Source organism: Bidens hawaiensis, unplaced genomic scaffold (genome assembly GCF_021521415.1).
Source record: "Bidens hawaiensis isolate Kalapana, Puna unplaced genomic scaffold, B.hawaiensis_p1.1 tig00003510_1, whole genome shotgun sequence".
NCBI lineage: Eukaryota > Viridiplantae > Streptophyta > Magnoliopsida > Asterales > Asteraceae > Bidens > Bidens hawaiensis.
The window spans coordinates 1,030,357-1,102,445 of record NW_027491198.1 but is presented as its reverse complement, the minus strand read 5'-3'; the positions used below and the strand labels follow the sequence as shown (position 1 = coordinate 1,102,445).

At 35.6% G+C, this 72,089-nt stretch overlaps 3 protein-coding genes, 1 long non-coding RNA gene and 1 other non-coding gene across 6 annotated transcripts; 3 read left to right on the top strand and 2 right to left on the bottom strand.

Annotated features, from left to right (window-relative positions):
- The first annotated feature begins 26,827 nt into the window (after positions 1 to 26,827).
- LOC143623656 (uncharacterized) lies at positions 26,828 to 28,363 on the top strand. Its single transcript, XR_013151937.1, has 4 exons — positions 26,828 to 26,855; positions 27,265 to 27,329; positions 27,821 to 27,874; positions 28,190 to 28,363. It is a non-coding gene; the product is annotated as an uncharacterized LOC143623656 (long non-coding RNA).
- Positions 28,364 to 43,615: 15,252 nt separating this feature from the next.
- On the bottom strand, positions 43,616 to 50,210 carry LOC143623687 (calcium-dependent protein kinase 1-like). 2 transcript variants are annotated; one of them, XM_077094531.1, is made up of 8 exons: positions 49,347 to 50,205; positions 49,019 to 49,162; positions 48,773 to 48,925; positions 48,558 to 48,673; positions 48,290 to 48,457; positions 48,078 to 48,205; positions 47,901 to 48,000; positions 43,621 to 43,923 (listed from the first exon to the last, which is right to left on the bottom strand). In XM_077094531.1, the coding sequence occupies exons 1-8, from the start codon at positions 50,029 to 50,031 to the stop codon at positions 43,840 to 43,842; spliced, it is 1,578 nt and encodes a 525-aa protein (XP_076950646.1). In that variant the 5' UTR covers positions 50,032 to 50,205; the 3' UTR covers positions 43,621 to 43,839. The 2 variants fall into 2 exon arrangements, with proteins under 2 accessions (XP_076950645.1, XP_076950646.1); XM_077094530.1 differs by having other exon boundaries at positions 43,616 to 43,923; positions 48,078 to 48,457; positions 49,347 to 50,210.
- A 2,478-nt stretch (positions 50,211 to 52,688) lies between these two features.
- On the bottom strand, positions 52,689 to 58,354 carry LOC143623674 (aluminum-activated malate transporter 9-like). The gene is made up of 6 exons (XM_077094522.1): positions 57,837 to 58,354; positions 57,592 to 57,732; positions 56,536 to 56,805; positions 56,309 to 56,448; positions 53,160 to 53,306; positions 52,689 to 53,087 (listed from the first exon to the last, which is right to left on the bottom strand). The coding sequence occupies exons 1-6, from the start codon at positions 58,099 to 58,101 to the stop codon at positions 52,689 to 52,691; spliced, it is 1,362 nt and encodes a 453-aa protein (XP_076950637.1). The 5' UTR covers positions 58,102 to 58,354.
- A 2,456-nt stretch (positions 58,355 to 60,810) lies between these two features.
- On the top strand, positions 60,811 to 60,882 carry TRNAG-UCC (transfer RNA glycine (anticodon UCC)). The gene has a single exon. It is a non-coding gene; the product is annotated as a tRNA-Gly (tRNA).
- Positions 60,883 to 63,555: 2,673 nt separating this feature from the next.
- On the top strand, positions 63,556 to 67,765 carry LOC143623655 (hyperosmolality-gated Ca2+ permeable channel 2.1-like). Its single transcript, XM_077094507.1, has 8 exons — positions 63,556 to 63,833; positions 64,421 to 64,564; positions 64,661 to 64,724; positions 64,809 to 65,018; positions 65,103 to 65,291; positions 65,966 to 66,820; positions 67,050 to 67,283; positions 67,357 to 67,765. The coding sequence occupies exons 1-8, from the start codon at positions 63,556 to 63,558 to the stop codon at positions 67,603 to 67,605; spliced, it is 2,223 nt and encodes a 740-aa protein (XP_076950622.1). The 3' UTR covers positions 67,606 to 67,765.
- Positions 67,766 to 72,089: the final 4,324 nt, after the last annotated feature.

The following is a 72,089-nucleotide window of genomic DNA, read 5'->3' as shown; positions in this document are numbered from 1 at the left end:
AATTAATATATAAACATGTAATAGACTTGCCGTAATAATATATGATAGAATAGCCCCTCATTTCTAAGTGAGCATATCCTATGACATAAAAGAAAGTGGCATGCGCATTTTAAAGTTGACCCTTTCCTAATGTCATGCTACCACGAGAATGTCAATTTAAGTTCGCAAGTAGTTTAGAAAAGTAGAAATATTAGGATTGACTTCGATTTCTCAAATACCAATTCTAACAACTCCGAGTGGTTGTAGTTTAGTCACACAACCTCCCTTTGGTTGATTTAAGTAGGTTATAATTACACATTCCGTTAACATATGATTTCTTTAACTAGCATGATATCCTAAGAAATTGTGTTAGCGATGCCATTTTCGGATTACCAAAACTTAGAGAAATAGATCATAACTTATATCTCATCATTTCTAAGTACGATATAAGGGTCCATGTTTCGATAAGTTATCAAAGTATTTCTATCATTCAAGAACATGAATCGATCATGAATGATTGCCAATATAATTGACAATCACCAACTTTGAATTGTTGAATTAAGATGGTGAAACATTTCTCATCAAAAGATAATTGCAAGATAACCATGTACTTTACTAAACTAAACCACATGTTTTATATAATCATCAAGTAAAACAAAGTTTCTTCATATATTTTAGATGGTAAATGGAGTTTAGCTCATAATGAGCATGGTTATGAACATTAGAGTGGATGATGATCAAACACATGATTAAACTAGAACAATCTAACCAAATATGGATGAATCTTCCTTCTTAATGATGATGGTGGATGGATGATGATGATGGTTGATGATGATGACCTCCAAGCCTTCAAACTCTTCACTAGATCTTCAATATGAGTGTTTAGTGGGAGTTTTTATAAGTGAAAACCGTATAGAATTCTCTTCAAGGCACACCAAATGAGTGCAACATGAGCCACTATTTATAGGCAGTCTGAAGTGAGAAGCACGGCCCCGTGCTTAGGTAGGCACGCCCCGTGCTTTTTATGACATGCGCTTAAATTCGTTTTGTCTCTTTGTTGAAGGTGACCACGGCCCCGTGGTCAAGGGGCACGACCCTATGCTTTTGTTCCAAGTATTTGTCTTTTCTTGTAGATTTTTGTCTTTTCTGGTGTTCAAAAGCATGGGGGCGTGTTTCTTAAGGCATGGGGGCGTGTTTCTTGCCTTTCTTGCATTTTCTTCCGTTTTTCTTTGTCTTTTAGCTTGTTTCTTTGTTTGGGGCTTGGGTTTACCTGAAATTGTATTTTATTATGATAAGTCGCCTTCTGTGCTATGTTATTTGATATATTTGTAGTTTTTAGAGATTATTTGATGCTGAAAAGATGTATAATTTTATATACATCAGAACTTTCTAGCCTTAACACCAAAACGGCATTTTGACGGGTACAGTGTCATGTTATATTGGTCAAGGATATTGAACGCTTCTTCCAAGTCTTAAGGTGGTCTTCAGCCTTCTTGGACTTGACAACCATGTCGTCTATATAGACTTCCACGGATTTCCCTAGATGATCTTTAAACATCATGTTGACTAAGTGTTGATACGTTGCATCTGCATTTCTTAGTCCAAATGACATGGCAATATAACAGTATATGCCGATAGGAGTCATGAATGCTATATCCTCATGATCAGATGGTTCCATCTGAATTTGTTGAAATCCAGAGGAACCATCCATAAAGGTAAGCATCTCATGTCCTGCCGTTTCATCCACCATGGAGTCTATATGTGGTAACGGGAAAGGATCCTTAGGGCATGCCTTGTTTAAATCAGTAAAATCGACACACACCCTCCACTTTCCATTCTTTTTAGAAACAACAACCACATTAGCCAACCATCGAGGATACTTAACCTCTCTGATCATACCGGCCTTAAGAAGATTTTCAACTTCTTCTTGTATGATCGTGTTCCTCTCAGGAGCGAACTTCCTTCGCTTCTGATGGACGGGTTTAACAGATAAATCAAGGCCCAACTTGTGAGTAATTACCTCCTTAGAAATGCATGTCATGTCTGAATGTCTGAAGGAAAACGTGGACTTTCTTCGCTTTAGGAAGGATATTATATCCTCCTCGATCCCATCAGGGATACTGGATCCTAGGAACACCTTCACGTCCGGATCTTCGGGATCTATAGATACTTCTTTTACGTCTCGCTCCTGAGCTTCCAGCACGTCCCTAGGATGATGCTGTGGTTGCTATGCTATTGTTTGTTTAGCTGTTGGCTTTAAGGATGAAGAATAATAATTCTTGGCTTCCACCTGGTCACCATCTATCCTTACTACTCCCCAAGGAGTCGGTAGTTTGATACATTGATGGTACGTAGAAGAAACCGCCTTCATCCGATATATCCAAGGCCTGCCAAGAATAACGTTGCAACAAGAAAGATTGTCAATAACACAAAAAATTTTGTAAGAGTTTAACCCTTCGATGTATACCCTTCGATGTATATTGGGAGTTTTATGTCCCCCAATTTTTTCTTGGTTTCACCACTGAAACCCACTAGCACCGACATTTTCGAGATGATTTCTGAGTCTAGGATGTTCATTTTGGTAGTACGTCATGTTGGATGATGTTGACAGAGCTTCCACCGTCGACTAGGATCCTGCGTACATAGTGGTTAGCAATAAACAAAGTTACAATCAAACCGTCATGATGAGGATCCTGGATGCTTGTGTTATTTTCTTCATCAAATAAGATCCTTTTGTCAGTCGTCAACGTAGTGGATATGACTGGTCGTTCCCAGTTCTCCAATTTGGTTTCTTTGGCGAGTCTTTTTTCTGCAGATTATGAAGTAACGCATATATCTGAGCCACCGGAGATGAAGTTGATTACTTGTGCGTCTGGTGGGGGGGAGTTGCTTTTTGTGGGAGCTCTTCAGGATCCTGGATCCTGGACTTCTTTCTTCCCAAGAGCTCTTTGAAATGGCCCTTGCTTAGGAGGTACCCAATTTCTCTCCTTAAATCAATACAATCGTCAGTCAGATGGCCGAAGTCCTCATGGAACGCACACCATTTGGACTTGTCTTTGAATGATGTTTTTTCGTTTCTCCAATGCCACCTTGCTTTCTCACTTAGATCCTTTATGGAACAAATCAAACCATGAGTATTCACTGAGAATCAATATTCTGAGATGCTCGGGTAATCTTCATTGTCATCATCTCCTTCTTCTATAGCTCAGACATTCCGATTGTTGAATTTGGAGTAGGGCTTCGAGTTGTGGTTCTTGAACGAGGATCCTTGTTGCTTGTCGGGAGATTCTTGCTTCGGTTGAACCCCCTAACCGTTCATGGATCCTCTTGTCATCCTCTAGCCGTATGAATCTGAGTGCCATGTTTATGACTTCATCTAGAGTCCTGCATGGAGTTATCACAAGATCATCATAAAAGGGGGAGCGCCTTTGAAATTCCATCTTGAATGCTTCAACAGCAGTAGCCATATCAAGATTAGGGATTTCTAGGGCTTCCCTGCCAAACCTTGTAACGAAATCCCTAAGGGAATCATCATAAGGCTAGACAACTCCGTATAAATCACTAGTTAACTTTTCAAATTTCCTACTACAAGAAAACTGACTGTTTAATAAGTTAACTAAATGCGAAAAGGAAGTAACAGAATAAGGAGGAAGACTTAGCCCTTGCATAGACAAGCCTCCTTGAGTTTTTCAGGGATTGGATTAATCTCCATCCTCTCCCTGTATTGAGCCACATGCTCTTTGGGATCAGTTGTTCCATCATACACCTTCATGTTGAGGGTCTGAAATCGTTTTAGGATTTCAGCATCACAAATAGTGGAGTAAAACTGGACAACTTGTGGCTCCCTTCTGTTATTTCAGGGATTGGTCGGACCACCCCTGGCACGCTTGATATCATATCCTTAAGCTTTTGCAATTCCTTAGTCATAGCTTGGTTGATACATGCATCCTGCATAGGACCAAGATTAGAATCTAATGATATAGAGTTATAGGTGTTACCTCTTTGTTGCGTGAATGTTGGCATCCCAGAAGAATAGCTAAGGTAGGAAGCGTCTGCTACGGGAGTTGGTCCAACAGAAGCAATGGTCTGCATGGGGATGATATCTCCTTCATGGACCTCGGAGGACCGTTGATGCTGAACTTCTAAGGATCCTTGATTCTGGAATAAGGATCCTTGAGGCTAGGAGTTGTAGGATCCTTGGTGATACAACTCAGACGATCCTGGTTGAAGGATTGATGATTCTCGCTGGAAGAGCGAGGATCCTTGAGCCTGCTGACCCATGGATCATGGATTAAGGATGGATGATCCTTGAGTAAGTTGAGCCAAAGATCCCGGAGTGGTAAAATACAACATCCTAGGAATTAGTGGAGTTTGATCCTCCAGTGGCCTCTTGTTCTTCTTGAGATCTTCTATCTCACGAAGGATCTTCTTATTAGTCTTGTTCTGCTGCTCCATGTATGCTTTAACATGTGAAAACATAGCAGAAACATCATTGTTAGAGTAGTTAACTACCGAAGTGGCGGCAGTGGTTTTCGAACTCTGGAAGACAGGTAGTTGCGTCATGTTTCTAGCGGTAGTAGCCCTTGGTGCTGCTGCTAGTCGAGGAGGCATCGGTGGTAAGGTTCTTGATGAGAGAGAAATCGAAGATGGCATGGAGGTTGAAGCAGAAGATTGTTGAGAGGCCATTGATGGTTATATGGGTATGAAAGGTTGAATATTGATAGGAATAATATGGATTATAGCACCAATTGCCCCATGGTGGGCGCCTAATTGTTTTGGTCAAAAATCGTTAAAGGATCAAGTAACCAAATTTGTAAGGTGAGGTTTAGTGCTATGATGATAATATCGATTATGTAATGAATACAAACACAAACACAGGGATTTGTTACGAGGAAAAGCCCTTGATCTTGGTCGAATCGTCGGCACAAAAACCCCGGGTGGTGACAAATCGTCTATCACCACTTTATTAATGAAAAAATCGGGTTACAAATGGTGGAGTTTGTGATCAAAAATTACAAAGAAGCTAAGTGTATGTGATCTGCTTTGAGTGTTCTTGACAGAGTGTTTGTGAATGTAAGCAGTAAGTGAATGAATGTGTACGTGACCTTACTTTGATTATAACCTCGGTATTTAACAAAGAAAATAACAACTAACTACTATGCCCTATAAATCTGCCATCTTCCCACTATCTTCAACAATGACTTTTGACCACGTGCTTGAAAATTCCAGTAGATTTCAAATGGAGCAAGTCATGTAGCCGTTATACTTATTAAACAACAACCTACACACAAGAAACAATTGTTAATAATACCAATTACTGACGATCATTGATCCTAACACAGCTCCGGAGCCCTTCAGAAGGATAACAGATCCAGATTCGTCATCAAGAATAACATATCCTCAGTACTTAATTATTTGTGGCTCAACACAAACTTTGTAATTAATAATAACTAGTAGAACGCCCCGCCGCGTTGCGGCGGGGCGTCGTAAGTGTTACATACCAACCTCATAACCACTGGTTACATCATTTTCAAGGGACCGTTAACAAAATATATGCAGTATGTGATCACAAAACAGATGGTTATTATTAATTACAAAAGATTGTCAAGTGTATTTAACACATGCTAATACTGCCAAAAGGTGGCATTTGTTGTCAAAGAGCGGGCGGTTGTACATGAGGTTCTACAGCCTCTGTTTCTTTGATCCTGGATCTACAAAAAATTTATAAAATCAGATTTACAACTGTCGGAACCTAAGAAAGTATAAGCACAACATGATGTTTTAACCAATTATTAGGACCTCCAGCTCGAGCCTAGTCCAACTCAATCTCGGCTAGGCTACTTTACACCTTAGTCAAGCCAGCCCAAGGCACCTAATTTTGACCCATACTAAAGCATTATCCATTTCAATACGAACATATTTTGACCCAACCCATTACCAGACCCGTCCATCTATCCTCCTATGGAAATTATACAAAAAAATAAAAAAATCAGAACTCTAGAAACTAATGCACGAAAAGAAAACCTTCTCATTAAAGCCAAATGGTTCTGTTTGGAGGATTACAGTTATTTTAAAAGTCAACACTAAGAAATATAAACAGATGAAGATGCATTTAATTAACCTAGTGAACCATGACTCACTCACTAAAGATGAAAGAACTCACCTTCACATACAACCACACCTCCAACAGATCTTCACCTCCAATTACCTTTTTTGTTCCATTTCAACCACAGATCTTCACCTCCAATTACCTGCACAAAAACTCTTAATATTAGATTGTAATTAAAGAAGCCCCCTAATGAAAGCAGATTCAAACTTTCAAATATATTGCCACCAACATAAATGAAGTAATTAACTCTTGTGGTTTCACATTAAAAGATTACAAAATCAAAGTATTGAATGAAATTTCAACATTTACTGGAAACTTGAAAATAATGGATATCATGAAAAAAAAGTAAAAATAGCAAAATAATCTGCATCTCATAATACATAAATAATATTACTTTGTTAATTACATGCTATCATTTTATAGTGTGTTATAAACTTGTACTTGACTTTTGTTTCTAAGTTAAACATTCTGTTAGTTAAAAGTCACATGTAATTATGCCAAAATCCAAAAGTAGAAAGAAACCCATTCGAGAAATTTTATGGTGGTTTTCATTATACCTTTTCATAAGAAAGGGTTCAATTCATCATTGTTTCTTCAACGAAAGGGAAAGTTAATACATTTCCAAGTGACGGATTCACAGTTTCATGCATTGTCATCAATCTGTATAATAGTATGAACCAATCCATCTATACACATCGTATGATTTAATAAAAAGCAGAACATTTGACTTCAAAGTGTGATAATGAAAAGCTTAATTAAAGGTATAAAGTTGATTTCAACTTACAATCTGACACACTAAATCCTTGAATTTTGCTTGCACCTTGCTTGCAGAAGATGAACAAACTTATCACTGAGCAAAAAAAATATGAAAAAGACAATTTAAGTAAACCACCGCTTGTAAGTTTTACATAATAAACAGAAGCGAGCATGGCTCTAACTCAAATAAAAATTCACAAAGTTTAATAAATAAGATGTTCACAAACATCTACAACCACTGTAAAAACAACCAAGTGATTCACAAAGTTTAATCAGTAAAATAAAATGGTCATATTCCATAGCAGTCATCAAAGTAAGCTTTGTATCGCAGGTGATTGCAATCACCTGCGATACAAATATTTATTCAAAGATCAAATATTCTCTTTACAAAACTATAAATGTAACTCAGTTATCAAATTATCACAGATTGTTACTACGCAAAATAAGTGAGTTCATCAAATAAGCATGAGAAACATACTTCAATCTATTGTTCTTGTCGTATTGGTCCATAAAAACATTAAACTCTTGCACTTAAAACATGTCTCCTGACCTGCACTTATTCTAAAATGAAAATCGAAATAAGCAGAGTTAATTGCAACACATGATTAATACTATTATAGCATGACCAAATTTAAAATTCATTGATAGAACAACATTTTTGAATATACTAACCGCTAAAGGTTCTTGTGGATCAATTAATTCCAGTTAAATAACCCCGAGTGATAACTGAATTTCCCCTGAAATTGCAGCAAAAAGTGGACCATGAATAAAAGTAAAACTTCTAATCGGTGTATCAACACAAATGACGGATAGTTTTTCAAAAAAATCGAAAAGCATGGGCATCCAATTACCTTATGCATCCACTGTCAAGTGAAGCAATGTGTTGTCCAAAGCTTTGATCTGTATGTCATAACATACATCAGTGAACAAATGTAATTGCAGTAAATCGAATCATATGAATCAATCTCTTAAAGAGTATCAAATACAAAAACACTGATCTTTTTTACCTTTATAAAAGTAGAGACGAAGAACCTGAAACTTCGTCTTCATCATCGTATTCACTCACTCCATTCAAGCCTCCGGTTAAATTGAATGCAACATCCGTTACGGATTAATTCATCTCTTATAATGCTAATTGAATGCTTTAATGGACACTTCAATTGAATGCTAAACCCTAAATCCTCAAATTCAGACGGTGAGGCGGCCCTTGTAGCATCTCTGGTTGAATTTAGAGTTTTAAACTGACTTCTGGTCTTTTTATATAAATTCTGGGCTATGGCTTCTTCTTCGATTACAGGTATTAGACTTCAACGATTTGTTACTTTGAAGATTCTTATAGAATTATGGTTTGTTATGATGTTGTGGCTTTGTAATTTTTTGGTTCGATTGGATAGTGATATATGACTGGGTCTCAATTTGAGTTTTCTTTTTACGTATATGTAATTTGGGCTTGAATTATATGTATACTTTGTTGACATCTATCTTACCTTTTCATGCTTTCGATGTTTATCTATTATATGTCAAATATATATGTTTATTGTTGTTTTATTAACCTCTTCAATTATTCATAGGCAGGCTCTTTTGTTCATACTATGCTCAAATCTTAAGTTCGATTCAAACACTGATGAGAGAATTTATGTTGGTAAAAGTGTACAAAAAATGTTGCAGTTACGTTTTCCTTTGCGGACTTGCCAACGAAAGCATAAATCAATAGTTCATAAACTTTTCTGCATAACCCGAAAGATGCGATTATATGATTTGTTAATTGGTGAAACGATAATTTGTTTATGCTTTACTATATGGTGTAAATATGATGTAATGTTAGGAAATTCATGTTTGGATTGAATGTGAATGTGTAATGTTGGATATAAATATGCTATTATGATATACAGTGGCTACTTTGGCCACTAGATTAAGCTACAATTATGCAAATGATAATGATTTGGTGATGTAAGTGGTATGATAATTATAAAGGATAAATCTCTGAAACCGATGCTTATCCGAGCGGTTGAAATGCCCCGGCGACTGAATTCCCCATTCCCCATCAGTATTAATTGTCCACTTCACTTGGCCATTGAATGTCTTGTCTGCTCGGTAATGGTAATTGCATTATGCAGCAGGGGATGGTGATAAATAGGAGAGGCAAGATGTGGTTACAATTACAGGTCATTCACGAATTACAAAATAGATTCAAAGTATGCACATACACGTTTATATTTTGAATCTATTATCATTTAGGGGTGTACTTTGGGTAAGTTTCTCATGTTTTGGGTTATTTGGGCCGGGTTAATCACGTTGGGGGTATCTGAAAATTGACCCAAAGACCGACCAGATTAAACACGGGCTGTTTGGGTTTCAGGTTTATTCAGGTCTGTTAGCATGGTTTCATGGTTTTTTTTATTACTGTTTTAAGTCAACTTGGAGGTCTTCAAGGAATATCTTGAGCAAACTTCCATTATCTCCATATTGCATATGCAATAACTAAATTTTATCCAACATATATAACTATTTTTATTTTCTATTTTAATATATAATTAAAGTTTTTATATACAACGTAATATATATCATTAGTTAGTTTTATCATAATTTTCTGTAGAATAATACTAATTATATAAACATATATTTAGTGGATTAAATAAAAAATGTATAAATCTAGTCAATTCAGGCTTGATAAGTAAAGCTCGTTCTTTTATTTTAAGGCTCGAGCTCGTTTAAATCGGGTTAACTCAAGCTTTTAGCAAGCCAATCTCTAGCAGCTAACGTGCGCGCGGCTCGCTATCACTTAAAAAGAATGTTGTCATTTCACGGGACAGTATAGTTTATATTGTCTACATCATTATATAGATATAGAGGTCTAAATTTTGACCAATTTATTATGAACGGGTCAATGTGGCATACGTTTTTACTCAAATGAGTCAAATTTACAAGTGTAGCTATGAAGGGAATGGCCGGAACGTTTTCCAAAGCTCCTTTTAGACAAATTAATATCTTAAATAGATTTATTACAGTTATAGATTATTGGTATTAGTAATTTAGCTTTTGCAATAACCAAATACATTACTTATAAAATAATTTGAAGGTAATTTGTGTGTGTTTTGTGCCAGGTTCTTTTGTATGACGAACCAATGGCAGGGCTTTGATCTGATAGCATCTACAGTTGTTGAAGATCTGATCCAGTCCATTCATTGCAAAGTTGAAGATGCAGTGGGGAAGCTTATAAAGACTGCATCTTATGTTGTTGTAACTCACAAGCATAGTACCAATAGAAGAGCGGTTGACAGGTGTTACAGTTATGTCTGATAATTTCATGACGTTAAATGAAGAGTTGTAACGTGATTTAAGGTTGGTGTTTCTTCAAGAGGGAAAGGTTGTATGGGAAGGAATAACTGGTTATTTTTTTTATGTAATATTGGTTAACGAGCAACTTAGGGCTGTAAGCTATTAGCCAGCTGAGCTGTACGAACTTCAGTCCAAGCTCCACTTTCTCGGCTCGAACTTGTGTTACTGGGGTCAATGTTGAACTTGAACTCGACTCGGCTCAATTTTTAGAAAATAATTAAAATTAGGTGTCTGGGACTTTAGAAAGGTTTATCGGGCTCATTTGTCGAGCCGAAATTAAAAATTACAAATCAAAACAATCCAGCTCGGGCCGGCTCAAGTGTGACAAAATGGGCGGGTGAGTAATCTGGGTGAACAACTTGCTTTAGTGCGGGTCAGGCACGGTTTGGTTGATCTGCATATTTTTTGGTCATTTTTCGATAATAGTTAGTAACTTAAATTAATTACAGTAGTAAATTCACATTTCAAGATAAAATAATACAAGATGTGCATTTAAAATGCACCAACATGTTTCCCTTTCAACTCTTTTTAAAATTTTCTTTGACCTGTTAGGCAATAAATTGTGACTGACCTCGAGTTGATACGGTACCATTAACATTAAAATTGGGAAAGTGTAGATTTATGTGAACTTTAAAATGATTTACCGATGCTGATCATTTGTTGTTTTGTTATCAGTTTGCCTGGCCATTAGGTACTGAGTCAGGAATGCAAAGATTATATTAGTTATAGACTTTTTCTTGATCTCAACGCGTCCCTACATGGGTCAAAAACGGAACGGGTCAGCGGAGGTACCTTTAACATGTTTTATATGTTAAATTGGCAAAGTTAACAAGTGATATATTAGGTACTTCACAATGGAAAATGGAATGTGGAGGTAACAACCTTTCTTGTTAAAGGTATAATCAGTGCCAATATCTGGTGGTGTTCGTGGGCCGGCATGTCCAACCTGACACGAACCTGAAAAATGTGACAGAAATATGTCCTCGAACATGACACGAACTCGTGGGCTGACATGAACAAGATGTGTTTAACCTCAATAAGTTTTTTTTTCACATATTGATACTTTAACCTGAACAAATGTATATAAAAAATTACATTATTGTAATAAAGTCGTATGTCATTTTTTTGGAACCGTTTGGTTTTATGTTATTTGAAATGAGTGGTTATAGATAGATACATAGTTTAATTTTTATCACTAATGATGCACGTTGCATTTTTATATCCAACGATTGAAAGTTTCCAAATAAATTTCCGACCTAAGGGCGCAGGTTGCTTTTTTATCCAAGTTATTTTAATCAATTTTACATATTGATGTTGGTAACTAAAAAGAACATAATTGTGATTAGCTTTTTTTTATGATAGTCTTGCACAAATTTCTTTTTTATTTTTGTGTGATAAATAATTTTAACTATAAATTTGCACGTCACAAATGTTGGTACCATAACGAACCGAACTTCTACCGATTGAATTTGCATTGTGTCCCCGCCACAACGCGCGGGCTCTTTGCTAGTATATAGAAAAATGTATATCAAATTTGACAATACAAACTATACAATTCGACTTTAGAAGTCAAAGTACATAATATGAATATATAATTTTCAGGATAACTTTGGCAACAAGAGTGAGCTTGTTTCGTCCGTAGATTCGCATTCGTGCTAAAAATTCATCATTGTTGGCAGGCCCGGCTCCGAGTACGGTTAAAAATTTTGGGGCCAAAGGCGAAATTTTTTTTTGGGCCTTAATAAAAAAGGGTATCATGTTGGGTTTAAACAGTTTAATTTTTAAATGACCCTTAATTTTTTGAGCCTTATGACTTGGTTGTGTAAAGAACATTTTTTTATAAAAATATGGTTAAAATGACTCAAGTGAGTTAGAACCCATAACCTCTTGGTTGAAAGTCATACCCTTTACCACTAAACCAAGCTAATAGTTGTGTAATTAAATTTAAACATTATATATACATACTGTTTTTCATAAAAATATATATATAATTTTTTTTTAAAAAAATCCGGGCCTATCGGGATGTCGGGTCGGGGTCCGTCGACCACCCGGCCCTCCCTTATAGCCGGCCCTGATTGTTTGGGACAAGATCTTCAAAATTTAGCTGGAGAAGATACCACATAATTTTCCAGACTCCGCAGCTGATGCATGATATGCAAAGTAGGTAACATTTTAATCTTTTTACTTTTTATATTTCATTTCCATTAAAAAACGCTTTTGAAAAGATTAAGCTAAGAAAAATGAGCAAAAAAAACAAACGAACCGAATACTTACAAACCAAACCAGGAGGAGCCGTCGCCTTTGTTTTCACTCAGCTATTTGTAATATTTTCTCTTTCACTCTTCATTGACATCAAGGTTTATGCATTATTGTTTTTCCAATTCATACCACATAAACCATAATAGAGTACGGTTTTTTCATAACCTGATATGACTTGTTACCCAACCCGTCCAACCATGTAATATTCACTATACTAATTATATTTCCATTATTTTGGCCTTCTTGAAAGAAAGGTAAATTAGTGAAATAAAAGATTAACTGACTTGAAGTCATATCCATGCACCTGTTCAATAACCGCAGAGACCATCCTCTGAAAAATGTAATCCCACAATATGCTTAAACTAAGATAGATATCCTATAAACAATAGCATATACACTACAGACCATTATTAATTTGAAACACTATCAATTAAATTCGTTCGTTTTAATAAGAGTTATACAAGTATTCCCGTCATTTTTGCTCTAGTTGTTTAGTATAAGTTTAACAGCACCACCATTAGGAAATTGCAGTATTATCTGTAAATTGTAAGGCTCTTGTCACACCCCGACCAAAGGCGGCGGAACATGTCGGGGTGCAACGATTACTCATAAACGCATGACACTATTTATAGCGACAATATTTAACAAACTCATTTCATTTCACAACATCGAAAATGTCATAACAATATTCATAAGTCAAATACAACAACAAATAACAAAATCTAGCAAATCAAATATTGTTCATTTTTGCTAATATCCTATAGGTATTTGTGACATTTTCTTCTCCAAACTCCATAATCAACCTAGATGCAAACCTGTAACATTTCATAAAATAAAGTTTATCAACACAAATGTTGGTGAGCAATTCATAAGTTTGAGCTAGCGTAATAGTATATAGTACGAAAAAACCACAATCTTGTATATGAAACGATAAATAAAAGCAATAACTTGGATAAATAGATATCGCTAATAGAATTACGTTAACGACACCTAGCTATAAGGGGATGCCAAATAGTCTAAGATTTTATAGTTATCGTTAATTGCATTACGTTAAAGACACCTTGCTATAAGGGGATGCCAAATAGTCTATGATTTATAGATCAACCAACCAAAAGCGGTAAACATGTAAACACATGAACATGTATAATAGAACACCAAATCGAGCATTTATTTAAGTAAGGTATACAATAACATTTGTGGTTTAAGACCCAAGTATTAAACATTTAGTTTAGATAAGTATGAAATGTCACCCCCAAAACAAAAGATGGAAAACGGGGTATGAAAGTACTCACGTACAAGTAATAAACTTGAAAGATGATAATTTGGAGATTTGCCGAAACGAGAGTTTAACGTCTGAAGCCTAAATAAAAGAAAGTCTTAGATTTAGAAAGGTTGTCTTGAAAGTCTTTGAATAAAATAATTGTTGAGAAATGTAAATAATTAAAGTTCAAGGTTTAAAATGTAACTATTTAAGAATTTATAAATAATAACCCTTTAAAATGTAAGTTTGCTCGAAACCGGGTTAAAGTATCTAACATTAATATTTACTTAACCTATGTTAAGTAATAAGGTGGGAAAAATGTAAAAGTGCAAGTTCCTTTGGGTTAAAGATACTAAAACGGGTCTTTAACGAGTCTTCAGGTTGTTGGTTCGGGTCTTGGTAATTGGTCAAACCCAAAGTCAACTTTCCAAAATAATGAATGTTATGAGATAACTCAATAAAACTTATTAAGAGTTAACCAAGAATGTAGCTCTATTATCTTAGAACTAACAACGCATGTTAAGCGAGTGTTCGGTTTTATCGGTTCAAACTTTGTTATGAGATCAAGTTGGATCCCACATCTCCAATTACTTAAGAAAATAATTAAAATCAGTTTGTAAACTATTTTTACAGAAATATACAAGTTTTGATAGCTAAAAACACACTTGTGTGCCTTAAGCGAGTAAAAATCGGATTGATCGGTTTCCATCTCACAACAAGTCCATAGATTGTTTCCACATGCCCAAATAACCAAGAACTTGTATAATAATGTACAAATGAAAATACTTAAGTTTTACAGCTAAAAAGTTAACAACAAAGTCTTTAAACAAAAGTTCGGTTTACGGTCTAGAGCTATTTACGGTTAAACCGAAGCATAGACTCTTAGATCCCATAACCATGGATCTTATAAATATGACAAACAAACTAAAATAAGCAGAAGTTAAGCAAGATTAATATGTATAAACAAGTTTATATATATATATATATATATATATATATATATATAGCAAGGTTAAAATAAAAAACCATTATTTCATAAGAAGTGTAAAAAGTAATTACCACCATTGGATTAAATAAAACATATATGGGTAGGATGGTAAAGAATCACATATTATAATTATGGTATTAAAATTCCAATTAATTAAGGTTCCTATTTTTATGCTTAATTTATTCACAATTTCTGAAATCTAAACTAATCGGATTTTTTTAAAACTACTTCTCTGACAATTTCTAAATATTAGTTTGACTCTATTAGTTTCTTCACACCGAAAATCAATCCATTCTTCAACAATACATACATAAACTACTTTTTATTAGTGCTATTATTTAATTACTATTATACTGTGTTTTTTATAACTTGTTTTTTATAACTTGTTTTTTATCTAAACCAATTATTCAGTTTTACTCATTCATACATTATACTAAGCCTTTTATTATAGGTTTAAAAATACTAAATTTAATATTATTTTACAATCCTAAGACAAGTTGTTTTAAAACAATTGACAAGGTTCATAAACATTGTTGTTTTTTATTCTTTTTTCATTGCTTTATAATGTGTTTTTTAGATTAGTCGTATTGCATTTGACGACCAAATATATCAATTATAACCATCATTCAACACATACATAGATCATACTGTTGTGAACATAATTATCTTTTACTTGATATCGTGTTATAAATAGCAAAACTGGTCGCATAGCTGTTTGTAACAAATATGACCATCAATCTTTGTTTGTAACAAACAAAACTCCAAAATAAAATCCCAAACATAAATTAACTGCACCATAAGTATTGAACTTGCTACCATAATCCATGTTTTGTTCATCAACCAAAAAAATATTATTATTAATCTTTCAAACCAACAAACATAGATAAAAACAAGTTTGTCACAAAATTCATGTGACTGCCCATAAACCACACCGTTACTTTTAATCAATTTAGCTTCAAACGTCTTACGATCCTCGCTAACATGTATTTTGCATCTTTTCTTTTTCATGTAAAGACAATGCTTCATAGTCTATCCAGCATTGTAAAACCACATATTTTGACAAGTTGGCATCGCTAGTTATAATCTTTGTAACGCATTTTTGTCTATGATCGTTGAGCTTCGCTTTTTTGTTTCTCTAGTTTCCACCCATGTTTATCACTCTTGAGAAATCCCACACTCATTGATTCATTTCTTTGAATTTGCCCCTTTAAACGTCTCATGATTTGCTTGTATTTGTTGAGTTTTTTCGCAATCACGCATGAAGAAACAATATAATATTAGTAACAAACAATCCGAACATGTAGGCTTGACCAAATTCTTTAAAAACATTTTACATTTAAAAAGAAAAACACTCCACTTCAGTGGCTGTGGCATTTTCTGAACTTGTTGCAACCACAATGTTTTTATTCATAGCCTAATCAATACATTTGAAATTAATTGCTTATTGGCTATGTTTCCCGCATCCAACATTTTCTCAAACTTATACTATAAGCTATTTTGGGCTTCTCCGAATTACACAAATAAACACAAATGGTCTAAAATAAAAACTGGCGTATAAAATATTGTTACTAACACCAAACACACTAGCTTAAAACACAACATTCGTAACCAATAACAAAACAACCGACAAACACAAAACAAATACACATGAAATTGGGGTAAAATTATGAACTAAACTTGTTGATCCAACAAAATTGTATTACTATGAAGAAACAAACTAACTGCAATAACTTGGTGTATCAACTGCAAAACAATATATTATTGTGTTTAGGTTAAAATAGACATATTCAATACCTTTTACTAATTGTTAAACAAACTTAAAAACTCAAAACTAAAACCCTCGAACTTATGTCACTATCATCAAACATGATTTTCTAATTTCTAAAACAAATAAAAACTACACTCATTCATCTAGAACACATGTGTTTCTATTACTATTCAACATATTTGTTATATTACCACCAAACATACTAAGTTGAGTATCTTTATCTTCTCCAATCAACCAGCAAAGGCATAACCACTAATTTAGAACACACAACAAAAACATCATAAAAAGGATTCATGTGTTTCCTGGTACTACTCACCAATCCAGTAACTATTACCCACCAATCGACTCATATATACAAAACAAATAGTCAAACAACACACCCCACTAATCAACAACCAAAAAAACACATCGTTGAATCAAAACGAGCACCGCAACAAACTGCCATTATACCAACAACAACATAAAAACAGACCCGTATACCGGAGTACAAACAACACACCACACTAAACAACAACCCAAAAAACACACTGTTTAATCAAACAAAAAACATAGAGACCTTCTAACATGAGTATGTTTTCCGGTGAAAGTCGGCAGTGTGTTTATAAAGAGAAAGACACGACACACACACCAACATTCAAAATTGAAGTAGGAAAAAATTAAAACCTACGATTTAGGGGTTTCACAATACAACAATTAATCAAAGGACACACCTTCTTTCTTAATCAAAACGGAACGCGCCTTCAAAGGGGACTTCTTCTTCTCCGTTATCGTTGAACTGTAATTCAGATTAAAAAAACAACAGACAGTCAGCCAGAAATTGATGGGACTTTAATTAGTTAGAAAAGATACTAGCCGCCGGTCAAAATAACGAACGGTCATCACACCCCATCCAATATAAAACCACACAAATCAATTTCATAGGAGCTCACATGCGCCGACGTCAGTTGTTTTTAGGTTGCCAATAATTGAGAGAAAGTGTTATTTGTTAGTGAATAAGTAATAGTGGAAAGATAAAAATAAAACACAATAAAAAGATATCAGAATCTTAACCGGAATTGAGAGAATGATTGCATAAATTTAGGAGCTTCTAAATATAATCAGTTATCTACTATGACAATACTATCCTTTAACACACTATTCTAAGCCTTAAAAATAAAACACTCCTCCAATTTTCCCATCTTTTCGTCTTAACCATTAATTATCAAGATCTAACCATCCAGATTTTTTCCTGCACTTTTTAGACACACTCATCTTTTTAGGATAACCCCTCCCTATATATATATATATATATATATATCAAGGACTTGAAAGTCCTCCAAGAAGCATTGCCTTACAAGGTCTGAAACCTCACCGACCAGAATCGAAGAAGTAACTACCAAAGGTAACAAGGGGTGTTATATTATATATATGTTGTTCCACCATATTCAAGTATTAATAAGACTACATAAGCTAATTAGAAAGAAAGATTTAACTCAGTTTGACATTTGGAAGTCAAACCTTTCAAGAACATTAAGAAAATAACCTTGAATCTTTGATGTTTGAGAGAGTTTTTGGAGTTGTAGCAGGGAAAAATGAAGGGAAATGGTGGTGTATTAATAGGGTAATGTTGGTGGTCAAATATGGGGTGTGAGACAAGAGGTTTCATGCAAAAGGATCAAAACAAACACAAAACAACAAAATTTACAAGCTGCAAACCTGATGTAGGTCGCGCCACGTGACGCTCATGGTGTCCCCCATCGCGTAGCACGATGGGGTTGGCCATCAGCTTTTCCGAAACTTTCAAAAATGGCAGCTTTAGTCTCCGAAGTTCGTTTTAAGTGATTTTTACACGTTTTAAGGACAGAAAATGATGTTTTCAAGATCCAACAAGTGTAAAACAATATTGTAACATAAAATCCATCATTTTGATTATAACATAAGCTTCGGTTTACAAAATGGGTTGGTTTACATAGTAAAACAAATACAAAAATGACCCGAAATTGACGAATGTCACAGTATTCCCTACTTTAGGAAATTTCGTCCCGAAATTAAGATGAAGACGACGATGCAGACAAATGTGCATACTTCTCTTTCATTGTGTCTTCTTGCTCCCAAGTAAATTCTGCGTCGCCCCATTTTTTCTATCGAACTTTGACTAACCGAATACGACTACGCTGGTTTTCTTCTCGTTGCGATCCATGATCTCAATGGGTCGTTCAACCATGATCATCGACTCATCGACATGTACTTCGTCGAGAGGTATACGGAGATTACCCTCAGCTAGGCACTTTTTGAGATTCGAAACATGAAATGTCGGATGAACACCGGCAAGTTCTTGCAGTAGTTCGAGTCGATAAGCTACCTTCCCAACGCGTTCAAGAATTTTGAAAGGACCCACGAAACGAGGAGCTAGCTTACCCTTCTTTCCGAAACGGACTACCCCTTTCCAAGGAGATACTTTTAGAAGGACAAGATCGTCAACATTATATTCGATCGGTTTCGCCGTTTGTCGGCGTAACTCTTTTGACGATTTCTAGCGGCTAGGAGGTTCTTACGGATTTGATCAATGACGTTGGTGGCGTCTTGGACCATTTCGGGTGCAGTGATTTGAGCTTCACCGATTTCATTCCAACTACTCGGAGAACGAAATTTACGACCGTAAAGAGCTTGAAATGGAGCCATATCAATGCTAGAATGATAGCTATTGTTATAAGAAAACTCGATGAATGGAATATGAGAATCCCAATTTCCACCGAAATCAAGAACACACGCTCGTAGAATATCCTCGGGTGTTTGGATTGTACGTTCGGATTGACCGTCCGTTTGAGTATGATAAGCGTTGCTAAGGTCGAGACGTGTTCCCAAAGTTTCTTGAAGTGAACGCAAGAATTGAGAGGTAAAACGAGCATCGCGATCGGAGATGATAGATAATGGTAAACCGTGTCGACACACAATTTCCCGAACATAGACTTGAGCAAGCTGCTCGACAGAATGCTTTTCGCGGATTTGAATGAAATGAGCAGATTTGGTCAAACGCTCGATGATCACCCAAATGCTATCGTTGCCTTTTTGGGTGTTGGGTAATTTAGTGATAAAGTCCGTAGCAATGTCTTCCCATTTTCAAATGGGAATCGGTGGTTGCTCAAGTAAACCAAAAAGTCTTTGATGTTTGGCTTTGACTTTTGAGCAAGTAAGACATTTAGATGCATACAACGCTACGTCCTTTTTCATACCCGGCCACCAAAAGGTAGCACGAAGATCTAAATACATCTTATCCGCACCGGGATGAACGGTATACCGTGAATTGTGAGCTTCGTCTAGTATACAAGTACGAAGGTCATCGCGATCGGGAACCCACAAACGATTTAGAAAATACCAAAGACCATCGGGTTTGGTTTCGAGTTGAAGTTCGGCCCACGTGACTTTCATCGTACATGTTACCTTCTTCAACGGAGGTAGGTTGAGCTTGGAAGATATGAATTTGAAGATCGGTTTGAACAACAACGCTTAGAAGCATAATGGATTTAACCTTAACCTTTCGACTTAGGGCGTCGGCGACAACATTCGCTTTACCGGGATGGTAGAGAATTCCGCAATCGTAAAAGTAATTCAGTCCATCGTCGTTGTCTCATGTTGAGATCTTCTTGGTTAAAAATATGTTGAAGTCTTTTATGATCGGTAAAAACCACACATTTCGTACCATAAAGGTAATGTCTCTAGATTTTGAGAGCGAAAACGACGGCACCAAGTTCGAGATCATGAGTCGTATACTTCTTCTCGTTGACCTTTAGTTGTCTTGATGCGTATGCGATGACTTGACCTCGTTGCATGAGAACACAACCAAGACCTTGATGAGATGCACCGCAAAATACAACAAAATCGTCATTTCCATCAGGAAAGGTTAGAACGGTAGCATTGCAAAGCATGTCCTTAAGAGTACAAAAGGCTTCTTCTTGCTTCGAACCCCAATCAAATGGTTTCCCTTTATGAGTGAGGAAGGTAAGAGGCAAAGAGATCTTAGAAAAGTTTCGAACGAAACACCGATAATACCCGGCCAAACCGAGGAAGGATCGAATTTCCATGGGAGTCTTTGGAGTTTTCCAATCCTCAACGGCCTCAATTTTAGCGAGATCAACATGAATACCTTTGTCGTTTACAATATGTCCCAAAAATTGAACTTCCTCGAGTCAAAATTCACATGTGGAGAATTTGGCATAGAGTTGTTCATTTCTAAGGAGCTCGAGTATGGAACACAAATGATACTCATGTTCGGCTTTAGATTTAGAAAAGATGAGAATGTCATCAATAAAGATAATAACGAATTTATCAAGGGATGGTTTGCAAACGCGGTTCATGAGGTCCATAAACACCGCGGGTGCGTTTGTTAACCCGGAGGGCATAACCAAAAATTTGAAATGTACATATCGAGTACGGAAAGCGGTCTTTGGAATGTCTTCTTTGCGAACACGCAATTGATGGTAACCCGACCGAAGATCGATTTTGGAGAAACAAGTTGCGCCTTGAAGTTGGTCGAATAAGTCGTCGATTCGTGGCAAGGGATAACGATTTTTGATGGTGAGTTTGTTAAGCTCTCGATAATCGATGCCCATAGGAAATGAACCATCCTTCTTTTTCACGAAGACAACGGGAGCGCCCCAAGGAGAAGAACTTGGACGAATGAAACCTTTATTGGAAAGTTCTTCGAGTTAGTTCGATAATTCTTGCATTTCCGACGGGGCTAAACGATAAGGAGCCTTGGCCACGGGCATCGCGCCGGGCACAAGATCGATTCGGAATTCAATCGGACGAATGGGCGGAAGACCGGAGACATCATCGGGAAAGACGTCAAGGAAATCACGAACAATGGAAATATCTTGGATTTTCCTTTCCTCTTTGTCTTTTGTCACCGCAAGAGCTAGAAACGGAACATACTTTTGGCGTAAGTACCTTTGCGATTGGGCGCACGACATGAGATTTAGTCTTTTAGAAGTTGTGTTGCCGAAAACTTTAAGAATTATACCCTTGGCGAGCGGAATGTGAATGAATTTATCAAAACAAAAGACTTCGGCACGGTGCAAAGATAACCAATCCATGTCTACTATGACATCCAAACTTCCCATTTGCATCGGGATGAGATCGATGGAGAATTTATACTTGTAGAGAATGAGGGAACAATCGCGGATGACGGAATTTATGGTAATAGAATTGCCATTGGCGACTTCAACAGAAAACGGTCGGGAAAGCTTAGTCCGAGGCATAGCAAGTTTCGACTCAAATTTCAAAGAAATAAAACTTCTATCGGCCCAGTATCAAATAAAGTAGAAGCCAAATGATGGTTCACCAAAAACATACTGTTCACGACATCGTTTGCCACTTGAGCTTGATTAGCGTTCATCATGAAAACTCGCCCTTGATTGCCATGGTTGACTCGAGATGATTGTTGTGGAGGTGGAGGTGGTGCTTGTATGGCTTGGATGGGTTGGATGAGTGGTGCATTGAGTTGGGGAAGTTGAGGTTGGTAAGTTTGGACTTGGTAAGCTTGGGTTTGGTAGTAGGGTACGGTCATGGTTTGGGCTTGGTTTGCAAAATTTAAACGTGGTCAATTGTTGTGGAAATGGTTAGGATCTCCACAATTGAAGCAAGCTCGGGGTTGTTGGGGTTGGTTTTGTGGGTAATGTACATAACGGTTATGGGAATTTTGGGGAAAGTTTCTTGGTTGGTTAGGTTGGTTAGGTTGGGTTCGTTGGGCGGATCGGCATGTGGTGTGGAGGTGACCAAGTTGGTTACAGATGGTACAATGGCGACAAGGCATGTTTGGTGGGTGGTGAAGTTGACAAGTGTTGCATAGCAGGGCGGTACCGGTATAGGGTCTTCGGTTTGGTGGTGGAGCTTGAGTTTGTTGTAGAGGTTGGGTAACGGCAAAGTTTCGGTAGTTGGATTTAGGTTTCTTCTTGTTGTTGTTTTTGTTGTTGTTATGACGGGATGGGTTGAAGTAGTTCATGTCTTGTGGTGCGGGTTCAACCTTGGCTTGCGGTGCGGGCTTGGCTTTCTCACTCGGTTTCTTGAGGGTTAGGGTACCCGTCTTCACATGATTTTCCGATAGCGCACCGGCTAAAGTGATGGCGTCCTCAAGGTTCACGGGTTGCTACTCATAACGGAGTCCCGGATTTTCATAGGTAAACCCCAATGTATTTGTTAAGCTCGCGCTCAGTCGGGGTAACCAAGTGAGGGACAAGAATGCTCAACTCGTGAAAACGGAGTGAATAAGCGGCATTATCGCCACTTTCTTGCTTTAGGTTCCAAAATTCTTCCTCAAGCTTTTGGAGCTCGTGTTTGGGACATAATTTCTTCATCATAAGTGCCTTGAGATCGGACCATGGAAGAGCCATAGCCGTATCCGAACCTTGGAGGTGCATAACACTACCCCACCATGTTAGAGCGGTCTTTCTAAACATGCTTGAAACGAAATTTGTCTTTTTCGCTTCGGGGCATTCGCTATGTCGAAACACACTCTCGATCGATTTGAACCATTGCAACAAGGTAGTCGCGCAATTGGTTCAAGGAACTCAGACGGGTTGGCACTAGTAAATTGTTTATACAAGTAGGATACGGGTTTGGGTTAAACGGGTGCAACAACGGGTGTAGGTTGGGTAGCTTGGATTTGGCTTATAAGTTCGGGAATCACAGCGGCCATTTTCTTGACGACGAAAGCAGCCATATGTCGGTTGGAGTTCTTGCGTGGATGACGGTTAACCGGAGGTATGCTAAAAGATTATAAAGAAAATGGGATAAGTTTTGGGTAAAAAGAAATGAATATGAGGGTGTAAAATAAAATGAGATTTTCAATTTTTGATTGTGAATCCTAGAGTTAGTATGGAGAAGACGTTAGTGTTAGATAAAATATAGAACTTTGTTTATAAATAACAAAACCGAAAACAAACGCAAAATATTTTGAGATGGTTAAAGCTTGAAAAATTTTGAGATTTATAGAGTCGGAAAATTGTGCATGAACCACCATGACTTGATATTCCAACGCTAAAAAGTTTATAAAACACCACATTGGAGTCTAAACATGTGCACAAACCACCACGACTTTTTCATGTTTTCGACTCAAATAACGATAATAACACAATAAATCGAGATACAACGTCTTGTCAAAACACTAGCCTACGAATAGTCGTAGTTCTATTGTTTTAACACCGAAAATTAGGATGGAGACCGGAATGCTCGCATTCGACTACTTAAAGTATTGACATATATAACACGATTTGTGGCCTAGAAAACAAGCACTATAACTCAACCATCCCAGGTAAGTAAATCACTTTCGATTCTTGGAATCTTTTTGTCAAATGGTCGTTTTATAATGTCTCGTTTTCTATTATGGCTACAAATCTGATATAAACGCAATCTTTAATGAATTTGAAACAACGGGATCCAAGTTAATCTTGTAATCCATAAAACACAATAAAAATCTACTTTTTTCGTTTTAAGGTAAGGATACCTTGGAAATACTATGAAAGTGTGTGTATGAAGATTTAGGATATTGATGAATTTTAAACAAGTTTATAAATAACATGCGATATGAACAATCAACTATAGAGTAAACACGTATAAGCACACGTATATGATCCTAAGCATAAAAATACTAGGTCGTTGCGTCTAACCACCTATCCTATTGTCAAGGCTCTGATACCAATCTGTCACACCCGACCAAAGGCGGCGGAACATGCCGGGGTGCAACGATTGCTCATAAGCGCATGAAACTATTTAAAGCGACAATATTTAACAAACTCATTTCATTTCACAACATCGAAAATGTCACATAACAATTTTCATAAGTCAAATACAACATCATAGTACAAAATATAGCAAATCAAATATTATTCATTTTTGCTAATATCCTAGAGGTATTTGTGATGTTTTCTTCTCCAAACTCCATAATCAACCTAGATGCAAACCTGTGACATTTTATAAAATAAAGTTTATCAACACAAATGTTGGTAAGCAATTCATAAGTTTGAGCTAGCATAATAGTATATAGTACGAAAAGGCCACAATCTTGTATACGAAACGATAAATAAAAGCAATAACTTGGATAAATAGATATCATTAATAGAATTACGTTAGCGACACCTCGCTATAAGAGGATGCCAAATAGTCTAGGATTTTATAGTTATCGTTAACTGCATTACGTTATGACACCTTACTATAAGGGGATGTCAAATAGTCTAGGATTTATAGATCAACCAACTAAAAGCGGTAAACACATAAACATGTAGCATAGAACACCAAATCGAGCATTTATTTAAGTAAGGTATACAATAACATTTGTGGTTTAAAACCCAAGTATAAAACATTTAGTTTAGATAGTAAGAAATGTCACCCCCAAAACAAAAGATGGAAAACGGGGTATGAAAGTAATCACGTTTAAGTAATAAACTTGAAAGATGATAATTTGGAGATTTGCCAGAACGACGAGTTTAACGTATGAAGCCTAAATAAAAAATTGTCTTGGATTTAGAAAGGTTCTCTTGAAAGTCTTTAAATAAAATAATTGTTGAGAAATGTAAATAATTAAAGTTTAAGGCTTAAAATGTAACTATTTAAGAATTTATAAATAATAACCCTTTAAAATGTAAGTTTGCTTGAAACCGGGTAAAAGTATCTAACCTTAATATTTACTTAACCTATGTTAAGTAATAAGGTGGGAAAAATGCAAAAGTGCAACTTCCTTTGGGATAAAGATACTAAAACGGGTCTTTAACGAGTGTTCGGTTTGTTGGTTCGGGTCTTGGTAATTGGTCAAACCCAAAGTCAACTTTCCAAAATAGTGAATGTTATGTGATAACTCAATAAAACTTATTAAGACTTAACCAAGTATATAGCTCTATTGTTTTAGAACTAACAACGCATGTTAAGCGAGTGTTCGGTTTTGTCGGTCCAAACTTTGTTATGAGATCAAGTTGGATACCACATCTCCAAGTACTTAAGAAAATAATTAAAATCAGTTTGTAAACTATTTTTAAAAAGAAATATAAAAGTCTTGATAGCTAAAAACACACTTGTGTGCCTTAAGCGAGTAAAAATCGGATTGGTTCGGTTTCCATCTCACAACAAGTCCATATATGGTTTCCACGTGCCCAAATAACCAAGAACTTGTATAATAATGTATAAATGAAAATATGTAAGTTTTACAACAAAAAAGTTAACAACAAAGTCTTTAAACAAAAGTTCAGTTTAGGTCTAAAGCTATTACGGTTAAACCAAAGCATAGACTCTTAGATCCCATAACCATGGAACTTATAAATATGACAAACAAACTAAAATGAGCAGAAGTTAAGCAGGATTAATATGTATAAACAAGTTATGTATATATATATATATATATCAAGGACTCGAAAGTCAAGAAGCCTTGCCTTACAAGGTCTGAAACCTCACCGACTGGAATCGGATAAGTAACTACCAAAGGTAATAAGAGGTATTATATTATATATATATATATGTTGTTCCACAATATTTAAGTATTAATAAGACTACATAAACTAATTAGAAAGAAAGATTTAACTCAGTTTGACACTTGGAAGTCAAACCTTTCAAGAACATTAAGAAAATAACCTTGAATCTTTGATGTTTGAGAGAGTTTTTGGAGTTGTAGCAGGGAAAAATGAAAGGAAATGGTGATGTATATATAGGGTAATGTTGGTGGTCAAATATGGGTGTGAGACACAAGAGGTTTCATGCAAAAAGGATCAAAACAAACACAAAACAACAAAATTTACGAGCTTCAGACCTGATGCAGGTCGCGCCACGCGACGCCCATGGTGTCCCCATCGCGTAGCGCGATGGGGTTGGCCATCAGCTTTTCCCAAACTTTTAAAAATGGTAGATTTAGTCCCCGAAGTTCGTTTTAAGTGATTTTTACGCGTTTTAAGGACCGAAATGATGTTTTCAAGACCCAACAAATGTAAAACAATATTGTAACATAAAATCCATCATTTTGATTATAACATAATTAGTATAAAGAACAACTTTGACGCCACAAAGTTTGTGGGTTTGTCGGTGGGGTCAAGCAGGCTTTGTTTTGGTTTGCTGCCTGTCATATACGCGTGTCTGAGGCTATGACGCGTGTAAGTGACTCCTCTATTCCACCGTCTTCATTTTATTAATTCTATCTACCACATTCCCCTCTCTCTTATTCTCTCTACTGTATCCTCTCCGACGTTCATAAATCTGATTTGGAATCTTTTGTGGCGCCGGACGGTGGTCGTGTGGTGGTGCGTATTTACCGCCGTCCGTTCCTAAATGAGATGTGGCGTTTCCGGGTAGAGCGTTTGGTGATCGTCGCCTATGTAGTAGAAACCCTGAATGTCATGTGTTTGGATCTCATATTACCAATAAAAAGTTCTTTGGCATTAAGGTAACCACCAGATTTCCCACTTAATTGTGCTTTTGATTATGTTAAGAACGAATGGTAAATAAATTGACAGGTTAGCGAGTTCTAGGGTTTTTGAATTCGGGTGTATGGTGGAAATAGAGAGATAATTATAGATATGGGTTGGTTTTCTTCTTCATTTGACAGGCTAGGCTAATTTAGATAGATATTAAATGATTCGGTTTAACAAGGCTATTCTACTATAGTGTGTATTCAATAGTTATATATTGAACAATTTAAACCTGAATTTTGTCCACATGGCTTGGTGCCCGTTTGGTTGCTAACGGGCTATGATGATAATGCATTTGAGCCTAACCAAATGCCTAGGAAAACACAACAGTTTAACCAAGTTAAATGCAACAATTGTATTTCAGTTTTATACTTATGTCAGCAGGAAAATGAATGTTAAAAGATCACAACAGGAAAAAAGAGGCTAAAAGTTCACATGTGGAAGCTAAGGTATGCATTTCATGTTCTATCACTGTGTAACACAAAAAGTTTCAATTATAAGATTTCAAATTTCTTTTAAACTAATTGTTACAAAACTAGCATACTTAATTAGAGTGTAGCCCGACTACTTTTGGGTTCTACTTGATTGTGCATTAGACGTGTACATAACCAGTATATTTTTACGAAATGATTCCAATTTGGGCTCAATTAATTACGCCACCAAAAATATATTAGTATGTGTTTCTTTATATTATTATTTTGGTGAACTAAGTAATCTTAGATCGGGACAAGAGTAAATGGCACGAAAGGTTTAAAAACCACTGCTACGTTCAAATGTTGTAGTCTACAAAATTATTATTTTTTAATAATAATAATAATTGAAATGGTATCTAGCCTTACAGATTTGTATTCATTTTTGGGGTTGTGTTTTTGTCATACACTTAATGTTGGATTGCCAGTTATTAGTTAATATAAGCAATGTCTTCTTTACGTTTCATCAGATGGCTTCTGAGTTAGATATATGCTACTACATACATGGAGAGGTTCATATAAAGGTAAGCCATCCACTTATCTTAATAAGATAAAAAAAACTACTTAGATTTAAATGTAATATTTTCCAAATTTCTAAAATACCCATGTGCACAATTAAAACTACTTGCTGTTTAAATGTAATATTTTTCAAATTTCTAAAATACCCATGTGTACAACTATATCTGCTGCAATGAATTAACAGTGGGCGGTTTCCAAATTGAAATGCTACATTTTAAATTCAAGTTGAATATTTAGATCCTTGATTGTTGATGTAATCTTGATCAAAATATGTGATTTTAACATGATTTCAACTTATGGCAACCGCTATTTCTTTGCAGAAAATGAAGTAGGTGCATATCCATATGCCTACATGTTGTAGAAGACAGTTAAATGCACCACAAGCATGCAAGTTAGGATTGATAATGTTACATTTCAAAAATATTTGAATGTTTGCTGAACCGTACTTAATGTTATGTTAATAGTAATACTTACTATGTATTTGCAATTACCGCATAACGTCTGTCATGCACAACCATGCCCGGCGCGCCGGGTCATTTACTAGTTTTAAGCTAAAACTCATTATTTTCGCATAAGATCTGGACCAAAAAACCAAACCTTACGGTAGAAACATATCATTTATTTATTGAGATAATAAAAGTCAATGTCCTAAAAGAATTAAGAATATGAACTTGAGTATTGAACATTACGAATTTTAAAGACTCTTCAACAAAATAATTTGTTTCAAACATTGCTTTCTTACTCTGGCTCAAGCTACAACCAGAATTCATTCTCTAATATTAGCATCAGGGCCGTCTTCGAGGATTTAGACACCTCGACTGAGTCGAAATAAAAAGGCCTATAGCCTTAACAAGTAACGAAATATATAAGCTAAACTTTCTAAATGACGGTGAATAACAATAAACATAGAAAAATATATCATTAAAATTAAATACGTACCGTAATAACTAACTATTAACCAATTATTCGTGATACTCTCTGAACATTGGATAAAAAAAATAGTTTGGTCCTTGGTGGCTGCTGGCTTGGTCAACCGCAGACGAGCTTGGTGGTCAACAGTGGTGGTCGGCTGGGTTGGTCATTGTTCAGGTTTTGTTCAACATTCGCAAAGAATAAAGGAAGCAAAAAAGGAATTTCAGTCAACAGTTATTTCTTTTATTTTGCATTGGGAGTTTATTTAAATTTTTAGTTTTTGTTTGGACCCAATAATTTAAACTTGATTAAATAGATTATAAATAAAAACCAATTTTGGGCCCAATAATTATAAGATGGTAAAGTTCAAATCATATTTTACAAATTTTATATTTTAAATATATATATATATAAAATATAAATATAAAAAATTTTGGCCCTCAAAAATTGCATGTCCCGGCCGACGGTCCGACCGGCACCACCCTCCAGCCGGCCATGCTTAGCGTTAGCGTTGACTAGAGACTGTCTGTGTATGGGATAAAGCCATTGTTAAAGCCACCTGAGCATGTTGTAGTTGAGGTGAGCGGGGGTTTCAGTGAATTTCTTTTTTTTTTTTCTAAATGTAAAATAACAATATAAATTAAAAGATAAATTTTCAATGAAAAATAATAAAAAAATTAATCTCAAACATTGAACAATATAAAAAAAGTTAATTTAAATTTCCGTGTCGATGTAATCAGTTGTTGTCAGTTTTCAAGTGTTTGCTAATGTATATATATATTAAGCCATTAAAAATACAATAATGTCTAACGGGTTTTTTTAAATCGAAGTATAGCTGTTAAAACACTTCTTAATTAGCTATTTGGTTTTACATATATATGATTAGTAACATATGGACTTTAGTTTTAGAAAAGCACACTTGAAAGTAAATAAATAACAAGACCCGTCTTGATTGTTTTCTTCTCCTTTCATGGCTCACATGTACATCCCCACTTCCAACTGTCACATTTTACATCGCTATCATACTCACGCTCGCCCACTAGCGCCCCCACTCACACCACCATGTTGTGGTGTGTGTTACCACGATGACAACGAGGTAGGTGCTAGCGTCCCCGCTGAAGCATCACAACACACAATCTTAAATTAGAGTATCATCACTAGAGTCTTTATGTAAAATTTTGTGCTTGTACTTGATTGGATTATAAATATCTTGAGGATGTTGGAAAATATGTGCTACAGAGTTTTGATAAATACATTTATAATTGTTTTTCATTTACTCTTAACAAATTGTGAAATTGAGTGATTAGGGGTTAGTATAAAACTTGATAAACAAATACTTTTGAAATAAACCTAGCCAAACATTAAAGGTACATAAATGAAAGTGGGTTTTTAACCATTTGACCCAAGTGGCATTCACTTTTCTGTTCCTATTAACTATCCAAAGAAAAGAATAACTAAGAAACAACTAAAAAATAAGCTCCCTTTTCATATTACTAGCTTCAAATATCACCTAATTTCTTGTCTTCTAAAAAAACCCATCAACTCATGAAAATACCGGCCTCATTAACTTCTTACTTTCTCTTTATCATCTCAATCTAAACTTCAACATTCACTTTTATAATAAGATGATCTCAATTTAAACTTCAACATTCACTTTTATAATAAGATGTCCCAAACTAGACGTGTAAAACCTAATTAAGATTTTAAGTAACACGCTAGCTGAAAGGGGTTTAAGTAAATGCAACTAAGTCCCACATTGAGAAGGTTAAGGTGATGAGTGGACCACTTTCCTCCATATTTGACCTCTTTCCTCCTTAAAAAGACCACTTTTTCTTTACATAAGTTCCCAACATATCCTTTAATCAAGAACAGACAAGGCAATTTCAATATTAATAGTAATAAATCACAGCCCTTCATTTCTAATCCTGTAGTTGCAAAATATTAAAAGTGTTACATTCTATCTAAGCAAATTAATAATCATTGTTTTGTGTAAACAGCAATGTAGTTATAAACAAGAACACTTTTTACTAATTATCATCTGGATCCAAAGAGACATTTTAAAGAGTTTTGGTAATTATAACGCTCATATACCAGTGGTATCTAAGAGCTACGAGAACCGTATAATTGTAGTTATCGAATGTCCATAGAAAGGAATTCAGCAAAAAGTCAAAAACTATATTGTACAATAACAAAAATACATATATATAAAATATAACATGTAATAATTTATTGTGACAGAAGCCATTAAATCTAATTTACTAGTGCGGGGACAATCCTAGACTATCAAATTTACCAGCTGCGGCCCTCACTATCTTGATTCATCATTCAGAACTCATGTCATCTTCATTTCAATCACAATCAACATAAGACTTTCCTGCGGGTAAATTACCTTGTTTGAGCCCAAGAACACTACTCTGCAGTAGAGGTGGTTCGGAATTCGACTCACTCTCATCATCATCATCATCATCATCATCTTCTGACTCCATCTGAATCTTCTTCTTCCTCATAGTTTTTAACACCAATTTCATTCCCTGGTAAACTGAACTCCAAGTCGAAAAACGGTCGTCGTCGTCTTCGGTGTCTGACTGCTGACTGCGGTGACAATGGTGGTGGCGCTTACGAAATCATTCTTGGTTGCGTCAACAGCGTTGGTTCTCCAGTATCTTAACAAGCCTCCATGGTTGGGAGAGCCAGAATATGGAGGAACAAGAAAAGGGATGGTGTTATTTAGTAGGTGCTTGTTTAATGGTGATCAAGTACAGAAGCAGAGGCTAGAGAGTGAGAGTATGTATTATTTATTCTTTTAGTTTTGCCTGTAATATTATCAAACTTATATAAATACTGCATATGATTTTATTTGTTTTTTAATAAAAGATGGTGTGTACGTTTTCGAGTCTGAAAATTAACAAATTTGGAATGTGTTTTAAATTTTATAATCACTCTAGGGATTTAAAATATGCATCCTCTAATGTTATATTTGTTTAAAGTGATTACAATATCATTTGACAAATTTGGAATGTCGTTGTTTATGTCGTTTATTTGTTAAAGAGATAGAGAGAAGAATATAAAATACACGTAGTCATTTGGTTCATTCACTCAAAACTAGAAGGCTTGGGTTATTCATACATCATGTTGATTATTCACACACCATGGTAGCCTATATGACTATACGGCTTGTATAGGTGCATAGTCAAGTCATTTTCAAGCAGAAATGTCAGCTCTTATTCTTTTGTATCGTATAGCCCCTATACGGCTCGTATAGGGCTATATGGCTCGTTTATGGTCTATTTGACTCGTATAGTTTTTTTTTTCAATTTTAAAATTACAAAATATTAAAAATAACACCCGAGTTGGTTACAAAATAAAAATATACATAACAACCTACGTACAACATGAGCGTTTCGGGGTAACGACATTTTAGTTTCATTTGTTGGTGTAGATGTTTTGGCTCGTGTTAACTCAGCTTTTGAAATATATCGTTTATAATTTATAATATTATAGTTGTTTAATGCCTTATAGACACATGACATGTTGTATATACGAGTCGTATAGACCCTATACGGGTCGTATAGGTCAGACGAGTTACATAGGCTATACGAGCTGAAAAATCTATACGGCTCGTATAGACTGCAAAAAGCTGCCACACTGACACACTCGTACGCATGTCAATAAGTTAGGGCTATACGACTCGTATAGGCCCTATACGAGCCGTATAGCCTTATTCCCACACCAGGGGGCTGGTGTATACATAGCATGACCCAACTAGAATTAAACGTTGCCGAAGACTTATGTTGGAACATCTCAGTTCATTGACAAAGTCCGAGAACAAAAAAGCAACAATCACAATTTTTATCGGACATACAAGCAAAAGTACCAAAATAAAGGGAATCATCAAATTAGCCATTTTGACTAAAAAATGCTATATAATTAAAGCCATGAGAAATTTGTTAGATTACAAATTTACTCTTTTTGATGCTAGAGGAAGATGAATGATGCAGGAGAAATGGTGTCGCAAGAGATTAAAAGGGTGGATGAATGAGGTGATGTGTTGCTTATATGGTCAATGATAAGAGAAAAATAATGTCATATAAGGTATAGGGGTGTTTGCACATGAGATAAAAGGCTAACGCATGTCCAAAAACTTAAGGTTGTTTTTGTAATTCAAAAATGTAAAGACTATCTTCATAATGTTTTTAAAAGGTATTTTAAGCAGTTTGCAAAACAGTTATGTTTAATTACCTAACTGAGTGAAACAAATTTTATAATTAAATTTATTAAACGAGTAAAAATGTTAAAATACCTAACTCACTTTCCGGATGGACGAGTAAGATCTCGTGAAGGTTTTTAGGAAACTACACCCACGAAGTTTTAGGTACAACAAAATATACACAAACCTGAAATAACCATAGCAAAAGGAACATGAAAACACCTCGGACAGGCGGAACCTCATAACTTGTAATTCTTTCACCAAAACACTATAAAACTCCGACTTTTCCGTGTGTCATCCCCGCACTTGACTTTTGCTACTATTGCATGTTTGAAATAAAGCTGTGAAAAAAACTACAAAAATAATATTAAATACAAACTAAAAATAAATCCAGGTTGCCTCCCGGTCAGCGCTATGTTTTTGTTAAGGTCTTCAGTCAGACCGTTACCTAATTTAGCGGTTATGGTGGTCTAATGGAGTACTTACCTTCCTCCATCTCACTCCGTGTGCTTCTCCAACAAAGTGGTATCTTCCCTAGTGCATTCCACCGTGGCCCAAAACACGCCAACCTTCTTTGTTCGGTGGTTTCTTTACTTTTTCTTTCTTTCAAGGTTTCTTCTTACTTTTTTCCATCCTTCTCATTATTAACCATTGTTTCCATCATAGTCTTGATATAAGCAGTTGAGCTTACTGCTTCTCCGATCTGAATCGTTACCGCATTCAACTCCCATTTATCCTTCTCTCTCTTTGACCTATCAAACACATAATCCTCCCTTTTGGTGTTATCCTCGCTTACGCGAGGAAGACACATGTTAGTAGCACAAGACCTTGAATATTTATTTTCAAGAGAATAATCATATGATTTTGAAAATATATTTAAAATTAACTTACGTTTACCGAAGGTCACGCAAACTGTTCCATCTCGGCAAATGATCTGAGCATTTGATGTTGCCAAAAAATGTCTTCCCAATATCACCCGGGGTTCTTCATTCTTATATGATGCATAATCGAGCACCAAGAAATCTTTAGGGTAGTAAAAATCACCAAACATTACCGCAAAACCAACCAACTTCTCCTGAGGATGTCTTCGAGTGAAATCAGCTAACACCTAGATGGTTTCAACTTCTTGTAATGCCCAAAGTCAAATTTGTCATACACGTTTCCCGGTAGCACACTTACACTCGCGCCATAATCAACTAACGCCTTGGTAGTATTGAATTCCCCAATCTGAGTGAGAATAAGTGGAGCTCATGTTTCAAATTCTTCAACCATGTCATTCACCACATTTTTCAATGGTGATAGCACTAACATGTGCTTTTTCCCATTTGCTGAACTTCTACTTTGGTGGCTTGGGTTATTCAAAGTATCACTCGGTAGCTTTGATGGATTTCTTTTCAAACTTGCCACCTCTTCAGCTAGCTGACTCATTTGTTCATCCCTTTAGGCATTAGCTTTCTCCTGAAGCTCTAACCTTTGATTATCACTTTTATTCTAAGCTTCCTGATCTGCCTTCATTTGGTTCAAGAAATCCATGACATACTTGATTGACTCCTCTTTATTACTCGATGCCGCTCCGATAGCTCGATCTCCGTACAGATTAGCACCATCGGAAATGCAGGAGCTATCCAATCAGCTTCAGGAATTATTAGATAAATGATTCATAAGACCGATTTTCTCACCTTGGGAGCTCTAGTCTTATTTGTGAAAAAGAAAGATGGCTCTTTTCGGATGGGTATCGATTACCGAGAATTGAACAAACTCACTATTAAGAATCAGTACCCACTACTGAGGATTGATGATTTGTTTGACCAGTTGCAAGGATCCAGCTATTACTAAAATATTGATCTGCGATCCGGATACCACCAACTACGAGTTGTAGAAGAGGATATTCATAAAACTACTTTCAGAACTCGATATGGCCATTATGAATTTCTGGTCATGCCATTTGGCCTAACGAATGCACTTGTTGTATTCATGGACCTTATGAACAGGGTTGTAAGCCATACTTGGATAAATTCGTGATAGTATTCATCGATGATATACTTATTTATTCACGAACCAAGAAAGAACATGAGCAACACTTGACATTAATCCTAGAGTTGCTAAAGAAAGAAAATTTATATGCCAAATTCTCTAAATGTGATTTCTAGTTTCGAGAAGTCCACTTTCTAGGGCATGTAATTAATGAAAACGGTATCCACGTTGATCCCACAAAATTTGAAGCAATTAAGAATTGGGAGACACCAAGGTCACTTATTGAAGTGCGACAAATTTTGGGATTGGCTGGTTACTACCATAGATTTATCGAAAATTTTTCTTCCATAGCTCAACCTTTAACCCAGTTAACCCAAAAAGACAAGAAATATGATTGGACCGAGAAGCATGAAGAAGCTTTCCAGCTACATAAGCATAAGTTGTGTAGTGCACAAATCCTGTCACTTCCAGAAGGAACAGACAGATTTGTAGTTCATTGTGATGCTTCACGACTACGACTCAGATGCGTGCTTATGCAACGAGATAGATTGAGAGCCTATGCATCACGACAACTCAAGGTGCATGAAAAGAATTACACAACCCATGATCTGGAATTAGGAGTTGCGATATTTACTCTCAAAATCTGAATACATTACCTCTATGGCATCAAATACACGATCTTCATTGATCACTAAAGTCTCCAGCACAATTTGATCAAAAAAGAATTTAATATGAGACAACGAAGATGGGTATAGCTACTCACTAGATCTTCGATATGAGTGTTAGTATGTGTTTTTATAAGAGAGAATTGGATAGAATTCTTTTCAAGGCACACCAAATGAGTGCAACATGAGCCACTATTTATAGGCAATCTGGAGTGTGAGACACGACCGCGTGGTTGGTAGGCACGCCCCTGTGCATTTTTATGACATGTACCAGATTTTTTTTGTCTTTTCTGAAAGGTGACCACGACCCCGTGGTTGGTAGGCACGACCCCGTGGTTTTTAATGGCATGTGCTAATTCTTTTTTTTTTTGTCTTTTCTGTGTTCACGTCCACGGCCCCGTGGTTGGTAGGCATGGCCCCGTGCTTTTGCTTCCAGATTTTGTCTTTTCTTGTGTTCAGAAGCATGGGGGCGTATTTCTTTGTTTTCTTGTATTCTCTTCTGTTTTTCTTCGTCTTTTTGCTTGTTTCTTCGTTTGGGGCTTGGTTTCACCTGAAATTATGTTTTATTATGATAAGTAGCCTTTTATGCTATGTTTTTTGATAGAAATTGCAGTTTTTAGGGATTATTTGATGCCGAAAAGATCTATATTTTTATGTACATCAAACATCCCCACACTTGAATATTAATTATAACTACTAAGTTAACCAAACAAACCTAAACAACTACTCCAACAAATCTTGTCCATCTGCATTGAAGTTGATGGTGTTGATCATGTTCGGTCAGGTGTACACCAGCACCACCATACAACTCTTAGGTGGCTCCATGAAAAATAGAGCAAAATGACAGCTACAAGGAACAAGCAGGAACACGAACTTGATTAGTAATCGAAGCTACAGTTTCACATTTCATAACTCAAAACTAAGACCTGATTCATACCTGAGAAAAGTCGGGTATTGGAGAAAATGGCTATTAGCCATGCCATTATGGTTAATTGAAGACGGCAGCGAGAGGAAGACTGCGGCGAGAGGAAGACGGCAACGGAGGAAGACGGTGGTGAGAGAGGAAGACAAAGACAGTTAGGGTTGCAAAATGCGAATGGGAGGGGCCTTAATTGAGCTCGTGGTTTATATAGGGGTAAAAAGACATTTCGGCCCTTGAAAATGACGGACGTAACAACCGTTAGTTAACTGGGCCCGATTGCAAAAAAATGTTGACCACAAGGACCATAACTGCAAAATTCCACCATGGGGTTTAAACCTGTATTTTGGATATCATTATAGGGACCAAAACTGCAATTAACTCAATAATAAATTATTTGCATGTAATAAGAAAAAAGATAAGGGGAGAAATAACACTAGATGTATAGTGGTTAAAGTGGATGTTAATAAACTCATCACACGTCTACTTCTCAAGTGATCACCTCTTTAATGCCATACCCCCTTTAAAATCTCACTAGTCGAGTATTGATCACCTCTTTAACATCTCACTAATCGAGATAGTAATCATTTTTACCTTTCTCACTTACAAGATGACGATTACCCCTTCAAATTCTCACTAAATGGATAGTGATTACCATTTCATTCTTCATAATCTTTGTAGATGATTATGTCTCTTAAACCTACATAGGTGTTCAATAAGCATATTACATGAAACATAAACAGAGCGGATTAGTTAACATTTATTTAAACCTTTATAATATGTTTTATCATCTTATCCATTAACTCTTTACTTATTGTATATCTTATATCATGAGTTGATAAAAAAAAAAGTTCAGCAAAAGAATTAACGTCTGCAATTAAACAAAACAAAGAGAACCTATTTACCCCACCTAATTTATAAGTTATAACGCTAAATGATGTCAACGATCAACTGTGTGGTGTCGAGTTTCTGTTGTGCAATATAACCCAAAAAAAAATCTACAGTACAATATGTTCTTAACCATATTCCTTGCCGCTCTATAGAATGCTATTTTAGGTAAACTAAAAGAATACATTTTGAGTACCAACCGCACCAAAAAAAACTCAATTATTACTCCTAGGGGTTAAAAAAGACTTATAATTGGATATATCATATATATCTATGCATTCCGGCCCTTGTAATTGCACTTTACGTAGCTCAGAAACCGATTTTGATATTAAATTCATGGATTCTTCCTTTGATTTTATGTGAGACATGCATGTTATTTAAGATATGTTTTAAACATATGCAATCATCTATTACTATTGCGTAAACTCTTAGATATAAGATTGAAGATATAAATATACTTCAGGCTACTGGTGGTCCATTGGTCTGTATTTCTCTCATGTAGTAGAGCCTAGAATATAAAGCTGAAGATGATAGATGCATAATAAACTAAAGGTCAAATTATATATTTTATTATGTCTAATATTGTTTTACTAGTATTATACTTGATGAAAATTATATATTTTATATATTTTCAGAATTAAAGTTAGTAACATGTGGCGGTCATCTTTATTTTATAATATAAAGTTCTGAAATAGTAGTTGTTTTCTTGTTACAAATCGGGGTATAGGGTTTGTCTGGTTGTTTGTTGAGTGAACAGAGCAGTGAGTCATGTGATTGCAGAAGTATGTGTAAGCGTGTGTGTCAGGGGAAACAAAATTCACACTTTCACCCTTTTGTCTTTTTATTTAATCCTTTTCCAAATTCTCCAATTTACTCAATACCAAAATATCTTTATCTTTACACACACATATATGATATATACAATGATATCTACGATTCTACTCAAGTTGAATTTAAAAATCAATGAACAAATAAACTCCTTTATGATTTACTCATCATCTTTCATTACGCATTAGTATAATATTTATTTAATTTTAACTAACAACAACCGTATCATGCAAATCTCACAAATAACATAAGCTACTGGCATAGTCTAGGAAGAGTGGATGTAAGCAAACCTTATCTTTATCCATGAGGATAGAAAATCCGTTTTCAGAGAGGCATCTGACTCCAAAAGAAACAGCATACATGTATCAATATCAAAATATATGATGACACAATGATAAAGTAAACTACAATCACGTACATATAACATCCTATGTGTAACACAATTTTTAGTTAAAGATGTTCTCGGGATGTATTTCACTTAGATAGCTTTGACATAAGAAGTCAATTGGTCTAGAATATCGATTGACTCGATAATTTATTTTGTTTAGTATATGGTGAGTCTAATTAAATTGTTTCTGAGTCAAAAGGTCAAGATTTATGGTCAAATATGTTTCGTAAGTCAAACATAGTGGCGGGAGCTTATGAGAATGATAGTAGCAACAGAAGACCATTACCATTCTAAAAAAACTAAGCATGGCTTGTCTAAAAAAGGCATAAAACGAAAAGAAAAACACGGTGTCAAGGTATTAGCATACACAAAGTTTGTGACCAAAATCCAAAGGATACCAACAATGACGGTTACATAATACATAACATCAAAGTACCAAGGACTTCGACAAAACAGGACATAACCTTTTGTTATCATGTCAAAGGTTGACAAATGAATGTTGTTCCACAGTTTCAAAAGTGGTTCTTTAGAGTGACATAAACCTAAGAACAAGATGTCCAAAAGATCAAAGGTCAATATTACGTGGTTTTATGCTACATATAGAAGAAATCCTTATGCAATCACTAATAGATACGAAGATAAATCCTACTAAGTTATATATCTGTCTAGTGTCTATATTTCTTTTTACTTTTTTTTTTATTCTTATAGATAATTATACTTAAAGTATGCATATGTTGAACTAGCTAGGGAGACGGGATACATAAATCTGGCCAAAAGGTCCGAGCTATTGGCTAGCATAACCAAAAGAGATTCAGATATTCCGAGGGTTGAGGTGGCAACAGAAGAACCCTTCATTATGCTCTTATATATATGCGAAGAACCCTTCATTATGCTCTTATATATATGAGAGCGGAAACTTAACCCGAAAACCTAATCTTTTTATTGATCACAAAGTACTCTATTCTATAATGTTAGAAATCAGTCTAAATGAAAAATCAATAAAAATCTTTAGGGCATGCAAACCAATTGAAAAGTCAAAATCCAAAATCTGTCTCAATTGAATAATTCTAAAGCTAATCTTTTAGGTCATTGGGTATGGTCCTCATTCACCCCTCACCATAAAGTCATAAACCATGAGCTAGTAAAAGAAAAATCAAATTACCAAATGCCCCTAAAAGGACAGTGTCTAATAATGCCGGATGTGAATAACTCCCAAGGGTTACAAAGGTATATTACATGACTCTGAAACACACCCTGATAGTAATTTATGACAACCATGGTACAATGATTCAACTGTTGGTACTATTTTTTATGGGCCACCCTTTCTTCTTTTCTTTTCTTTTCTTTTCTTTTCTTTTTTTATTTACAAATAAACAAATATTGTAGGAATACAATAAAATCTATAAAAAAAACTGAAACACAATCAATAAATTAGTATCGAATATGCTAATTACTAATATAATTTCATTTGTCTTCATATAGGAATCCAAATATTGTAATCATATATAAGCACGTGAGCATGATCCTAAACATTTTTATTGCCTTAATGGTGACAAAACATTAGCATACCAAGTCTTTAATACATTGATGATCCCTCACTTAAGGATTATATCTTTAGGCTCTCTGTCATAATTTGGTTACTCGTCTCGTCGTAATCGGTCCTTAGGTTACGTGGGAGATCAATTAGCAATTGTGTTGTATACCAGTTTTCCGCTAGAAAAGTCGAAAGCCAGAAGGTTGTTCAATCACTTACAATTATCTAAATTATATACGAGTTATTAATTAAGAATAAAAGAAAGGCAACACTAATAATGTGTATTATTATTATTATCAAAATCATTATAAAGAACTGGTCAATCTTAATGGACAAGTAGCCTATTAAAAAACAAAAACAAGTGGTCCACCAAAAATGTCCTATGTTGATGAAATTTAATTAGATGCGTCGTGAATTTTGAAGCAACATCGTCGTTCATGTGCTCAATCATCATAACGAAAGATATATATATTGAATACAACCAACAAGTCATAGAATGAGGACTCGTGAAATATCTTATTTAAACATGCATCAATTATATCGACATAGAGATTGTATATAACTTTTTGTTGCAAAATAACTCTTTCATGACTGTCTTAATTTGCCCTATGCATTTCTTCGTGTGCATAATCTGATGTAGGTTTTCATCACAACCACATGTATGCGCACAAACGCCTCAAAATTGTCACCGTCACTGTCACAACAATATATAGCAGACTAAGGAATTCTTTTTATGGGTGTTCTTTAATTATCGGTGCTGGGATATTTATAAACTTGATCACATATTTTTTATCCCGGTGTCAATTCGGTCTATTTTAAAAACTCAAAACCTAGCATTATGTCAAACATGTGAATCTCAACACCACACAAATATTCATGGGTTGACACGAACACGACATATGAAATGACGATTTTTTATTTTATTTTCCTGAAATGATTTTATAATTTCACAACATAAAACACAAATATATATATAAAAGAGTTGCATTTTAATTATAAAAATTTATGTCAGAATTTTTTAAAGTTCTTAATATTGGTATAAAATATCCAACCAATTGAATTTAGATCATAAAAATAAAGAACACAATTAATAAAATACAATATATATGGATTAAATGGGTTTGCGGGTTCAAGTGACATGAACCTATTTTACTAAAGGCGTAATGGATGATTGACGTTAGTTATTCAACTTTAAGAACAACTAGCTTGGTCTAGTGATGAAGGTGTATATTTTAAAATAGTTATGGATTCTAGTCTTACTTGATAAATGAGGTAAAATAGATGAGAAAATATATTAACGGTTAAAAAAATCATAATAAGCTATTCAACTTCGTGTGTATCATAAAGTGTGTGTATTTATAGGCAGCAACCTCAACCTTCGTGCAAACCATATAGGGTGTACATTTATAACACTTTTGCTAGAACAATCAAAATGGTAGAATCACTAGGTTTCCAATGAAGCAGAAGAGACCAAAGAGCAGTTACTTGTTTTACTCCTTTTCAGTTGTTAGGGTTTTTTTTTACAATTTACTAGTAAAAAATGGGTACCGGTACCGAAGACGAAAATTAATCAATATACTGATACCGTACAAATCCCGAAAACTTAAAAAGTGTATACCGAATTAGCACCATAGGTACCCGATTAGATACCGTTAACCGGTAGGCCGGTACCATTTGCTCACCTAATATAAAGTCAGAGCTAAATTAGTAATCATTAATTGCTACTCTCTTTATTTAACTTCGTTTGCAATCGTTATATCAGTTTAGATTTATGTTTATTTGACTTGTGTGTGTATTAAATAATGTAATACAAAGAAACAAATTTATATAACTACTTTAGAAAATTTAGACGTAAATTTTTACTGAATGTACCCTTACTAAAGTAGTGGTATCTTCTCTCTAACATCTAACCATATCTTACCAAAAATAATGGACAAACCTACCAGCTAACCTGATATAAAATTCAATCATTCATAACCCATAGGCCATAGTGTTTGTATTTGTAGCAACCTCGACGTTTATGTGTCAACTAGTTACTAGGATTTTGAATGATTAATATGGAACATGTCGGTGGGCATGATCTCCGATCAAGAGACAATCATATGACTCGAAATTTGGCTATCTGTTTCATCTCCCATGCTTCTGCAAAGCATTCATATTCAGTTCTAAATATGCTCTTTCCAAGATCACAATTCCCAATGGTGGTAACTTGGTGACATACACATACACTTGTCCCTATCATGGGCCTACAAAAGATGGGCCTTCAAGTGATGGGCTCATATAGAGCATTAGGCCTTTTAAGAAGATTCACTTGCAGAAATCTGTTTTCTTGGGTCCAAACCATGTTTGGTTTCGGTCAAAGAAAGTCAAGATCAGCGGTTGCCCGGCTTTTTGGTTTGAAACCAGTTTATAAGAGTAAAAGGATCGGTTTGGTTTGAAGCTGGTTTTTATTCAGTTATGTTCGATTTTAACATGAATCAACGAAGCGATTCTCAATCTAATTACAAACCTGCGGTTTGTTTCAGTTTGAAACTGGGTTATAAGGGTAAAAGGATCAGGTCGGTTTGTAACTGGTCTTTATCAAGTTCTCTTCGATTTTAACATGTATCAACAAAAAGTTTCTCAAACCAATTACAAACCGGTGGTTCGGTTCAGTTCCAATCCGGTCTCTCCAAAACCAGCTTTTGGAACGCTTTGTTGTGGTTTACAAATAGGTTTCAGTTTGTGGACCGGTTTTTTGCCCACCTCTAATATAGAGTATATACTATATCTTCATTAAAATGGGATGAAAGTGTGAAAAAAAGAGAGAAACAATACATTATATCATTGATAACCAACAATCATATTCAGTATTCACTTCAAATTTTGCCAAGCCTAGCCAAACCCAACCTCATTAAACTTGAGCTTAGCTTGCTAAACTTACAAGAGCTTGAGCTCAAGCTCGTGTCGTTTCAGTTTTCACTCTATTTCTAAAGCTCAAAATTGTTTGAACTTTTTTACTTCCTAATTACTTGATTAATTTATTGATATACATTATCATAATTTTCTAAAATTGTAATTATACTTTTTAGATGTAATATAACATACTTTATTAGTTTATTTAGCTAATTTTAGCATAACTTTATACATAACAAAAATTATTACACAAATATACTTTTTATATTTTTAATTGGTAAATACAGATTATATAAAAATTAGACTCTTTAAAGCTCATGAGCCTACTCAAGTTCGATAAGTGAAGTTTGGCCTTGTTGATTAAACATGCTTATTTTTATGCCCGGGCTCGTTTAAGTCTGTCTCAATTTGAGCTTTTAGTTTGTTGTAACACAAGCGCTCAAGTCGCTCACAAGCGGCTCGGCTTGGCTTGTTGAGGCCCTGAATTTAAGCAGATACGGGTGGTCAGAATTCCTATAAGAAACCCTCTTCAGGAAAAAAAAAAAAACATATATAACAAACATCAGTCTGTTTTTTCAGCCTACAGGGATAACAGATAAATGTACCCCAAATGAAAGAGAAAAAAATATACCCTCAATAGACAAAAATAAAAAGTAGAATCACACCCGCGAAACAATATTTTGTAACATTTTAGAAAAATCATTAAACCATTCAGACCCACGGGTTATGTGGACGGAAAAACAGAAAAACGAATTCTGTTTCACTTACGGCGTCTTAGTGTTGCCATCTCCGGGTTGCCTTTCCTCATCATGGCTGCAAATTCATCATAGTTTATTCTCCCATCCTACAATACGAACATATTAATCATGTCATTTCACTCAATTGTACAAATGTCCAAGTTAGGCCACAATAATTGGATAGAGTGTATAAGGATCCAAACTGACTGTCGGTTTGGGGTATGGTTATAAGACTGTTTATGGTCATCTGAAAGGTGCAGCCACGTCACCACCACGTAGATAGTAGTGGGTCAAGTGAATGTGAGTCATTTTGTAATTAATTTTTCAAACAAGTTCAGTAAAATATTTTTTAACAATGACTTGTCATCCAAAATGTAGATCCAAGTACATGTGAAATCCGCATACGAGACCAGAAATATTTTATAAAAAACAACTCCATTTTTTCAATTAAATGTAACCAGGGAGTTCGGGGAAAAAAAGAAAAAAACAAGACAACATATATATATATATATATATATATATATATATATATATATTTTTAATTACCAATCAAAAGTTATCTGAGAATGATCAAAATAATGTTTAAATCAAATAAAGAAATATAAAATTATAAAAAAAAACAAACAATAGTGTGAGGTGTGTGAATGTGATTTGGTTATTCGAATCCTCATGCCACGAAGAAAGGGGCAAAGACAAACCAAGCACAATGTAAGAGTGGGCGAGAAACTGAGATGCCTCACTTTTGTGCGTGGGCCATAACACATGGCCTAATAAATCTCCTATCACTTAAGAGGTGATTATTGTAAACTGAGATGCCTCACTTTTGTGCGTGGGCCATAACACATGGCCTAATAAATCTCCTATCACTTAAGAGGTGATTATTGTTAATTGCAGATAAATATTTAGTTTAATATTTTAGTTTATCTCTTTCTTAGTTTAAGGGTCTTCGAGTGGAACTTTAGTTAGTATAAAATCATGTTTTGATTTCTTTTCTATAGTTATCGATTTAGGTTGTGTTTGGGATTGCTTATTTAAGTCCAAAAGGACTTATTTAACTTATGACTTTTCTAAAAGGAGTTTTTAAATAAGTGTTCGAATGAGCTTATGTGATGGGAAAAGCCAATAAGTCAATAAGTTGTTTATTTAAAAAGTGTTTGGCTTAGCTTATTCATGTAAATGACCAAAAAGGACATTCATTTATAACGGGTGTAATGGTTTTTGAGAGTTTGAGGGGTTTAATGGGTAATTACCAATAATAAGTTAAAAAGAGTTCCCAAAAGTCACATGCCATTAACTTCTCAAAAACAACTTATTAAGACTATTTCAAAAGTTGAAATAAAAAGTTCTTTTCAGTTACCCACACGACTTTTCAACTTATTAACTGTTTAGAAAAGTTAATAAGTTAAAAGGAGGTTAAAATAAGCAAATCCCAAACACACCTGAAGGTAAAAAGAAACTTGTATGTTGTTCGACAAGAAGAACAAGTGATCAGGTTCACGGGTGTTTGGCCAGGTTAAGAAACTTGTATGTGTTGGGGTCAAGAAACTTAAAAATCGAATTTACAAGGACATGATTCATGTGTTGGGGTGCGGTGTACTTGTATGATGTCGTATCTACAAGGACAGATCTGTGAGAGGTGGTTAATGGAGCAGAGACAACGCAGCCAAGGATTGATACAAATGGGGCCATACACAAGTGGAGGTTGTGTAGAATAATGAAAACCCCGCAAGGTGTAATGTATTATTGATCAACTATATATAGAGTTACAAGAGATAAATACAAGGAAACATAATCAAATACAATCTCTTAATTATAGTGACACTATAATACTAAAACTCTAATAATATATTCTATGATATTATCTAATATTCCCCCGCAGTCAGAGCGGTAGGAAATCGGACGCTCGGACTGGAGCGCAAAGCTTGTGAAGATATACGACCGGCTGTCACGTAAAGCAGGAACTCGATCGGTTATAAGATCTAAGAAGATCACTGGTGGCATGACCGTGGTCAGGCGGCTAAGCATGATGACAGGAGCTTCGACTGCGATGGCAGGAGCTATGATTGAGTCGGCCGAAGCAACGACTTGACGGCAGAAAAAAAATTATACATTCCGAAGAATAAAACTAAAAAAGAAAATAAAAAAAACCTTTGTTTTTCAAAGAAAAAACTAAAACTAAATAAAATAGAAATAAAAATTTTCAATCGTTTATACCACAATACTCTAAACAGAAAAAGAAGAAAAAAAATATGAATAGAAAAAGAAGGGAAAAAAGTAGATATTAATAGAAGCTGCACAACTGGGTTTGTGAATGTGTTGGGACTCGAACAGGAGGACCACATGCAGGCAACTCCAACCAAAGATGGGTTCTACTCGTAATTGAACAAAAAAAAACGGCTGCAGCGGTGTTGGTTACTTTGGCCCGCGGGCGCGTAAATATAATATAAAACGGCAGCAAGAAAGTAATGTTTATGCATGTACAAACGTCCCCGGGGCAGGACGAGAACAAGAAGAAGAGACAGGAACAAGCCAGAACCTTAAGGCTCTGATACCATGTAGAACAATGAAAACCCCGTCAGGTGTAATGTATTATTGATCAACTATATATAGAGTTACAAGAGATAAATACAAGGAAACATAATCAAATACAATCTCTTAATTATGGTGACACTATAATACTAAAACTCTAATAATATATTCTATGATATTATCTAATAGGTTGTGGGTCTGGAAAGCCATGTTCACGCTGAAGACTTTCGTGGACGAAGAAATTCTGGAACAGTTAATCACCCAAGGCGGCTTGGGATATCCTTACAAAATTGTTTTCCAAGACAAACAATACAAAATTGCAATTGTTGAAAAGTTAATTGTTATTGACAGCTGAATGCGATCTAAGAATTACTCAATACGTTACTCGACCCACAGTCGTGAATTGCGGAACCACGGGTCAAAAGAATGATCATCCACAGACGTAAAACCTGAATACCATAGTTTCGTGACAACAATTCAGGGTTGGCCGACTCAACCTTCCCTGGTGGAGTTCGAAAACCTACTCGCTGTACAAGAAGCGCCAGCCAAACAGCTAGCCGAAACCTCAATCAGACCAGAAGACAAGGGCACAAGGCCTTGTATGTCGGAGAAAAGCAGAGGTAAACCTCAGTTTAACAAATTTCAAAATCACAGTCATCATGAAAGGTCCAAACAATGTGGATGGGAAAGGAAGGACATGTCACATGATAAAGAAGACAGGAGCGAGATTACATCAGCCGGAAACTATGTGAAGTTCAGGTTGGATGATGTTAGGGTTTTTGAAAAGTTTGAGACCCCATCTAAACCGATACTTCGAGGATGCAGAAAGGAATCAATTTATGTCTTGTCATCCGAATCCTAATATGTAAACAAAACAAAAGCTAACAACATGAATATATGGCATCTACGACTCGGTTGTGTGGCTTAGAACAAACTAGACAAGATGATGAACACGCAATTGGTGAACGGGCTGCCCAAACTTGAAGTTCATAGTAATGAAGTTTGTGTAGGTTCAGTTTGGAAAGGCTCGCCAGCGACCGTTTGATTGATCAATATACAAGTCAGAAGCACCTCTCGAGCTAGTACACACAGGCGTGTTTAGACCAATTAAACATAAAGCGCTTGAAGGTATGGAAAACATGATCACCTTTATAGATGATTTCTCTTGTTTTGTTTGGGTATATTTAATGAAGGAGAAGTCCGAAGCTTTAAGCAAACTCAAAGACTTTCGCTTAGAAGCCGAACACATAATCGGTGTGCCAGTAAAAGTTCTAAGGTCTGACAATGGTGGTGAATATGTGGGGCAAGAATCTGAATCAAGGTTTGCAAGATTGAGAGACAATTGACATGTGTTGATTTCTTATCCGTTGTTAGTTTTAGATAAATATTTTGTTTAATATTTTAGTTTATCTCTTTCTTAGTGTAATTGTTTTTCAAGTTCATTCTTATTAGTGAAAAGAGACACACAAAGTTGTGCAAGTTTTGTGCATGTTTGACAAGAAAACGTGAACGTATCAGGTTCAAGGGTGTTCGGCCAGGTTAACAGAGAACATACATTATCTGTGTCAACTTCTGCAATGATCTCCTTTATTGTTTTCTCATCACCCATATTGTACTTCTTCAAGGCATGTTCCAATTCTTCCACTGTTATATATCTGCATTTAACCAAAATAATTAACAATTTAATCCCAAGAAATAAGGTTTTATTAACATAGAATATAGTTTTGAGTACCCGCTACTGTCCTTGTCAAAGTATTCAAAGGCTTTATATAAGTGGTCTTCCCTTTCCACGCGATTCAAATGCATTGTAGCTGAAATGAATTCATGATAATCTATCGTTCCATTGCCATCAACATCCGCCTGAGAAACCAAAATAATAACATTGTTATATAATATGAGTAAGTGAGACGGGTATTTGTGGAAATAAGAATAAATGGAGAGTACCGCTTCCATCAATTGCCTGACTTCTGACTCGGAAAGCTTGGTACCAAGTTTAGGAAGACCCGCTTTCAGTTCTTCAAACGTTATGGTACCACTGTTATCAGTGTCCATGGATTTGAACATTTCTTTCAACCCAATAATCTCTTCTTCAGAAAGGTTTTCTGCAATTACCTAACTCAACAGAGCACAAGACTAAATCAGAATGAGGTGGCCCGTTTGTTTAATGTAATCTTTTAAGTTAGCTGTTAAGAAAATACTCAAATAGTTTTACCTTGAGAGCCACTTTTTTAAGTTTATTCATTGCACGGAACTGTTTCATTCTTGTAAGAACAGCAATATCAATGGGCTTATCTGGTGCATCACCGTCTTCTCTCATCCATGGATGATCTACATTACAGTTAAGTGTAAAATGACCATGTATTATACTTATTACAAAAATGAGCTTGTGGGTTAGATCTAATTCATTTATCAATATTAAACACTAACTTAAGACTTCAACTGCAGTAAGCCTTTGTTTAGGATCAGATTGTAGCATCTTTTTGACAAGATCTTTAGCACTACTTGATATGCTTGGCCATGGATCAGATACAAAATCAAGATTCCCACGCAACACCGAATCAAAAATGCTCTGCTCAGTTTCTGTAAAAAGAAAAAAAAAAGGTATCATAATCTAAAATACCTTTAATGAAAAGTGATATTAACTTATGAAGATCATTAAGCATACATACATACCTCCCCAAAATGGTGGGACACCGCTGAGTAAAATATAAAGGATGACACCCGCGCTCCATATATCTGCTTCAGCACCGTAATGCCTACGCAATACTTCAGGAGCCACATAATATGCACTTCCAACAAGGTCTCTGAATACATCACCTGCACTCACAAGTAATTGCATGTTCAAACTTCAATATACATATAAATAGATCACAAACCAGAAAGTATTTCTAGAGTCTAATTCGATTAAATTTAGTGCTGCTGAAGTTAAAACCCTAGTTTAAGCATAGTATTGTGAATTTGTGATTCAACATTGCATTATTCATTTACTCGCAACGAATACCTGGTTTGAAGAACACCGAAAGACCGAAGTCAGTAGCCTTCAAAGGAGAGTCTTCATCCGTATTCAACAGCAAAAAGTTCTCAGGCTTCAAGTCTCTATGAAACACTCCCATCGTATGACAGTTATGCACAACAGTCACAATCTGCCTGCACAAACCGGCTGCAGCACGCTCCGAATAATGTCCTTTGGCAATGATCCGATCAAAAAGCTCTCCACCGGCACACAACTCCATAATCAAGTAAACCGAGTGCCGATCCTCATAAGCACCTTTAAGCTCCACAATATTCCTGTGCCCGGTTAAGTGATGCATAATCTGCACCTCTCTCCGGACATCCTCGATGTCATCCTTGTTAATCAGCTTCCGCATCGCGATTGACTTACACGCGAACTGCTCACGGGTGGTTTTGTGCCTGACGAGATGCGTCACGCCAAACTGCCCGCGGCCGAGTTCCCGGCCGAACGTGTACGTCTCGCGAACGTCCTCCATTGGCCGGCCGAGAACTCGGCCGATAGAAGCCGGCATCGGACGGCGAGGAGGCGCCGGTTCCGATGCCGGCAGTATCGTAATTCCTCCTCCTCCTTTAGGTGCCGGAGGAGTTTGTTGTTGCTGACGTGGCGGCGGTTCGTTTAAAGTTGTTGTAACGCCGTCGTTGGCGGCTGTCGGAACACCGTTACAGTTGCCCATTATTATTATTATCCGGTGAGAGGGTTGAATAAAGTCAAGATCGAGGTCAACGGGTTTATGTGATAAGAAGGCATGTGGAGAGATATGTGGACGGTGTATTGAAGTTTTTGGGAACGTGAGATTACTAATATGCCCTCAGGCGTGTAATGATATTTGGAGCGGGACAGGGGTAGATTTGTAAATGAAAAGGGTGTGTACAGCCAGCCACTTGACTCTATGGAACGAGTCAACGATCGTGGGTCTGGTTATAAAGGTGAGTGATTAAATGATATCACACATGTCTTGTTTTTTTTTTTTTTAACTATTAACTTTATATACAAACCGGCCAACCGCCAAAGACTACCTCTATAAACAGGAGGGAGACGGCCACCAAAAAAAAGAAACACTATACAAGGTTACACTAATTCGACCACTTTAAAACATTACAAAACTGTTTTTGAACCTAAAGATTTAATATCATCTATTATTTCTTCGATCTTCACCTTTTTTTCCATACAATTTCTCATTTCTCACTTTTCATATTCTCCAACATATAATAATTAATCAGTAAAACACCTTCTTCTCTCGCACCTCCAAGTCCATCGTTTTGGAAATGTCAAGCAAGTTTGTAACCGTGAACCCATAAATTGACGAAACTTTACACCAGCGACTTATATTTTCCCAAATCACCGCCTCAATTGCGCAACCAGTGAAAATATGATCCGCTGATTCCCATCCAAACTTGCATGAGGCGCATAAACGACTTGTAATCGGTACATTCCTTTTTCCTAATTCCAACTTGGTTAGGATCATGTTCATCTTTGCCCTCCAAACGTGAATATTGCACTTCGCCAGGACCCATTTACTCCATTTCTCACGATTTAATTATTGCTATTATCCCGACTTTGAACGATCAACCGCTTAACCGAGAATTTCCACTCCTTATCTCCTACTCACTCTCAACCAATCCCAAGTCCAACCGAACTGGTTGCCATCTCTCCAAAACCAATCCATTTATATTTTTCCAGCTTGTATAAATTTGGAAGTTGAAAAGTTATATAATGTTAAATATTGTGATACTGTAAAGTTTGTATTGAATATTATTATTTGGATGTTTTGTTCATTTGGATATGTAGTTTTATTGGATCTTTTGTTCTGTTTTGTATATAAATACAAAATACTTGTAATTTTATTTGTTTTTTTTTAACTAGAAATCAGAAAATTCTCCCAAGTTTCTCTCGGTTTACATGTAATACGTCCATTACCCATGTTAACACCAACTCTATAGTTGATTTTACAATCCCTAGTTGAGGACTCCTTGTTATATTGAAGTCTTTCTCACCCAAACATATCATATGACATTCAATAAATTTGTCTATATATGAACAATCCACAAGAACCACTCTTTAATCCTCTCTAAGCATATTATTTATTATAGACACTTTAGATCATAGGTTACTACTATGTGTATCAGACATTTTCCGTTTGATAGTCTACTCAGACATTGATAGGGAGGCTATCCGAATACTCTTTAATCTGGACCAGGGTAGTGTTTTTCTTGGATATAACTTATTATCTTGGTCTTCTAAGCGCCAAACCATTTTATCTCTTTCTATTTCTAGTGTTGAAGCGGAATATTGTGGAATTGCCAATGTTGTTATAGAAACATGTTGGATTTATAATTTATTTCTTGAGCTTCATTGTCCTTTAGTTAGTGCATTCATTGTCTATTGTGATAACACTAAAGTCGTCTACATGTCCACTTGTTCGATACAACATCAACTCAGCAAACATATTAAGATTGGCCTTTATTTTGTTTAGAAGAAGTATTGCGATGGACCAACTTCGCACTCTTTATGTTCCATCAAATTCTCAATATGCTGACATCTTGACCAAGTGGTTATCATTATCTTTGTTTAGTGAGTTTCACACTAGTTTGAATGCATGTGTTCCTCTCGTTCAAATTACGGGGGTGTATTTGATATTGTAAATTAGGGTTAAGCTAATTAAACGTTCGATAGGCATTTTGTATTTAGGGTGTCATTCCTATCACCATCTATACTAACTTATATTGTTCCTATAAAGTCTAAGGGTGTGCATGAAATCGATATACAGTCATAACAGATTCCAACCCAAAACCGATGAATTGGCTGTATGTTTTCTCAATAACCAAACTTTCGGTTCGGTTTCGGTTTTGCATGTTTTCTCAAACACCAATGGTTTGGTTTTACATACACCGACATATATGGATACCAAGGCCATGTATGTAAGAGTAACAAATTAAGGAGGGTTTAAATCATTTGTTGTACTCGTTTATTGGCTTAGTTTTATAGCCACAAAAAATGCTAGAGATATGAGATGAATAGAAGATATATGTTGTTAGTAACTTGTTGATGTTACAATAACACGATTTTTTTCTTTTTTGTATCTTTTATCTTACTTCTTGTTTTTATGTGTAGTATACAAAGAGTGACCGTGATTCACCATACATATTTGAAGAATGTAAAACAAAAGTTTCAATAATGCATTTGACTTAATAAACTTAAATCCTAAGAACAAACCAAACAATTATAATTATAGCAACGTGAGACAAAATCCCAGCATTTATACCCCATTCTGTTATTCCTTCGGTTTATTTTCGGATGATGATTGTTTTATAGCTTTCACGTTATTCTATCTTAATTAATACTAACACGAAGGAATAACAGAATGGGGTATAACGGCTTCAACCAAATGATCTTGGCCATTTTGGAAAGGTCATTAATGGCTTCAACCAAATGATCAAGTCGGGCCACAAACTCTACCAGCAATGATGTGAAAGTAACAAGTGACATTGACTGCCTTTGACTTTGGTAATTCATGTCATCCTCTGTTACATTATTATCTTTGTTAAACAAACGCGCGTCTATTGCTCTTTGGAGTCTTTCTGTTGAACTATGCGCACTTTTCAATAAAGAACACTTCCGTGTTTGTTTCATGTCACATATATCTTTGCTTAGGCATCTAATTAACTCTGCAGCCTTGCTTGTTGCTTCTAGTATCTCTGTTTCAAATATGACCCTTATATTATACGGTGCCTGCGAAAATAACTAAAAGTTATAATTTTTTAGTGATATGTAGATTATAATAAGGTAGAAATTTGTAGGAACCTGAATTTGGGAGTGAAGAACGCCATGAAGTCCCATGACCTTGTATGCACAATATCGTAAGACTGTGTCAACTTTAACGTATTCACTCCAAGGATAGAACGCTTGCCGGAACCTGCCATGTGGTGGTTCCCATTTAACTGAAAGAGCCTTGAGAATTTCACCACCAATATTAATTATATATTAGATTTATTTTTTTAATTATAAATATGAACAAAGGAAATTGTAGGGTGTGTTTGGGATTACTTATTTAAGTGAAAAATGACTTTTTGTTAAAAGAACTTATAAACTTATGAATTTTTAAAATAAAGTTTTCAAAAAAATGTTTGGATTAGCTTATGTGGTGAGGAAAATCAAAATGACCAAAATAGACACTCTTTTTTAAAGGGAGTGTAATGGGTTTTGAGGGTTAAAGGGTGTAACAGGTAATTCAAATCCATTAAGCTAATAAGTTAGAGATTCCTAACTTTTTAAAACTCATTTATTTTGCCTTCACCATAAGTTAAAATCCAAAAGGCCTTATGGTTTGCCAAACACCTTATACCCCTTATTAACTTTTCAAAAAATTTATAAGTTATAAGTTATGAAAATAAGGAATCCCAAACACCCCTGTAACCAAGGGTTTGGCCATTATTAACCATTTCAGTCAAAAATGAAAATTGTAATATGTGCCAATGTGTAAGGCCCCGAACCCGGTAGCCCTACTTTAGCGTCGGATTTACTCATAAACACAGTCCTTCAATTCAGAGTTTATTAAAACTTTTCGCGGAATATAAAACATCAATCATTTGTTACAAAACATTAAATCTTTTCTTTGATACCATAACACAAAACTTTATATTTAAAACATCTCTACTTCTTTCTTCAGATGCCAGCCGTTCAATCCATGCCGTGTGTCATCCTCATGCTAACTCTATAATCAGCTCACCTGCGTGCATACTAAAAGTCAGCTACGCTGAGTGAGTTCTAGTTAATCAGGCAACATACAATTTATTCCCATATATTTCTTCCCGTATCCGAAGACACATATTACTATCTTAACCTCGTATAAATATCCATAGGAGGATCGTCACGTAATATCTATTAAAAGAACCATTACCATTACCATACTATATATAATTTCCATAGGAGGAACACTCTGTATACTTTCCATAGAAGGAACACTTTACTATCCATAGAAGGAACACTATACTTTCCATAAAAGGAACACTATACTTTCCATAAAAGGAACACTATCTATACGTTATTATTTAATATCCACGTAAGGAGCTAATCACTTCCCTTGATGATACGTGCAATATCCGAAGATCGTTCACATACCGACAAGCTTTCATTCATAATGTTCATACATCATCCTTACATTACATGCAATATTAATATCTTTATTTATATCCTGACAGTGCGTGCAATATCCGAAGATCATTCACGTACCATCAAGCAATCATTCATACATTTCACATTATCCACATAAGGCATACACTTATCTCTTAGGATAAGTGTATTAACTATCACATTGAGTATGCACACAGCCCCGAAAACATAGCAAGGAATGGGGCTAGAAACTCACCTGAACACGGTTACGTTCACCGTTAATCGTAATCTCTTTCTTCAGTTGTGCACGGCTGACTGTATAACAAGTATACGTATCAATTAACTATCACTTCTCATAATGTATTTCTATCTTTATATGACCCACAACGAACGGGGGTCCGGGGGCAGCGCCCCTGGCAGCGGGGTCTAGGGGCGGCAGCCCCTAGCAGGGTCCAAGGGGCAGAGCCCCTGGCTGGGGTCGAGCTGCCAGGTCAGCTTGGAAAAATTTTATTTCCATTAACTGTCTTAACACATTTTTCATTAGATTTTTAATTTATTTTCTAATCGAACTTGACTTTAGGCGAAGTTAACCTTAGGCGAACTTAGCTTTAGGCGAAGTTACCAGCTAGGCGAACTTAGCTTTACAGCGAAGTTGCCATCAGGCGAACTTGGCTTCAGGCGAAGTTGTCATCAGGCGAACTTGGCCTCAGGCGAAGTTACCAGCTAGGCGAACTTAGCTTTACAGCGAAGTTGCCATCAGGCGAACTTGGCTTCAGGCGAAGTTGTCATCAGGCGAACTTGGCCTCAGGCGAAGTTACCAGTTAGGCGAACTTAACTTTACAGCGAAGTTGCCATCAGGCGAACTTAGCTTGCAGGCGAAGTTCATCAGGCGAACTTAGCTTGCAGGCGAAGTTCGTCACTTTGAAGGCGAAGTTGCCCAGATGAAGGCGAAGTTGCCCAGGCAGCCGCTGTGATCGGCATTTCGAGCAATTTTAACACCCTTGCTATGGTTCAATATCACCCACTACGCTTCCCGACCATTTTTGGTCGCTTATACACTAGAAAGCTTGGATCTTTAAACCTCAAAGATCAAGAATCATACCTTTTTGAGCTTGTTTGGATCTCGTTTAACTTGCCAACACACTAATCGCCCTCTCTCGGACCTGCCCGATTCTTCCCTTGGCTCGGCCGGCGAAGTTGTGGCGTGTGTGTGGGTGTGTGTGTGTTTGGATAATGATAGAAATGAAGATATTTTGGGGTGTTAGGGTATTTATATCCTTGAAATCCCATGGACCTAAGGCCCATTCTCATTTAACCCATATCTATTAATCCAAGTCCATAACTCACATCCATTACCCGACACTAGCCCGACCCATACCAACTCCTATTCTTTTATTTATTTCCTGATAACCCGAGTAAACTTTCCCTCTATCATTAGGTAATATAATTGATATTATTTTGGAAATTTCGGGATGTTACACAATGTGGTTTAAGTTTTTACCATTATCGTCTGTAGGATTTTTTATGATAGTTTGGTACTTTAGTGTCAAGGAAGACACCGGTTGAAAATTTGAACCACGCTGGCATATATGACAAAAATCTGCATAATGGATCAATTTAGAACATTGTGGTTCAATTTTTAACCATTATAGTCCAAGACATTAACGTTGCCAGATTTTTCTGTTAAAAGCAAGGGTATTTCATTTCATGAAAAAAAATATAGTAGGCGAATATGACAACATTTTCCATTTTGGACTTAAGGGGTTAGAATGACCAAACCACGGTGACGAAAAATGAACTTAACTCTTAATTATTTATGCATAGATGTATAAACATATTACCAAGGACTCGAGTTTAGCAGACGAGTTCAATGTGGATATGAATTTTTTGTAAGCAGGTTCGTCTGGAAATTCGTCCATCAAAGTCTTGATGAACATCGGTTGATCTGATCCGTCATCAGCCAAGTACTTTTTGACACATTCTAAAGTCAACCCAAGTTTTGAATTTTTAGTAGTTGATGTAAGATTAAGGTATTTTAGATTGCACAAAGGTAGTTAGCTATAGCTACCTTCAAGTGAGTCTGCCACTGAGTTAAAGTTATTGACAAGTTCCTTGTGCAGCTGCTCACCAGCCCATATAGGGAAAATTAAGGTATTCACTGCTAGTGTTGCAATTGCTCCAATCACGATGGAGTAAAAACGCTCAATCGATGTTCTGATTGGATTTCCCATTCGGTACCCAGACACGATGATCAAACAATATGTAAATAGTATAACTCGAAAACCGTACTCGTATGGCACAAAGGTTGGCCATAACTTCATGAATGATGTTACAGTCCCTGCGAATGAAAAACAATTTTGGGTTAGCGGTTTATTTATAGAAGCAAGATGGGTTGGGTTGAAACGGGTTATCTTTTATTTGGGTCAATACGGGCAGGTCGGGTTGGGTTGACATAGTAACACTATTTTGTTCATTTTATAACTTTTTAATACATAATTTGTTTATTAATTAGTTATGATTACAAAAACAATATTATTCGGTAATAATCAAAATCTTAGCAAACTCTATGCAACTTGGTTAGGTCTTCAAACGAGCCAAGCTTGACTTGTTTATTAGATAGCTTGTTGGCTCGTTTGTTTAAATTAAAGCCCAAGTTTATATATATGTTTGTAACTTACAGTCATGTGACATTTTTTTGATGAAATAAAAAGAAAAAAAAATACATTGAATGTTCTCTTAATATTGAAAATTCTAGTTCGACTTGTTTAAAAGTAAAGTCCAAATTTTAATGTATATAAAATTATGCATTTTGTAGTTTAAGCATTATGTGTATGCTGTAAATAATATTTTTGGTTTTGTACGTGTATATCAATATGTGTAAAATTAAAAATAAACAAGTTGACTTGAGCTGCTGACAAGCCGAGCTTGCACTTAACATTTCAGCTTGTTAAGATAAATGAGTCAGCTCGACATGTAAATGAAAAGAGCCCGGTCTGGCTTTTTTACAGCCCTATGCAACTTTCAGTTCGACCCATTTGACTAGCTTGAGATAAAAGACAACTCCACGTGGCCCATTCATAATAAGCAGGTCAAAATGGTCACATATAGCTTATAATAACTTTACCTATCATAAAAATACTGATGGCTATTATAAAAGGTTCAGCAACCGGACCACCCATCAAAGCTAATTCCGTAACAGCAATGGCCAACACTCCAGCAAACAAGCTTCCAAGTGCATGGTTGAATCCTTTATGAAACGTTGCCCCTTCAAAAACGCATAAGCAAAATGTTATATATCCGGTTAATAAATATGTTCATTTTTAACATAAATCATTTTGTTATATATCCGGTTAATATGTACATGCATACCAACGGTATATTCAAACATGATAGCAACTGTGAGGATGGACCAGATGATGGTGGTACCAAACACTTGATCAGGTGCTTGGACTAGGATGAGTAAAGACACAAGGAGAACAGCTAGACCAACTTTTAGGGAGAATGTCACGCGGCCAATGTCTTCTTTAGCAAATTCCAAGATTGTGTGCATAAAAACTGCGACTTTGTTTGAGGTTTTTGGTTGTTCATCTTTGGTACTAGTCAATATTTCTACCACAAAACCACCCTCTTTCATGATTTTTTAAATCTTGTTATGATCTCTATAAGTTTTTTGGTTGGAAAGAGTCGTTTAAATAATCGTATCTTGTGCTCCCTTCTGACTTATGAAGAATCGAACTTTGCACGCATGTTATTAAGTTGTTCTATTTTGAGAAATCTTGTTACCGAAGTTTCTACTAGTACATTTCCTGCAAATCAGATGTGCTCATGCACTTATGTTTCTTGGTCCAAGTTGAATAAGGGGCTCTACAAATCTCTGAAAAATAATGAAAAAAAGATCAATTTTTTCATCAGTGCATGAGAGAATATTACATTTCGATTCCTGAAAATAAAGGCTCATTTTCGACTTTTTGGAGACGTCGCATAAAGATTAAAGATTTTTAGATGGCGTATAGATTGGGTACATTTGCTTGTTTGTTTTTATATTTATTTTAATGCATACAGTTGTTTATACTTTTATACTGTAAAAAAGAAGTTGCACTATATCTCACCCTCTCCGGACCCCTATTTAATACTGAGATTTTTACCGGGTACATTTGTTTGGTTGCTTTTATATGTATTCTAACGTAGTACTGTTACTTATTTTGTATAACGCTTTTACCCGCATTTATCGAAGCATATTGTTCCTCATCCATAGATTTGATATCTTATCTTGTTTTTCATTTTACTGGAAGGATTTTCATAAAAATGACTAATTGGTATCCATTCATTAGCATCTGCCATCATTATTCTGACTGTTTTTAATGCATACACCTTTTTCACCTTTTGTAGTTTAAGCTAATATTCCTTGCTTCATTTCTTTATCACCATTGGCTGCTTGTGTAAACTACAGTTGGATGGCATATTCCTTCATACCAGTTTTCACATACCTCCAATCTTTTCAAACCTTTTTTTATATGTGTGCGTTACATCTGATCCGATGGTGAATTGGTTGCATATATTCGAGCTTATGTACTTACGTAAGGCGTGTGATTTGATAGCGCAGCTTTTGTCTATGAGTGTGATCTTGCCGATTTATTTGGCATGTTTTCTGTCTAGATCAGGAATATATGCATAAAATCTTAAGTCACATGAAATATATATTGATATGATAGTGCTAACAGATTATGGATTAAGGGAGATGTTAGAAGTTGTCCTTGATCAATCCTAGAAGCTCTGGCTTGATTCCTGAAGTTGAACTGTGATTCTTGTTGTTGGGAGGTGGTGTTTTTTATAGGTATATAAAAATTGGTAGAAGTTAAAGAATATGATGCGCGCTAAAATATGATCCATGGAAGGAACACAGTGCTAAAACGGCACACTAACATTTACATTATTACAGTCCCACTCCATCTATCATATTCGTAGAGGACGATCGATGACAGTGCTTTCTTGATTCTTCACATTTTCTGTGAGAGATGGTGTACTGCCATGCATGAGATGGAATATGCCACATTCGCCAACTTTTTTTTATGCCATATTGACCAAGTTAAGTACTATGGCTAAGGGCATGTTGTGCTTTTATTTCCAATAAATTTTAATACTGTAACTTATTATAACATGGGTAGGAAATTTAATATAGATATATTATGGGACATTTATATCAGAAATAATGTTGTTGAGAACCCATAATCACATGTAGATAGCATTTCAATAAAAAAAATTCGCCATGCAAAGAAAAAAAAGTGTTTTTTTCTCTCATATTCACCTCTTTCTTTAAGTTTATCTTCACTCTCATGAATTGAAAAACATATAAAATTTGTGAAAATATTATGTGTTGTGGATGCATTTAAATAAAAGACTATTAAATATCATATTTAAAAAATGAATATTTTAAGTATATGGAAATTTATAGACATTCTACTCCATTGCTATAATAAATACTGTAGTAGTATAAGGGTTAAACGGTAATCATAGTTTTCAACATATATTAGAATTGAACGCACCCTCTTTAATTTCTCTGTATATGTATTCATAAGTTATGCATGTTTCTCTTACGCTACAAGGAACCAAACGCTATCAAATTGGATTAGTGTATACGAATCATGATAACGTTAATTCATTCCATGAAAATTCTCGTCAAGCAAGAGGTACCATCAACACGTAACACATAAGGTTACAAGTGCGTCAATGTTTGCAAGTCGTATCGATAGCCAGACACTAGTCAATGAGTCCAACCTTTTGTTTAATCACTCTTTAAACATTTTAAGTGACATGCATGGAACAATTAAAATTATATTAATTACTATCTGTAACAAATCATGATGGTGTTTGGAGGTGTTCTTGTCATCTGAAATTAAACTACTTGACCCTTAAATAGACAATACTAAATCACCAAAATGGTGTAAGTTCCTGGTGTAACACTATTCACTTGGCCAATATTTTACACTAGATATGACCTAGCATTATTCTTGTTATCAAATATCCAGAAGTTATATACATATAAAAAACTGCAAACAAACTTATAAAAACTACAATTTCATTGATTGTTAAGAACATGCTATTTAACGTGTGTTATTGTCTATATATAAGTGTTATAAAAGTTAGTTCATTACTTTTTAAAAATCATAGAAGATTAAAAGATGCTTCCGTTTTATTTTCTATTCGAAAACACATTTCAGTATGTAAATCTGAATCACTTGGTTGACATTAAAAGTTTCTCATTTTATTGCAAAATAGCGAATGAAAAGAAAGAGTCATTAAAATCTAAGTAATTATGATATTCGTCATAGAATGATATTGTCAAGCGTTTGTAGTCCAACGGTTAGGATAATTGCCTTCCAAGCAATAGACCCGGGTTTGACTCTCGGTAAACGCATATTGTTATTGCTTCTTTTTTCTTTATGAAAGAAGTATTTATTTTGAGAATTTGACTCCTCGCAAACGCATTTAATATTTGCTGCTTTTCTTTATGATTGAAGCATTTCATTTATTTTGAGAATTTTGAACAATGCACGAGTTTACATTTTTTAATTGTGAGTACACATCTATTATACTTTGTTGAGTCTTAAGAGGATTGACGAGTCAATGTGTTGCTGGTCCTAGTAATTTAACAACATTTCACAAACAAGTAGCGATCTAAACAAAATGTAGAACTTACTCAAACTTGATGCATTAGACGCCAAGTGGACAAAACACGAGCAAATAAACAAACTGTACAACTTACTCGAACTTGATTATTCATTACTTGCTCATTGAGCTCTATGATATGAAAATTATGAATTCAATGCTCCTGAGTCCTGGTTCTCTCCACAAATTATCTATTGTAAAGAGATTTGTATAGAGCATTATTGCCTACTTTTTTTTTTCAATAAAAAGTGTATCTTTGAGATCTGGTTTCCTTGTAATCATGAGAGTGTTGATGTAGATATAAACATTCAATAAGATTGCCAATTATCCATACATTATAATACATGGTTTAAATCCTTCAATTACTTATCATGAGCTGCCTTGAAATTTTGACTTACACTTGTTTTGACTCACAACTTCTTTGCCTTTATATGTTGAAAAATTTTGAATTACAGTTAGCGCATGCATATGACTCGTTACATAGGATTAGTAAATGTTCTTCTGACTTGCATATTGAAAACATCTATGTTATAAACTGCATAAGATGATTACACTGTTACGTTCAACATACACAAAATACTATAATACATTACATACAGAATCAAGATAAATTTTATCCACAAATCTAAATAGGATATACATAACACTTGTTTTATTGATTAGCCTGGACACGACTTTTTTATTAAGCATGTTAGATATAACAACATAAATTTTGTTATATTCATGACGGGGTTCATCTCTCTTGGAACCTAGGTTTATTAATCAATGATTAATGCTATATTTATTTTTTTTAGCAATGTTGCATATATCCTAATAATGTGCTTCAATAGAATCATATGTTTGTATTAGTAGGTTATTAGCCATGTATAGAGTTAGTAACAGTTGTAATTATCCATTAGTGGGTACATATTCTATATATTATTGTCTGTATTATTCATAATCAAAGGAGCATGATGAATAATACAACTTAAAAACTTTCACACAATAACTGTCGGATACAAACTTCTTGTGTTTGTCAAACTTGTGCGTTTTTTGAGCGTAAGAAGTGTTTCATTTTGAGAGCTTTAAAGTTTAGTAATCAAACGTTAACACCCACTAACTATTTATACTAAACACATAGGGGTTAAAACTTAAAAGAGAAAAAAAAACGTTTATAATAGTCAAAAATAGCTATAAACGACTAGTTAACGTACTTTCTACCGGTTATTAACCACAGTAAAAAAAAAAGAATCTGAAAAGTCCAAACCGGTTCTTAATCACAAGTTTCAATCTGTTACAAACCGATGTCCGCAGTACTGGTTAATAACTAGTTTGGGTTCGGTAAACCGATTTGCGCCTCTACTTGCCTTCCCTGATTAAGCATGGTTTAAACTCGTAGAGAATTTGTGAGAGAGACGTAATTAAAAAGTTGATACCGTGTTAATATATAAAAGTAAATAATAATCTGTTTCACATGTGCCGTTATTTGGAAATTAATTAAAAAAGAAATAGTTGTGAAATGAAATCCATAATCCTGGGCGGGCATATTTGTAGGCGTAAACCTCGGCATTCTTCAAATTGGTTCATTCAATCCAATCAGATAAACCCTACCTTACCCTTGTAATTAATTCATTGTTCTTCCCAATTTCATGCTTTTTCAACCCATCCATAATCCTGGTACGTGCGTTTTAAAATTCTCTATGCATGTTCTTCATCATCGTCTTAGGTTTGAAATCTAACTGCTTCAACCACCATTTGTTTGGGCTTTCAATGTTCAATCATCAGGATTTTTAACATTATTTTATGTCTATTATTCTTTCATGGCGTTTGCATCCAAAAGCTGATAATTGGGTTTTCAATATATTTGATAAATAAAATTGAGTTTTTGATAATGGGTTTGGGACAAAGATTGCATGGATTTTCGTCCGTGGGTATGTTTTATTATGAAACATGAACCGGCCCGCTCATATGTATATTGCCTTCCACTTCGATCTTGATCGACTTTAGCTTCTAAAAATAGAAATATCTCAGACTCAAGTTTGGTTTTTGTGAATACAACAATTACCCAAATTAGATTCTTCTTATAATTTAAGCCGTGGCCTATATTGACATGTAACTTCATTTTCGTTGTCACTCGAGTTACACTTTAGGAGTATCATTGGTCAAGTTGTCGGTATGGACCACAAATGTATAATAAGTATTAATATTTACAAATCTAATGCTACTATACTTTATATTTATCTGATTTAGAACATTTTAGTGAACATCAATGGAAGCTTTCTTAACTGGCATATTATTATTAAGTGGTGACAAATGAAATTGACACATAGCAATGATGTTACAGGTTTAAAAGCAAGTGTGGTTACTGGTTAAGTGTTAATTTCTAAAGTTTCGGGTTGATAAATAAGGTTTGTGAAGGTGAAGTGAAAGGTCAAACAGAAAGATGGACATACCAGCTTTATTGACTTCGGCTGGTATGAACATAGGGATTTCGGTCGGGATGTTTTCGTTATATTCAATATTGAGAAAGCAGCCACTCAATGTGAAAGTTTACTTTGGTCAACGGATCGCTCAGGGGCGCACGCGAAACGAGAATATTTGTTTTGAAAGATTCGCCCCTTCGGCTAGTTGGATATTAAAAGCTTGGAATGCAACTGAAGAAGACATATTTGCTTGCGGGGGCATTGATGCAGTTGTTTTTCTAAGGATTGTTATTTTTAGGTAGGTACACTTCACTATTTCCCATGTAAGCGGGTCAAAACGGGTCGTTTTATAAAACTAGCAAGTTGCCTTTTTGTTGATGAAGTTCCTATTTTGACCCGGACTTTCTTTTACTTGTATTAATCCTCGAATATTCAAATCTGATAGAGTCTAGACTCTAGAGTTTTAGTCTTTTACCTGTTGAATCGTGACTCGAACTCCTTTTGACCCGTATTGACCCTTAACCATGCAAATCTGACAGTGTCCAGAGTATTTATCTTTTTGCTGTTCAAGTCGCAATATTGACCTGTATTGACCCTTGACTTTACAAAATTCGACACTATCCAGAATTTTTGACTTTTTGTTGTTGAAGTCGGTATCTCAGATGGCAACTTCGCTAAGACAAAATTCTGAAACTTTAATCTGACTAGAAGATTCTAGTGAAGTCGTCATCTGAGACAGTAAAGAACCACCTATTTGTCATGCGTTTTTAAAGAACCTATTTTTTAATAAATAAGACAATTTCCACTTCCCTCCCTTTTGTACCAACAGTCATTGCATTGCTTCTTATTATTCCTTTCTTATATTTTTTGTAATTCAAAGTGCAGTATACGAATTTTTGCGATTGCTACTATCCTTTGCACCTTTCTTGTGCTCCCGTTGAATTATTTTGGGGAAGGGATACAAGGGATTGAAGATTCTACCGCCATGGATTTATTGACTATTGGAAATGTCCAAGAAGGTTCAAAATGGTATGCATTAATCATTAATATATATATATATATATATATCGTTCCCTATATTTGCGTATGTATGTATGCATGTTCATCTTGGGGTGTTTGTTTCAGGCTTTGGGCTCACTGCTTCACGCTATACGTTATATCCGCGTGTGCTTGCACTCTTCTATACTTTGTAAGAATCCCAATATACATCATTAACATAGTAGTTGTATGCATATATCATATTTTCAAGCATTTTATGATTATATACGCGTAGGAGTATGAAAACGTTGCTAGAATGAGAGCCGAGCAAGTATTAAGGTTTCCAACAAGGCCAAGTAACTTTACAGTTGTCGTGCGTGGAATCCCATGGTCGTCAACCGAGTCCTACAACGAGTCAGTGGGGAAGTTCTTTAGCAATTATTATGCATCGAGTTACATTACCCACCAAATAATTTATCGGTTTGGTGCGGTTCAACAACTTATGGTACTAATGCACTATCATTATCATGCATGTAGTCACATGTTTTGAATAAAATAGTTAATAATAATAATGAGTTTGTTTTTGTAGGAGGATGCAGAGAAGATGTATAAGGTTATGACAACCGTCCCTGTAATGGCAACTATTCCTGATAACCAATGTTGCGAACCGAATACAGAAAGGTGTGGGCTTTGTGGAGCAAAGTCAAACTCTTTTAAGAAAGTAGGGAGAGGGAGTGAGTTGACCAATCGTAACGTGGATGAGGAGCTCAGAGGAAAGGTCCATTCCGCTTATTATAACTATTGTTCTAGTTATTTTGTATACTTTCTTTGGATAACTTTACATAATAGTAACCAAGTTTCTAGCTGTATTTTTTATTACATGCTAAAAGAGTTTAAAATTAAGCGAGACAAATTAAACATATATGAACTTTGGTTACTATTTAATGATTATTTCTTCTCCACTCTGACTTAAATATAATATTATGAAACTTGGTTATCATTTAGTGAATTTTTATTCTTCAACATTACCTTCTATTTCAAGTTAACCAAATAAAAATCACTTTTCTGAAGTTAAGTCACTCAACTTTCAACAGGTGTTACAATATCATATAACCTTTCTAAATGTTAAAAGAATTTAAAATTAAGTCGGACAAATAAAACATGTATGAACCCTGATTCCGTTTGATGATTATATATTGTTTTCAATTTGACTAAAACTTGACAGTTATGAAACGTTTTGTTTTCTTCAATATTACCTTTTATTTCAAGTTAACCGAAAAACACTTCACACTTATCAATAACCAAGGTTCATATATGTTTCATCTGACTCACTTAATTTTGAAAAATATAATCATTTACATAAAAATTACTTGTAAACTTGGTTACTACTCGATGAAGTTTTCACTTGTACGTTACAACAATGGTTGAAAAGAAAACAAAATTTATATGCAGGAGTGCGAGGCTGCATTAGTGTTCTTCAAGAGCAGATTCGATGCATTAGTTGTATCACAAACAATCCAATCAGCCGACCCTATGTTATGGGTCACGGAACCAGCTCCAGAGCCACTCGACGTCTTCTGGCAAAACCTATGTGTACCTTATAACTTACTATGGATCCGAAAAATATCAGTATTCATCGCATCGATCGTGTTCAGCGTGATATTCTTACTTCCCACTACATTTGTTCAAGGTCTAACCAAAATACAGTATCTCCAAAGCACGTTCCCTTTTCTAAGACGCGTATCAGACAGGAGTTACATCAACCTTATTACCGGATACCTACCTAGTTTAGTCCTAACCGTGTTTCTAACTATAGTTCCACCACTAATGATGCTGTTTTCCACACTTGAGGGGCGTGTGTCTCGAAGTACAAGGAAACGAAGCGCGTGCGTTAAAGTTTTAATCTTTTTTATTTGGAATGTTTACTTTTCCAATATTCTTTCGGGTTCTTGGATTGAGCGGATGGGGAGGTTAACGGTTACTAGTCCTAAAGACTTGGCCACACTTCTTGCTGAACTTATACCGAGACAAGCTTCGTTTTTTATGACGTATGTGATGACATCGGGTTGGTCCGGGCTGTCATTTGAGCTGTTGCAGCCTGTGCCACTTGTCGGGAATTGGTTGTTTAAATGTGTTTTGATGAAGGATGAGGATTTTGTTCAGCCCATTACCTTTGCGTTCCACACTGAGGTTACAAGGGTCCTTTTGTTTGGACTCCTTGGGTTTACCTTTTGCATATTGGCGCCTTTGATCTTGCCTTTCTTGCTGGTTTACTTCTGCTTCGCTTTTCTTGTGTACCGCAATCAGGTCTCTCTCTTGTTTTTTTTTTGTGTAAAAGTGTTTACTGCGTTTTTTAAGCTAAATATTACAATTTTTTAGAGAAAAATCAAATTCAATGTTAAATAAATTATTGGAAAAGAAAAGAATTTTTTTTTTCTTAAACCGCCTGCATACCAAAAAGTTCTCTCTTTCTCTTAACATCTATTTTACATGCACCTACCTACATATGATCTAATGATATTTTAATTCCCTGCAGATCATGAATGTTTATTATGTGAAATACCAAACAGATGGGAGTTACTGGACTCTTGCACACAATGCCACAATTTTTTCACTAATACTCACACAAGTAGTAGCTGGAATCCTTTTCGGTATGAAAAAGTCGAGCACCGCTTCAACTTGCACCATCCCACTAATCGTCTGCACTGCACTTTTCAATGTATTCTGCAAGAACAGATTTTTACCGCTTTTCAAAAACCGCTCTGCACAAGTAAGTAATCAACTCATCATAAAACACACTATATTTGTATATATAACTGTTTTCTCTTCATGTGTGTGTGTAGGATGCTATTGAGATGGATCGGGATGATGAGCGATCTGGAAAACTACAAGAGATTGTTGAGAATCTGCCGAAAGCTTATAACCAGTTTGAGTTATGTGGTGATCAGATGCAGGTGCCAACAAAAGAAGATGACGATAAACATTCTGATAAACCGAAGAAGAGTAGCAGCAGTGACAGTCTTGAAGAATTGGAGATTGTGGAGAATCTGGCTGAGTCGGAATCTGAAGATAAGATAGTATCCATCAACTAGGAATCTTCAAGTGTTTGAAAATGGATCATCAATCTCTCCAATGGGTTGTTGTCGTACACATGATTGTATATACCTCAAACTTGTATGTATGTATTTTTCTATCATTCCATTGTTGGATAGTTCACATGTGTAGTAGTAGTTTCTCTTGGATTGTAAAGTTGTAATGGTGTTGTTGATTTTTCTTGGTTATAAGTTATACAGATTTCTAGAGATTTTGTTGGTTTTTGCAAAGCAAAATATACAAATGCATGTCCCATACTCCCATTGCTATGTATGCAAATGTACCAAAGGGCAAGGCTTAGCGACATCAAGGTATGTAGGAAAGGTGTCCGTCTCTATGCGGTTAAGTACCGTGGTGAACAAAAGAGGAGATTTAGGAATAGGGATAGCTTATTGAAAAGTTAGCTCTACATACCCACGTCCAAAGATATTGGTTAACCGCTAGTTAGTAGAATTTACTAGACCAACTTCTGGGATATAAAATTATTCGAACCATTTATAACCGAAGAGATCGGCTATGAAAATCTATAGCAAAACATAGAATATAGGTTCGACTTTAGTTCATATAATTGTTGGTAGTTATCATCGTTGATAGTTACATGAAGTAGTAAACTGCGCGTAGAAAACTCCATTAGTAGCAACCTAGTCGTTGCAGATACTCAATGATCATTAACTATTGGTTACTAGTTATCACTAACGAGCATGGAACAAGCTGCCACAAGTGAGTCTATGTGCTATGGGTGCTTGGTTGGTGGCTTGCGTGAGAAAAAAGTGATGGCACGTAGACACACTTTTTATCTCACCCATAAATACTCGAAAGGGAGATATAGTGAGAGAGAATTGGTTGGTAATTAGGTAATCATGATCTATTAATTATTTGTTTATGTTAATTCATATGTTAAGTTGTTAACACATGCAATTAAATATGATTAAATACCACTGAAATTAAAAAAAAAAAGAAACTTTCATTAAATTAAAAACAAAACTAAAAAAGAGAAAAAAAAAGGTGAACCCATAAATCCAAAAAAAAAATCAAAAAACACATAAAATAAACATTACTAAGTTGACTCCTCGTCTGAGTCAGAGCCTGACTCATGAGACTGATACGTACCACCAAACATCGACATCTTGAAACAAACAATGAACAGGTTATAAAATACTAATCCTAACTAAAGTTTATTGAACATAACCGCTCCACTACTCCAACTTCTATGAATTATCTTGGTTAACTAGATTTAAGCGGGATTTTTAATAATTGGGTTCATTTCATGGGCTTTTAGCTAGAGGTGTACAAATTAGGTTTTTCAAATATTCGGTTTCGGGTATGGAACTGGTTTCGGATATGACCGGGTATTTAAAAATCGGGTATTGGCATTACCAGGTCGGGTTCGGGTTCGTGTCCGGGTATTGCCTCTTAAACCCATACCCTATGTATTGGGTTTGGGTCGGGTATAGAACCGGGTATTCTAAAATCAGGTATTTGAATACCCTATTTCCGGGTATTGAAAAAACCCTATTTTTGGGTTTTTTCGGATTTTTTCCGGTGTTTTTCGGGTATATTTTAGATTTTTTTAAGGGATTGCACTTTTAGGGGTATTTTAGGTAATTTCGGGAATAGATCGGCGATTTGAAAAACCCGGTTCCCGTTTTCGGGTATTACGGGGTACAAATCGGGTCTGGTTCGGGTACGAGTTTTGGTATTGAGATGCATACCTTATCCGTATCCTATGCGTAGTGCCGAGTATAAAAAATCCGATTCAGGGTTTTTTTTCCATGTTCGGGTTTTTTTAGACCCCTACTTTTAGCCACTAGCCATAGATTCAATTCATATTAAGTGACATATATTTTATTTATCTACACTACTATAAAATTGACCCATTTCATGGTTTAACTTGTCCACCACAACGCGTGATGGAACTGTAACACTTTAAATTCCTATAACTAACAATAGTGCGATCATATTTTATAGCAAAGCGCAGACTTTCTACCAGTATATTTTTTAATATATACACTTGATTCAACTTGAACAAAGAAAAGACTAAGCCTAGAAACACACCTTTGAGAAGTCGTTTCAAACTTTTCAAATATCAGTCTTCTAAGACGGATGAAAAAAAGGCAGATATGGCTAAAGTCCCCTATGCATTGGTTGTTACTGGCTGCATGTATGCTATGGTATGCACGATGCTGCATGTGGGGTGGCTAGCCAGTTTATGTCTAACCCGAGGAAGGAACACTCACAAGCGGTTAAATGGCTGCTCAGGTATTTGAAGGGTACATAAAAGACAGGGATATTAAAAAAAAGGGTGGGGTGGGTTTTTTTTTTTGGGGGGGGGGATGCTTTTTTTCAAGGGTTACAAAGATGAAGGCCTAAGATTAGAAGGATACCGGGTACATTTATATAGTGGGGCATCATAAGAAAAATTTTTATAAATAGGAAATACTAATGAGGTGTAATGGTTTATAGGAGAGATAATTTTTTTTTTTGGGTTTTTAGGTGTTCCTCCATTTCAAATGGCGGAATCGACGATGGTAGCATAACCTGTCAAAAGTTGTCTGGTGACATGGACGTTAATTTGGTGTTCCGCCATTTCAAATGGCGGAAGCCAAAAAAAAACCACATGGCGGAACACATTTTCACCCCTTCTAGGCTACCCCTATTTATTTTTATCACTTCCGTCATTTGAAATGACGGATGTGAGCAGTACCAACAATTATGACACATGACATAACTTTCTGCCACCTTTTTGACCACATATTCACTTCCGAAAGTGAACAGTGTTATTATGACACCTTTTTGTCTGCATGTTTTTTGACCACACATTTTAGTTACCCTCTCTATTCACTCTTGTTATTTCAAATGACATAAGTGAACAGTAGAATATAATAAAAAATAGCATAGATTTAAAAAAAGTATATTTTAAATAGCTAATTTATTTTTTGCATTTTCTCTACATATATAATATTTTTTTGAAAATGACAAATAGGTGTTTTATTGTTAACGGGTTTTATCTCATCGCACTCCCGTGTCTTCGGTCGAGTCTTTAAGGTCGAACCATATACCTATAATTTGTTTAGTAACCATACCTATAATTAAAATACTTTATAATAAAATTACCATATAATATAGAATTTTTATGACAATTTTGACAAGACTGTCCTGGTTTTTTACGTCACTATTCACTCATGCTATTTCAAAATTATGTATTTATGGTATTTTTATTATAAAGTACTTCAATTATAGATATGGTTACTAAACAAATGATAGGTATGGTTCGACCGTAAAGACTCGTTCGAAGACACGAGAGTGCGATGAGATAAAACCCGTTAACAATAAAAAGCCTATTTATCATTTCAAAAAAATATTATATATGTAGAGAAAATGAAAAAAATAAATTAGCTATTTAAAATATACTTTTTTTAAACCTATGATATGTTTTATTATATTCTACTGTTCACTTATGTCATTTGAAATGACAAGAGTGAATAGTGAGGATAAGTAAAATGCGTGGTAAAAAAACATGCAGATAAAAAGGTGTCATAATAACACTGTTCACTTCCGCCATTTGAAATAGTGGAAGTGAATATGTGGTCAAAAAGGTGGAGAAAGTTATGTCATGTGTCATGATTGTCGGTACTGTTCACATCTGCCATTTCAAATGGCGGAAGTGAATAGAGTTGGTCAACACCCCTCGCCAGATGTGTCAGGATTTACACTATTCACTCACGCCATTTCAAATGGCGAAAGTGATAAAAATAAATAGGGATAGCCTAGAAGGGGTGAAAATTGTGTTCCGCCATTTGAAATGGCGGAACATGTGGTTTTTATTTGGCTTCCGCCATTTGAAATGGCGGAACACCAAATTAACGTCCCGTTTATCTGGTTGGCTACTAGCATGGAATCCACGTGGGCTTCCAAGTTTTTCACCCCCATCTTACGCTCAATTCTTAATCCGGCCAAGAATGCCTCGTACTCAGCTTCGTTATTCGTACTTGAGAAATCCAGCCGAATAGCGTAAGTGTATTCTTGGCCTGCAGGGTTAGTTAGCTTTAACCCTGCGCCTGAACCCTCATTGTTGGCTGCTCCATCAGTGTAGAGTCGCCAGGCATCGTGTATATCTTGTGCTGGAGAGGGTTGAGCCTCTTCCTGGCACTCTTTCTCCCGCGAAGCGGGGACTTCTGCGATAAAGTCGGCTAAGACCTGGCCTTTTATGGCTGGTCTTGGCTTGTAGTTTATCGCGTATTCTCCCAACTCAATTGCCCATTTGGCTAGGCGCCCTAATAACTCGGGTTTGCCTAGGACGTTTGCAAATTTGAAGTTGGTGAGAATGGTGATTGGGTGACCTTGGAAATATCGTCTTAACCTGCATGAAGCCTGTACAAGTGCAAAGACTAATTTTTCCAGGGTGGAATACCGGGTTTCCACGTCTGTTAAGACGCGGCTTACATAGTAGATGAGCACCTGGATGCCCTTTCGTTCTACTAGT

Bases quoted from the DNA above. Each gene is read 5' to 3' on its own strand.
- LOC143623687 (XM_077094530.1), bottom strand. From the start codon at position 50,031: ATGGGCAACTGTAACGGTGTTCCGACAGCCGCCAACGACGGCGTTACA. The intron at 48,674-48,772 runs GTTAGTGTTTAA...ACTGTAATGTAG, and splicing joins TACTGCAGTTGAAGTCTTAA to ATCATCCATGGATGAGAGAA. The intron at 48,001-48,077 runs GTACTCAAAACT...GGTTAAATGCAG, and splicing joins TTTGACAAGGACAGTAGCGG to ATATATAACAGTGGAAGAAT.
- LOC143623655 (XM_077094507.1), top strand. From the start codon at position 63,556: ATGGACATACCAGCTTTATTGACTTCGGCTGGTATGAACATAGGGATT. The intron at 63,834-64,420 runs GTAGGTACACTT...TTCAAAGTGCAG, and splicing joins CTAAGGATTGTTATTTTTAG to TATACGAATTTTTGCGATTG. The intron at 64,565-64,660 runs GTATGCATTAAT...TGTTTGTTTCAG, and splicing joins GTCCAAGAAGGTTCAAAATG to GCTTTGGGCTCACTGCTTCA.
- LOC143623674 (XM_077094522.1), bottom strand. From the start codon at position 58,101: ATGAAAGAGGGTGGTTTTGTGGTAGAAATATTGACTAGTACCAAAGAT. The intron at 56,806-57,591 runs GTAAAGTTATTA...TTTCATTCGCAG, and splicing joins CATCAGTATTTTTATGATAG to GGACTGTAACATCATTCATG. The intron at 53,088-53,159 runs GTTCCTACAAAT...TTATTTTCGCAG, and splicing joins TTCTTCACTCCCAAATTCAG to GCACCGTATAATATAAGGGT.